Source organism: Homarus americanus, unplaced genomic scaffold (genome assembly GCF_018991925.1).
Source record: "Homarus americanus isolate GMGI-L3 unplaced genomic scaffold, GMGI_Hamer_2.0 scaffold20465, whole genome shotgun sequence".
Taxonomy (NCBI): Eukaryota; Metazoa; Arthropoda; class Malacostraca; order Decapoda; family Nephropidae; genus Homarus; species Homarus americanus.
The window spans coordinates 10,962,196-11,034,284 of record NW_024756914.1 but is presented as its reverse complement, the minus strand read 5'-3'; the positions used below and the strand labels follow the sequence as shown (position 1 = coordinate 11,034,284).

The 72,089-nt window shown below is 43.9% G+C and overlaps 2 protein-coding genes across 2 annotated transcripts; one reads left to right on the top strand and one right to left on the bottom strand.

Moving 5' to 3' along the window:
• Window positions 1-12,016: 12,016 nt before the first annotated feature.
• LOC121857305 (mucin-12-like) lies at window positions 12,017-38,652 on the top strand. Its single transcript, XM_042353293.1, has 2 exons — window positions 12,017-12,070; window positions 36,299-38,652. The coding sequence occupies exon 2, from the start codon at window positions 36,337-36,339 to the stop codon at window positions 38,650-38,652; it is 2,316 nt and encodes a 771-aa protein (XP_042209227.1). The 5' UTR covers window positions 12,017-12,070; window positions 36,299-36,336.
• On the bottom strand, window positions 34,132-36,091 carry LOC121857306 (mucin-2-like). The gene is made up of 2 exons (XM_042353295.1): window positions 36,029-36,091; window positions 34,132-35,274 (listed from the first exon to the last, which is right to left on the bottom strand). The coding sequence occupies exons 1-2, from the start codon at window positions 36,089-36,091 to the stop codon at window positions 34,132-34,134; spliced, it is 1,206 nt and encodes a 401-aa protein (XP_042209229.1).
• Window positions 38,653-72,089: the final 33,437 nt, after the last annotated feature.

The following is a 72,089-nucleotide window of genomic DNA, read 5'->3' as shown; positions in this document are numbered from 1 at the left end:
ACTTGGCTCAAGGTTCCTACTTATCATTACTCCTAAATCTCTCTCAGTCGGATTTCTCTTTAACATCGTTGTTTATCTGGTATTTGGTTTCTCTGTTTACATCTCCTAGACCAGTGGTTCTTAAACTGAGGGGCGCGCCCCGCCAGAAGATTCCAATGGTGACGCGAGCGGTGAGAGAAAAGTCTGGTCAGGAACTGAACGCGTCTTGGACACGATTGGTCATACCTTCCCACTCTATAATAACCAAGGGTTGCATCGGGGGGCGTGGTATCTAGGTAGTAGGCAGCTACCAAACAGGGAGGTACTGGGAAGATACTGGAAGCATAATGTGTTGTAGACCCTGCTGCCATGTGACCAAGTCCCAGGTTGATGATCTGACTCTCTGCCTCATTTACACACAACTGCAGGGTCTCAATTGTTTCCCTGACAACACAACACAGCACAACACAACACACATAATGTATATCGTTTCTCACTACTGATTATTTTTTTTTAATTTTGTATTTATTTATTTATTTATGTATTTATTATTATTTTATTTTTATTATAATTTTTATTTATTTGTATTAATTGTTATTATTATTATTATTATTATTATTATTATTATTATTATTATTATTATTATTATTATCATCTTTTCTCCTCCCAGGCCCAGTGTGGCCGCGACCTGTGCCTGCGGGCTAATACCTGTGAAAAACCAAAACCATGCAGGGGGGGCCTTAAGAACCACTGTCCTAATTCGGCACTTCCTTACATTTGTCCACATTGAATTTCATCTGCCATTTTTTTTTCAGACCACTGAAAAATACATTATACTCTTACTAAACAATGAATAATGCCCACTCGGTGTCTTGTTTAGTGTGTGTTGTGTGTGTGTGTGTGTGTGTGTGTGTAATAATAATAATGATAATAATAATAATTAACGGTTTATTGAAAGAGTATGGCATCCGGAAGGCTGAAAATATACAGTTACATAATTGGGGAATGGGTCTCTTGATTTACAAATAATATACAAGTAACACAAATATGATATATTATAACTAGATGGGGAGAAGGTCATACTACAGGGCAAAAAGGTAAGATTGAGAGTGAATACACTGGTTGATTACGAGTTATTGATGATTTTTACAATGGTTGGGACTGGGCTGTTCTTCTAGTGATCAGTTCGTGCTTGTATGGGCTGGTTGTGCTTGTGGTGTCGAGGAGCAATTCGCGGACGAGGGATCTCGGGTGGTCGAGGATGGTGCAGAAGCTTCTCACCAAATTTGCAGATGAGATCGTGGTGATGGTCAGCGAGAGTCGAAAGGGTCAGTGTGTTGAGCGCTTCTTGATATGTGGAGTAGGAAGAGGAGAGAATAATCTTGCATGCCCTCTTTTGCACTTTTTCTAGGTGTTTACGTTGTGTGGCATTTAGGGAGGAAGACCAGGTGGGGGAGGCATAGGTGAGCTTGGGAAGATGAGTAAACACTGAGGAGCTCGGGTGCAGGAACTCCGAGGGACTTAGTCGGCGGAGGAGGTGGAGACGGAAACTGGAGGATTGACAACTTCACTGACGTGTGGTTTCCAATTTAGTTTGTTGTCTATGGTGACGCCGAGGAGCTTAGTGGAATCTACAACCTGGAGTGTGTTGGGGCCTAAAGTAATGGAAGGGAGTGGGACAACGTCGGAGGAGAGGTTGATGTGCATAACCATGGTCTTGGTATGGTTGATGGTGACGTGGTTGTTGGTGGCCCAGTTTTGGAGACTGTTCAATATATCCTGGAGGGCGGTATAGTCGGGAGCTGAGTTGTTGACACTGATCCCAATGGTGGAGTCGTCGACATATTTCCAGCAAGCAGAGGTTTCTTTTAAGGCATCATTGATAAGCATAAGGAAGCAGAGCGGTCCCATCTTGGTGCCTTGGGGGACGCCACAGGTGAGTGACTGAAAAGTGGAGACAGCCCCTCGGAAACGTATGGCTTGGCGTCGGTTACTGAAGAAGTCTGTAAGCCATGATATAAGACGTCTTCGAAACCCGAGGTCGATAGCTTTGTTGTTGATTAAATTGTGGTAGACTAGGTCAAATGTGTGTGTAATAATGATAATAATAATAAACGATTTATTGAAAAAGTTTGCAGCCCGAAGGCTGAAAATATACATTGGACATAAATGACTTATTACATACATTGGTGGTTTAACAAAAGCCTTCATTAGAGAAAGGTAAAGGAACATACAGTGAACATACAGATTAATGTTTACACACGTAGATCATGTGAGCTGAGGTGTTGAACAGCAGACACGTAGTGTAGTAACTCCCTCACAGATGGCGTTATGAGGGGCATCACGTGGAGTACTAGTTCCCTCACAGGTGGTGTAATGAGGGGCTTGACGTGGTGTAGTAATTCCCTCACAGATGGTGTTACGAGGGGCCTGATGATGATAGTAGTTCCCTCACAGATGGTGTATGAGGGGCCTGATGTGCTGTAGTAATTCCCTCACAGATGGTGTGTGTGTGTGTGTGTGTTACAGTGATCACTTTTATTCTCCTATGTGGGGCCTCCTCGGATGGGTCCCACTGATCGGGAAGGTTGTGGACCCCAGGGCCGACCTGATCATCATCAAGCTACTGGGGCCTCAACTGACGCCACCGCGGTTGCTGGAGGATCGGCTTTTTTCACACTTCATTCCTCCAACATTCGCGGACTGAGATCCAATTTTTCTTCTGTGGAGCACCATCTATCAACCTCTTCCCCCGACCTCTTACTACTCTCCAAACTTCAACTGACCAAAGCAGCTTCACCCAAACCTTTTCAAGTCTCTAACTACAACCTTTATACCTCCTTCCGTTCTAAGGGAGGTGTATGAGCCTACTGCAACACACGTACACCTATAGCCCGACTCACGGATCTTGAATCTCCCCTTTATGGTGTCGTCTGGCTCAAAATATCTCTACCAACTATGACTATTTTTCTTTGTTTCCTGTACTGTTCTCCCAACTCTACCAACTATTTGGAACTCTTTGACTATCTCACTTCTTGCCATGAGTCGTTGCTACCCACACACCCCAACACCGAGATCCTCTACCTAGGGGATATCAATGTACATCACAGAGAGTGGCTTGGCTCTGCAAGGGATGACCCAGGTGGAGCTGAGGCATTCTCTTTTTCCCTACTTAATGACTTGGAACAAATAATCAAACACCCTACACGCGTTCCTGATCGACACGATCAACTTGCTAACATTCTTGATCTTTGTTTTACCTCTAACCCCTCACACTATCCATACTCAATTTCTGCCCCCTTAGGGTCTTCTGATCACAACCTTATTTCTATTAAATCAAACTGGGCACGACCATCTCCCCCACCCCCCTCTAAACGTCAACTATGGCACTATCGGAGGGCAAACTGGCAATCCTTGCGAGAATTCTTCACCGACTTTCCTTGGGATGAATGTTGCTTTTCCACTCGGGACGCCTCGGTATGTGCTGATAGCATTGCTGGGGTTATACAGGGTGGTATGAGTGCATTTATCCCATCTACCAAAACTTTCACATAACAATCATGGTTTGATCGCTCCTGCTCTCTTGCTTGCAGGGTGAGAGATAGGGCATATTAAGCTATGAAACTATCTCCTCCTATTACCCAGTCCTCTTTCATTACTAATACGAATCGTTGTAAGGCCATTCTTCGTAGTGCCAAACGGAATTTATAAAAATAAAGACCGCTGTCCTGACTAATTCTTCTTCTAGTAAATCCTTCTGGTCCTTTACCAAAAACATCTGTAATAACTTCTGCACTCCTTCTTTTCCTCCTCTCTTCCGACCTGATAACTCTATAGCCAACTCTCCCCCTGACAAAGCCAATCTCTTTGGCACCTTATTCTCCTCTAACTCCATCTTAGACGATTCCCACTCTATCCCTCCTACCCCTGCACCTCCTACTGAACCTATACACTTTCCTATAATCTCCACTCGTAGGGTTGCCGGTGTGTTATCCAGGTTGGATGTGAGTAAGGCGCATGGACCGGACGGAATACCCCCTCGTGTTCTGAGGGAGTGTGCTGAAGCTCTGGCCCCTGTGCTTACTCGCCTCTTTCGCCTTTGCCTCAAAACCCAAACTCTTCCTTCTTCTTGGAAGCATGCCTTGGTTCAGCCCATCCCGAAGAAGGGTGACCATTCTAATCCTTCTAACTATCGCTCCATTGCCCTAACTTCATCCCTCTCTAAGATTTTCGAAACTATCTTGAACTCCCATTTTCTCCGTCACCTTGAACGCCTTTCTTTTTTGTCGGATCACCAGTATGGCTTTCGCCAGGCAAGATCTACTGGTGCTGTGCTCTCCTACTGCACCCATCTTTGGTCATCCTCTCTTAGGGATTATGGGGAAACTTTCGTCGTGGCCCTTGACATCTCCAAAACATTTGACAGGGTATGGCACAAGTCTTTGCTTTCTAAACATCCCTCTTATGGGTTCTCTCCCCACTTTGTTTTCTAATCTCTAGCTTCCTTGAGAACCGATCCATGGCAGTTGTTGTCGAGGGATCGATCTCTCGCTCTTTCTTTACCAATAGTGGCGTCCCACAGGGTTCTGTTCTTTCACCTACTCTCTTCCTTCTTTTTATCAATGATTTACTTCACACTACAACTAATTCTATCCATTCTTACGCTGATGATTCTACTCTTCACTCTTCTTCACACTTTCCCCTTCTTCCTAACTCTCAAACTAGATCTGTTTCTAGAGCTGATATCATTTCATCTAAATCAATGCGGATCTGTGCAGCATCTCCGAATGGGGAGGTAGAAACTTGGTTAAATTCAATAGCAATAAAACTCAATACTTACCAATTACTCTTTCTAAATTAGATGATCTCCCACCAATTACATTTCAGGATGCTATCATTCTGCCAAATTCTGAAATAGATTTGCTGGACCTCACCATTTTCTCTAATATGTCTAGGAAGTCACACATCCTCAACATTGCTAAAGTTGCCTCCCGAAAGCTGGGAATGCTGTACAGATGCCGTAGCTACTTCACTCCTGAGCAGTTGCTCCAAGTATATAAGGGATTCGTTCGTCCTAACTTGGAGTACTGCTCTCATCCCTGGGATGACTCTTCAACTGTTAGATAGGGTGGAATCAAAGGCATTCCGTCTTATTAACTCTCCTCCTTTAGTCGACAATCTCTCTTCCCTTTCTCTTCGCTGCAATGTTGCTTCACTCTCTCTCTCTTTTACAGGTACTTTAACGGGCAATGTTCGGTGGATTTGGCATCCTGTGTACCGCCAGCAAGGCCGTGGGCTCGTAACACACGTCTTGCCCACCGTTTCTCTGTGGATGTTGGTCACACTATAATAACCCGTTATAGTACATCCCTCTTTCCTCACACAGCCAAACTGTGGAATGCTCTGCCTTCTTCTGTGTTTCCACACTTATACAATCTGTCTCACTTTAAGAATCTGGTTTCCCGGCATCTTCGTGGTGTAGATTAACACAGTATAACCTTTTTCTTTTATATTTAAAGTTTCTTTCTGTTCTTGTTTTTTCGCCCCCCAGGCCCCGCTGTGGGTCGTTTGACTTGTGCCCGGGTGGGCTAATTCCCTTAAAAAAAAAATATATATATATATATATATATATATATATATATTAAAAAAAAAAAAAAAAAAAAAAAAAATATATATATATATATATATATATATATATATATATATATATATATATATATATATATATATATATATATATATATATATATATATATATATATATATATATCATGTAGATCCACAATGAAAATGGATAAGATAAATCTTGATAAAATCACAGGAAAGGGAAACAACGGAGAATATATATATATATATATATATATATATATGATAATCATAAAACATTTGCCTTGCTGGTAATTCACATCTTCAGAGAGTACAGACTAAGATGAATTGAATGAAAGCGCTTGGGAACTTCGTGTTTTCTTTCCTTGTGTTTATCAGCATACCTAGATCACGCGCACCACAGTGAGTTTTGCATATATATATATATATATATATATATATATATATATATATATATATATATATATATATATATATATATATATATATATATATATGTTCTCCGTTGTTTCCTTTCCTGTGTGATTTTATCAAGATTTATCTTTATCCACGTTTTCATTGTGGGATCTACATGATATATATATATATATATATATATATATATATATATATATATATATATATATATATTTCGGACTGGACGAATGTTTGTATTAATTTGTGAGTAAGATTCCTGTTTAGTTGTGTTATAACTGATGTTAATTTCTACACCCAAACACAGTACTCAACACCTAACAGGTTGAGTGTTCTTGACGGCTGGACTCCCGTACATTACTGCTGCACTATACAGCTCATCGATGGTCAATAACTGTTTTGATCTAAGCCTTAGATTTGGGACACACACACACACACACACACACACACCCACACACACACCACCCCACACACACACACCACCCACACACACACACCACCCAACACACCACCCCACACACCACCACCCCACACACACACACACCACTCCACACACCACCCCCCCATTGTACACACGTCAATACACACACACACACACACACACACACACACACACACACACACACACACACACACACACCACCCACACACACACACCACCCACACACACACGCACACACCAAGCACTGGAAAGGTTTGGCCGTGGACTACTGCATCACCCTCGCCATCGCCACCTCCTGCCACCGGCAGCCCCCCACCCACCTCGCGCAATCCGCCACTACAACAAAATTCAGACCATAAGAGCCCGCACTGATAGATATAAGAACAGCACCATCCCATCTATTGTTAAAATAATAAACAACTCCTGATTTATGTACTGCATATTATATCATTATGTCTAAATCAAATGTAAGTCTGTATATTTTCAGCCACTGGCTGCAACTCTATTAATAAACCGTTTATTATTATTATTATTTATTATTATTACACATACACACACACACACACACACACACACACACACACACACACACACAACTCTGACGAAAATAAACATTTATACAGGTGCCGAAGAAAATATACCGTGTTCATTTAAATGCCTTTCGGCCATGTTGCAAGAAAACAGATTAACACCAAACTAGAAGAACCTCGGCTGTACCCCACCAGATGAGAGAAGACCCTCCCTCCTGTTTCCCGCTGTACAAAAATGAACAACTATTTGATGAACAGACGAAGTGAGCAGAAGGTTATGGGAAGAGAAGTATGTGGGAGACCTTGGTCCAGTGATGACAATAATGTTACTGAATTTACATTATTGCCTGGCGCCGCCTACCGATCCGTGAAGTGAGTGTTGACGAGGCCCACCTCTGCCGGAAGACGAGGGTGAGTCAACACGTGAAGGAAAACACTCAATATTATGTGTAAGAGTTGTATATATCAGTGCAGTCACGGATATTTACCCACAGTTGTAGCTATATGGGTATATACGGTATTGTAACAGAATACAGTCAGTTTTCACCCCAAATTACTGTGGAATCTGACCCTATACATCACACTGGCCAGAGAGCGACGGCACAAAGAGCATTACTCACAGGGTGTTGAGGTGTGGAGATATATAACAGTGTATGTACCTGCCAGCCAAACAATACCAAGTTGCCGTTATAGAGTATGGGCTCACACCTTGCATTACTAGTGTATGAACTGGTGTTTGTTCGGCTCTCGCTCCTTCCCCCCCCCCAACCTCCCCACGGTCACCCACCAAATAACACACAGTAACATCCTGTCATTATTTACAAGTGACAACAGAGAACTCAACTTAGTAGCGAGTGACATGCCAAGTGATGGTACCCCGTAAAGCTGTCGTAAGCGAGTTATGGCGTGAGGATGAAGTGAATAAAGTCGATGATATATAGTGACCTCTTACTACACGACTAACTTAATTGTCTACTACGCGAACAGTAGAACTATGAGAAACAAAATGGATGATATTAGGGCCTTGGTATGTACCGAAAAAATCGATACAATAGCATTCACTGAAACATGGATCAACCTAGACTCACGTGAGTTACCTGTCGAATACCAAATTGCAGGTTACAAATTATTCCATACCGATAGGCAGATTAGGAAAGAAGGCGGAGTAGCAATTTATGTCAGGGATAATCTGAAGTGTGAAATAAATAAGGAAATAAAAACAGCGTAATACAGAAACAATTTGGATAGAATTAAGCGACGGTAGGGAAAAATTAATCACAGGAGTAATATATAGACCTCCCAATCTTGATAGAGTTAATGAGCGACTTATCTGGGATGAAATGCGCAGGGCTTCCATACACAACAAAGTCTGTATAGTAGGCGACTTTAACCTTGGCCAAATAGATTGGACTGACCTTACGGGTAACTCAGAATCATAGGATTTTCTTGAAACAATCCAGGACTGTTTCCTAAGTCAACATATAACCAAACCCACCCGGGGTAATAATATACTCGAATCAGTTCTGTCGAACAGAGAAAACCTCAATAGTAATGTCGAGGTAGGGAACGAACTTGCAAACAGCGATCACAGAGAAATAAGATTCCAGTTAGATTTTCAGGGCATCCGTAAGGAAAATTCCACAAAAGTCCCAGATTTCAGAAGGGCAAACTTTGATAGTTTGAAGAGGCAGTTGAGAGAAGGGGTATCACACTTGGGGGTGAACTACTTGGACCTGACGATTGAAACCGACCTGATAACGAGATCTGAGGTTGCCGAGTTCCACGACAAATTAAATAATGAATTACTTAATGCACAAAGGCAGAACATACCATACAAAAAACTCAGATCAAACAACAATAACCCTAAATGGATAAATAATTATTTAAAGAACATTATTGGTCAAAGGAAGGCTATAGGTAGGAGGATAAATCGTGGTGAAATTTACCTCCGGGATTATTGTAAGGTATTGGCGAGTAGGGTTAAGACCGAGATAAAGAAAGCAAAGAGGAATAATGAGCTGAGGATAGCAAGGGAGGCGAAGACAAACCCCAAGGGATTCTATCAAATGTCAAACTAAAACACGACATAAAATTGGGCCTATACAGTTAGATACCGGCGAGCTCACTGATAACGACGGAGAAATGAGCAATAATGTGAATAAATATTTTTCAACAGTTTTCACCACCGAAAATTTAAACATGATACCCGAGGCACCGACTCTATTCAGAGATAGTGAAGAAAACAAATTAAGCGAGATAGTAGTGACTAGTAACGATGTTAGTAAGCAAATAGACAAACTAAAGCCTAATAAGTCGCCTGGTCCCGATGAGATATTTGCCAGAGTATTAAAGGAATGTAAGGAAGAGCTTTGTATGCCCTTAGCAAAGTTGTTTAACATGTCCTTAAAAACAGGTGTAGTACTAGAATCCTGGAGGATAGCGAATGTTATAACGATTTTCAAGAAGGGGGATAGATCACTATCCTCTAACTATCGTCCAATCAGTCTAACATCAATTGAAAGCAAATTACTGGAATCAATCATTTCATACTCTATTCGAAATCATCTGGAGAAGCACAAATTGATCAATGATTCCCAGCATGGCTTCACAAGCGGGCGTTCATGTCTAACTAATCTATTAACATTCTTTTCATCAGTTTTCGAATCGGTGGACAAGGCCTTCGACAGAGTCCCCCACGAAAGACTAATAAGAAAGGTAGAAGCACATAGCATTAAAGGTAATTTTCTAAAATGGATTAGGGCGTGGTTACAGGACAGGAAACAGCGAGTGAGCATTAACGGCACTAAATCCCATTGGAGCAACGTCACTAGTGGGGTACCCCAAGGCTCAGTATTTGGACCATTACTATTTATTATATACATAAACGACATAGATATCGGCGTAGACAGCAACATAAGTAAATTTGTTGATGACACTAAAATAGGACGTGTAATTCAATCTGACGAGGACTCCACAAAACTACAGGAAGATCTAAAAAAAATTTTCGAATGGTCTGAAAAATGGCAGATGAAATTCAGTGTGGACAAATGTAAAGTACTCAGTATAGGAGATGTAAACAGGGAAACCAGTTACCAGATGAACAACGATGCCATTGAGAAATCCGACTGCGAGAGAGATTTAGGAGTAATGATAAGTAGGAATCTTAAGCCAAGTTAGCAATGTGTTTTTGCTCGTAACAAGGCTAATAAAGTACTTGTGTTCATACAAGGAGTGTTAGTTACAAGACTAGCGAGGTCATCTTAAGATTATATCTTGCGCTTGTGAGATCTCACCTGGATTACGCAGTTCAGTTCTGGTCACCGTATTACAGAATGGATATAGAATCCTTGGAAAGAATCCAGAGGAGAATGACAAGACTAATCCCGGGCATTAGGAACCTTGAGTACAGAGACAGGTTAAAGCATCTTAATTTGCACTCCCTCGAGAGACGTAGAGTGAGGGGCGACATGATAGAGGTGTATAAGTGGAAGGCAGGGCTAAACAAAGGGGACATTACAAAGGTACTCAAACTATCCAACCAGGAGCGAACTCGTAATAATGGTTTTTAATTAGACAAATTTAGATTTAGGCGTGAAATTGGTAAACACTGGTTTGGAAACAGAGTAGTGGATGAATGGAACAAGTTACTAAATATCATCATTAACTCGAATACGCTGGATAGCTTCAAACATAGGTTGGATGCTTATATGAGCAATAGGGGTTGGGTGTAAACGGGACTGCCCAGTATGGGCCAATAGGCCCGCTGCAGTTTCCTCCATTCTTATGTTTTTATGTTCTTATGTACACGCCTGACCGAAGTGAAGTTTTTAAGAAGGTACGGTACGTGAAGTTCCCAGAGCACTAGTACATACACCCCACACGAGGACACACTATAGTACATACACCCCACACGAGGACACACTATAGTACATACACCCCACACGAGGACACATACTAGTACATACACCCCACACGAGGACACATACTAGTACATACACCCCACACGAGGACACACACTAGTACATACACCCCACACGAGGACACACACTAGTACATACACCCCACACGAGGACACACTATAGTACATACACCCCACACGAGGACACACACAAGTACATACACCCCACACGAGGACACACACTAGTACATACACCCCACACGAGGACACACACTAGTACATACACCCCGCACGAGGACACACACTAGTACATTACACGAGGACACACTAGTACATACACACACGAGGACACACACTAGTACATACACCCACACGAGGACACACACTAGTACATACACCACGAGGACACACTATGGTATACACCCACGAGGACACATACTAGTACAACCCCACACGAGGGACACCCACTAGTACATACACCCCGCACGAGGACACACACTAGTACATACACCCACACGAGGACACACACTAGTACATACACCCCACACGAGGACACACACTAGTACATACACCCCGCACGAGGACACACACTTTGTCTCTCAGGAATATGACCATTTGACCCACATCTCCGAGTTTGTTGGATATATACAATATGTTACTTATGCTGTGGGAGACACACTGCTCACCTGACCTGACCACCACAAAATAATTAACTTTAAGATTAAAAAAAAAGTTTATTGGTTAACGAAGGAAATTTTGTAAACAGATTCAGTGCATTAAGCTGCGTCTGCCAGCTCCTGGAATACCACTTCCGAGTAACGGATTGACTTACACACTGCCAGATCTTTTCACCTAATTAACTTCGGTGATGTAGTGTATCATCAGCTGTTGGTCAATCGGGTTAAAACATTGTTAAGAGAAATAGATGTTACTTACGACGCTTTAAATGGACACGTCTCATTATTTTCTTTATTAAATACAAAAAAGTGTAATGCGTCAAGTATATTTTAAACAAGGGTGATGCATGTGTGGATGTTTCCGGTGGTAATAGTTGAGGGCTTGGCGAAAGAGGCGGTGCTGGTGCGAGGGGGCGTGGTGGTGTGCGGGCGGCTTCCACCAGCAGTCAGTTGACGCGCTGCGCCGCGTGGAGTGAGTGGTACTGCACTCACACCTCACCTCCACGCTACTGTTGTGTTGCCCGTGAAGCTCTATGCATTTGTTGGTCGTCCTGGCGGCTACTTATTAATACACCGAGATATTTACGTGTGATGTTGAAAATATTTTACTTGTTTATTTTCGGGAAAATTGTAAATTACTGTGCTGATGTGAACAGTTTACCTGCAGTGTTACCACCTCAGTGTTAACCCAGAATGTGGTGACATGGGTTAAAAAACAAGGTTGAAACAAGAAAATAGTTTAAACAAGCCTTATGAAACGTGGCAGCCATGTTGTGCTAAGTGTATCTACATAATGGGTTGAAGTGTACAGTAATAAACCCTGTGTGGACCTGTACCGTCCTGGGAGTCGCACTAACTTTGTCTATAGTAATGAATTAAGTGTAGATAAAGTTACCAGATATTGCTTTTATCTCTCTTACTCTGGTGGTGAAGTTAATGGGTGTGTGTGTATGAAGAGGAGACGGTGAAAGACATTTGTGATGATTGTAATTACTTATATAAAACATCTTTATTCGACTTTCCATGACTACAGAATATGTGTGTGTGTGTGTGTGTGTGTGTGTGTGTATGTATAATATATATGTATAATTAACGGTTCATTGAAAAAGTCGGCAGCCCGAAGGCTAATATACATTGGACAAAAATGACTGATTACATCCAAAGACATGGGGTGGGTGGGTCGTTTAACAAAAGCTTTATACTGAAAGGAGAAGGAACAATGATTGAACATACAAATTATTATAGTTTACAGTTGATGGCCCGGGCCTGGGCTGGTCATGGAGACACCAGGTGGTGAGGTGTTCACGTGGTGTAGTAACTCGTCCTCGGGTGTTGATATGAAGGACCTCACGTGGTCATGGAGACACCAGGTGGTGTGTTGTTCACGTGGTGTAGTAACTCGTCCTCGGGGGTGTGTGTGTGTGTGTGTGAAAGGCGGGTTTTCCAGTGGCCCCCTGTACTTCCCTCGAGCACATATAACATGCCGTCAATGAGGCAACACGTGCCTTGTCTCGTGTCACTAAACTCTATGTTGCTTAAACTCCCCAGAATCATCCATTATATTAATATTGGTCACTGAGTAATTTTGTGATGTATTTTATTTATTATTTCTTCACGAGGTCCTGCTGGTGGTGAAGGCAATGAAATATATTAATATATATTTTGTTTTTATTAATCATAACTAATTTACTTCTGTAGAAGATTAATTGGTATAGTGGTTTATATAATTAATTCAAGGTTTATCTTATACAATACTGTGCTACAGGTCAGCTTATACAATAGTGTGCTACAGGTCAGCTTATACAATAGTGTGCTACAGGTCAGCTTATACAATAGTGTGCTACAGTCAGCTTATACAATAGTGTGCTACAGGTCAGCTTATACAATAGTGTGCTACAGGTCGCTTATACAATAGTGTGCTGGGTCAGCTTATACAATAGTGTGCTACGGTCAGCTTATACAATAGTTTGCTACAGTCAGCTTATACAATAGTGTGCTACAGCTCAGCTTATACAATAATGTGCTACAGGTCAGCTTATACAATAGTGTGCTACAGGTCAGCTTATACAATAGTGTGCTACAGCTCAGCTTATACAATATTGTGCTACAGGTCAGCTTATACAATAGTGTGCTACAGGTCAGCTTATACAATAGTGTGCTACAGGTCAGCTTATACAATAGTGTGCTACAGGTCAGCTTCTACAATAGTGTGCTACAGGTCAGCTTATCTTATCCAATAGTGTACTACAGGTCAACTTATACAATAGTGTACTACAGGTCAGCTTATCCAATAGTGTACTACAGGTCAGCTTATCCAATAGTGTACTACAGGTCAGCTTATTCTATATGTTATAAAATCTACTCATGTTTACTCTGGCTTTTGCATTTAGGTTTTGAGTTAGGTTAGGTTGGGTTGGGTTAGGTTGGGTTAAGCTAGGTTAGGTTAGGTTAGGTTAGGTTAGGCTAGGTTTAATAGGTTTGGAGTCATTTAGCAGGATGTGGGTGACTGTGGTGTAGAAGGAAGGGGGGTGAGGTGTTTTTATCGCGTTTACTTTGGATCAGTCAGGTGTTGATCCATCATCATTATCATCATCAATCATCTTCAACCTCATCATCATCAACATCATCACCATCATCATCACCATCATCATCATCGTGGTGGGCTTGACAGTGGGTTACCTCGGGGGTGATAGTACAGTAGGAAGACTCGCGCCACAATAGGTAAGGTGTGGGTCAGGGTGAAGGTTAGGCTCCCGGGTCAGGCTTCGGGTCCTTGGTTACCGCAAGAGGGCGTCAACGGTCCTCTCTCTCTCTCTCTCTCTCTCTCTCTCTCTCTCTCTCTCTCTCTCTGACCGACTTGTCACGTCAGGTTAAGTGAGAGTTTGCTCTGTTTGATAGGGTTGTTCACTTCAGGGTAGTTAAGGACTGTCTTCTATCCGTCAGGGTTTTAGTTCCTTGTATGTGTCAGGGGCTCTGCTGTGTGTGTGTGTGTGTGTGTGTGTCAGGGGCTCTGCTGTGTGTGTGTGTGTGTGTGTGTGTGTGTGTGTGTGTGTGTGTGTGTGTGTGTGTGTGTGTGTGTGTCAAGGCCCAACACTCTTTCATCACATATCTGTCACTCTGGGAACCACTGGTGATAATTCTAGTGTTTTTTTTAGATAGTTATTCCTGGGAAGGATGCCATGACTCTCACTATTAGTCATAGTGTTGTTATATCTCATCCTTTGTCACTTAATGAGGTGAGTAAGTCGTCGTCTGGGCCTCAACCTACCGCGTACTGCAGTATGTAACGTCAATGGTCAGGGGGCTGTGATCTCCGGCCTCTGTGGGGCGCTAGAGCGACGTACACGGTGGGGGCGCTAGAGCGACGTACACGGTGGGGGGCGCTAGAGACGTACACGGTGGGGCGCTAGAGTGACGTACACGGTGGGGGCGCTAGACGACGTACACGGTGGGGGCGCTAGAGTGACGTACACGGTGGGCGCTAGGTGACGTACACGGTGGGGGCGCTAGAGTGACGTACACGGTGGAGCGCTGGGCGACGTACACGGTGGGGCGCTAGAGTGACGTGCACGGTGGGGCGCTGGCGACGTCACGGTGGGGGCGCTAGGCGACGTGCGGTGGGGCGCTGAAGTGACGTACACGGTGGGGGCGCTGTGACGTACCGGTGGGGCGCTGGTGACGCGTACGGTGGGGGCGCTAGAGCGACGTACAGTGAGGCGCTAGGTGAGCGTACACGGTGGGGGCGCTAGAGAGAGACGTACGGTGGGGCGCTAGAGCGACGTACACGGTGGGGCGCTAGAGCAACGTACACGGTGGGGGCGCTAGGTGACGTACACGGTGGGGGCGCTAGAGTGACGTACACGGTGGGGGCGCTAGAGTGACGTACGGTGGGGGCGCTAGAGTGACGGTACACGGTGGGGGGCGCTAGAGACGTACACGGTGGGGGCGCTAGAGACGTACACGGTGGGGGCGCTAGAGTGACGTACAGTGGGGGGCGCTGGAGGCGGGAAGTATGACTGCGAACAACTTCATATATTTCCCGCCTCTGCTGACGGTCGTGTGATTCTGATTTTTTTAAATGTTGTTTTTGCATAATGTAGTTTTACTGATACGTAATTTGTCTTAGTATGACTTATTGTGGGTAAAAATAGGTATATATTAAATGCGTCCTCCGAAAGCGTGAATTTGTTACGAGAGTTTAACAGTTAATTCATGTATAATATTTCTGATAAACTTCCTACTTGCTCCTGTTTGAAATAATGAATGTATGTATCTTTATATAATTTAGCTAAATATCTTTCTCGTCAGAAACGTTCATCCCAACGACTAGGAATAAACTCAGTTGACGAAATCGAACAGATTTGTAACAGCCAATCAGCTGTAACTCTTGAGTAGGGGGCGGGGCATCTTTTCTGAGAAAAGTCGCACTATAGTAGCAATTTCGCGATAAGAGCGCCAACAAGGCATTATGGGGGCGGCGCCTTGGTGACGGTGTGGCATATTTTATGCGACCTTAACAGACTCACATCCTGACCTAACATCATACCGGATCTTACTGCCTCGTAACTTATCTGGTAACACAGTGCCATGGCACGGTGCTGTAGGTGTAACTGTATATTTTCAGCCTTCTGGCTGCCAAGCTCTTTCAATAAACCGTTAATTATTAATTATTATTATTATTATTATTAGGTGACCCATAACTGTCCTTATCCCCGTGTACAGTTGTTATCACCAAAACACATCTTTTCCAGTTTAGATAATGTGAGAAGCGGCCCACCAGTGTTGCGTCTCGGGTTTTATTCAAGGTCTCCTTGTGAACTGTTGCAGTAACCACCAACTTAATTATGTGGATCATTACTCATAATAATTATCATTATTTCATTATTATTTGTTTACAAATTAAAAAGTTTAACACAAGGGTTCCCTGGTCACACTCATAAGGTCTAGGCTGGCCGGTGAGGTCGTTGATTATAAGTCCGCCTGTTGTATGGACCAATATATATACTGTGTGTGTGAACAGTGATCCCCATCATTAATTTGCTGGTTACTGCATGAGTGAATCCCAACACATGATGGACATACTATACTGTACTGTACTGTAATTATACTGTACTGTACTGTACTGTACTGTACTGTACAGTACTGTACTGTACTGTACTGTACTATACAATTGTATCTGTTATACCTAAATTGTACTGTTATACTGTAATTACTGTACTGTACTGTAATTATACTATACTATACTGTACTGTACTGTACTGTACTGTAATTATACTGATAATTATACTATACTGTACTGTACTGTACTGTAATTGTACTATACTATACTGTAATTATAATATACTGTACTGTAATTGTACTGTAGATTATACTGTAATTGTACTGTACTGTACTATACTGTACTATACTGTACTGTACTGTAATTATACTGTACTGTACTGTACTGTACTGTACTATACTATACTATACTGTACTGTACTGTACTATACTGTACTGTACTTATACTGTACTGTACTTGTACTGTACTGTACTGGTACTGTACTGTGCTGTAATGAGACTATACTGTACTGTACTGTACTGTACTATACTGTACTGTACTTATACTGTGATTGCTATCTGATTGCACTGTACTATACTGTACTGTACTGTGCTTATACTGTAATTGTACTATACTGTACTGTACTTGTACTATACTGTACTGGTACTGTACTGTAATTGTATCTGTACTGTACTGTACTGCATGACTGTACTGTACTATACTGTACTGGTACTGTACTGTACTATACTGTAATTGTACTTGCAATTGTACTGTACTATACTCAAAATTGCAATTATATTCTAGACTATACCATCAATTAATTCTTTAAACCGATATTCCCAAACGGGTTGAGAAATATGACCATAAGTCTTTAATATACTGCCCATGTAATTTCCTCCATCGTAGTTACAAGAGACTGGATGAAAAGACTCGGTAGTACTGGTGTCGCGCGGCGCTGCTGACGGAAAGTGTGTACCAGTTAATAATACAAGAACCCGCCCACCGTACTCACCCTAGCTGGGGGGCGTCACTCTGTACCAGTTATTAATACAAGAACCCGCCCACCGTACTCACCCTAGCTGGGGGTCACTCTGTACCAGTTAATAGTCAAGAACCCGCCCACTGTACTCCTAGCTGGGGGCGCCACTCTGTACCAGTTAATAATACAAGAACCCGCCCACCGTACTCACCCTAGCTGGAGGGGCGTCACTCTGTACTCGTTAATAATACAAGAACCCGCCCACCGTACTCACCCTAGCTGGGAGGCGTCACTCTGTACCAGTTAATAATACAAGAACCGCCCACTTCACCTCAGCTGGGGCGTCACTCTGTACCAGTTAATAATACAAGAACCCGCCCACCTAATCACCCTAGCTGGGGGCGTCACTCTGTACTCGTTAATATCAAGAACCCGCCCACCGTACTCACCCTAGCTGGGGGCGTCACCTGTACTCGTTAATAATACAAGAACCCGCCCACCGTACTCACCCTAGCTGGGGGCGTCACTCTGTACCAGTTAATACAAGAACCCGCCCACCGTACTCAATTCTAGCTGGGGCGCCACTCTGTACCAGTTAATACAAGAACCCGCCCACCGTACTCACTCCTAGCTGGGGGGCGTCACCTGTACCAGTTAAAAGAACCCGCCCACCGTACTCACCTTAGCTGGGGGCGTCACCTGTACCAGTTAATAATACAAGAACCCGCCCACCGTACTCACCCTGGCTGGGGCGTCACTCTGTTGTTCGTTAATACAAGAACCCGCCCACCGTACTCACCCTAGCTGGGGGCGCCACCTGTACTGTTAATAATACAAGAACCCGCCCACCGTACCACCCTAGCTGGGGGCGTCACTCTGTACCAGTTAATAATACAAGAACCCGCCCACCGTACTACCCTAGCTGAGGGCGTCACTCTGTACTCGTTAATAATACAAGAACCCGCCCACCGTACTCACCTTAGCTGGGGGCGTCACTCTGTACTCGTTAATAATACAAGAACCCGCCCACCGTACTCACCCTAGCTGGGGGCGTCACTTGTATCAGTTAATAATACAAGAACCCGCCCACCGTACTCACCCTAGCTGGGGCGTCACTCTGTACCAGTTAATAATAAGAACCCGCCCACCTACTCACCCTAGCTGGGGGCGTCACTCTGTACCAGTTAATAATACAAGAACCCGCCCACCGTACTCACCCTAGCTGGGGGCGCTCACTTGTACCAGTTAATAATACAAGAACCCGCCCACCGTACTTAACCCTAGCTGGGGGCGTCACCTGTACCAGTTAATACAAGAACCGCCCACCGTACTCACCTCTAGAGGCTACTCTGTACTGTTAATAATACAAGAACCCTGCCCACCGTACTCACCCTAGCTGGGGGCGCCACTCTGCCTGCTAATACAAGAACCTGCCCACCGTACTCACCTCCTAGCTGGGGGCGTCACCTGTACCAGTTAATACAAGAACCCGCCCACCGTACTCACCCTAGCTGGGGGCGTCACCTGTACCAGTTAATAATACAAGAACCCGCCCACCGTACTCACCCTAGCTGGGGGCGTCACTCTGTACCAGTGTTAATAATACAAGAACCCGCCCACCGTACTCACCCTAGCTGGGGCGTCACTTGCACTAGTTAATAATACAAGAACCCGCTCACTGTACTCACCCTAGCTGGGGGGCGTCACTCTGTACCAGTTAATACAAGAACCCGCCCACCGTACTCACCTCTAGCTGGGAGGCGTCACTCTGCACCAGCATAATACAAGAACCCGCCCACCGTACTCACCCTAGCTGGGAGGCGTCACTCTGTACTAGTTAATAATACAAGAACCCGCCCACCGTACTCACCCTAGCTGGGGCGTCACTCTGTACCAGTTAATAATACAAGAACCCGCCCACGCCTCACCCTAGCTGGGGGGCGTCACTCTGTACTCGTTAATAATACAAGAACCCGCCCACCGTACTCACCCCTAGCTGGGGGGCGTCACTCTGCACCAGTTAATAATACAAGAACCCGCCCACCGTACTCACCTCCTAGCTGGGAGGCGTCACTCTGTACCAGTTAATAATACAAGAACCCGCCCACCGTACTCACTCCTAGCTGGGGCGTCACTCTGTACTCGTTAATAATACAAGAACCCGACCACCGTACTCACCCTAGCTGGGGGCGTCACTCTGTACCAGTTAATAATACAAGAACCCGCCCACCGTACTCACCCTAGCTGGGGGCGTCACTCTGTACTCGTTAATAATACAAGAACCCGCCCACCGTACTCACCCGCTGGGGGCGTCACCTGTACTCGTTAATAATACAAGAACCCGCCCACCGTACTCACCTAGCTGGGGGCGTCAATCTGTACTCGTTAATAATACAAGAACCCGCCCACCGTACTCACCCTAGCTGGGGCGTCACTCTGTACTCGTTAATAATACAAGAACTTTATAACCCGCCCACCGTACTCACCCTAGCTGGGGGCGTCACTCTGCACTCGTTAATAATACAAGAACTTATAACCCGCCCACCGTACTCACCCTAGCTGGGGGGCGTCACTCTGCACCCGTTAATAATACAAGAACCTGCCCACCGTACTCACCTGGCTGGGGGCGTCACCTGTACCAGTTAATAATACAAGAACCCGCCCACCGTACTCACTCCTAGCTGGGGGCCACTCGTACTCGTTAATAATACAAGAACTTATAACCCGCCCACCGTACTCACCCCTAGCTGGGGGCGTCACTCTGTACTCGTTAATAATACAAGAACCCGCCCACCGTACTCACCCTAGCTGGGGCGTCACTCTGCACTCGTTAATAATACAAGAACTTTATAACCGCCCACCGTACTCACCCTAGCTGGGGCGTCACTCTGTACTTTTATTAATACAAGAACCGCTCACCGTACTCACCCTAGCTGGGGCCACTTGCACTCGTTAATAATACAAGAACCCGCCCACGTACTCACCCTAGCTGGGGGCGTCACTGCACTCGTTAATAATACAAGAACTTTTACCCGCCACCGTATCTGGGGGCGTCTCTGTTAATATAAGAACTTTATAACCCGCCCACCGTACTCACACTAGCTGGGGCGTCACTCTGCACTCGTTAATAATACAAGAACTTTATAACCGCCCACCGTACTCCACCCTAGCTGGGGGCGTCACCTGTACTCGTTAATACAAGAACTTTAACCCGCCCACCGTCTGGGGGCGTCACGCCATCTTGTATTGCTTTGTGTTGACAATTCCTGTGTCCTTGGTCATCGGCTTCTTCGTAACTTATAATATAGTGCAGAAAAATAAAGCTTCTCATACTCCACGTTTATTACCCGTTATGTTGTACTGTATATGTGTGTGTGTGTGTATAGTGTGTGTGTGTGTGTGTGTGTGTGTGTGTATGTGTATAGTGTGTGTGTGTGTGTGTGTGTGTGTGTTATATATATATATAGTGTAAATAATAATAATAATTAACGGTTTATTGAAAAATTCTGCAGCCCGAAGGCTGAAAATATACATTGGACATAAATGACTTATTACATACATTGGTGGTTTAACAAAAGCCTTCATTAGAGAAAGGTAAAGGAACATACAGTGAACATACAGATTATTGTAGGTGTTGAACAGCAAACTCGTAGTGTAGTAACTCCTGATGGTGTTAGGAGGAACTCACGGTGTAGTAGTTCCCACAGATGGTGTTATGAGGGACCTGACGTGTAGTAATTCCCTTGCAGATGGTGTTATGAGGGGCCTCACTTGGTGTAGTAATTCCTCACAGATGGTGTTATGAGGACCTCACGTGGTGTAGTAATTACCTCACAGATGGTGTTATGAGGACCTCACGTGGTGTAGTAATTACCTTCACAGATGGTGTTATGAGGGCCTCACGTGGTGTAGTAACTCCCTCACAGATGGTGTTATGAGGGCATCACGTGGTGTAGTAATTACCTCACAGATGGTGTTATGAGGGGCCTCACGTGGTGTAGTAACTCCCTCACAGATGGTGTTATGAGGGGCATCACGTGGTGTAGTAATTCCCACAGATGGTGTAATGAGGGGCCTGACGTGGTGTAGTAATTCCCTCACAGATGGTGTTATGAGGACCCTACGTGGTGTAGTAATTCCCCACAGATGGTGTTATGAGGGACTTGACGGTGGTAATTCTCACATATGGTGTTATGAGGGACATATGGTGTAGTAATTCCCTCACAGATGGTGTTATATGAGTGAGGTGTGGTCCCAGGCCTTCCTATCGTAGACGGATTAACACATCACTGGTTGTTGTTGGGTCTCACGGGCCGTTATCACTGGGTACCTGGGACCTCACTGTGTGAAGGTTAATTTGGGTACGACTGTTACTGTTGAGTTGTTCTCAATGACTTAAGCACTGTTCACCACTGTTCACCTCTGTTCAACACTGGTTCCATTCCTTTTCCTAAATGAAATTGTAACTTCTGGCGAGAACTTGTTGATATTCCGGTGGGGAGGAGGGTCCAGGGAGGGGGTTGGTATGGGCCAACAACAGTTGACCTGGCTGCTCCGAGGGAGCGCCAGGTACGTCTGACCCTTCGGTGGTCAAGGATGTAGTGTGTGTGTGTGTGTATATATATAGTATATATATATATATATATATATATATATATATATATATATATATATATATATATATATATAGTGTGTGTGTGTGATATAGTGTGTATGTGTATAGTGTGTGTGTGTGTGTGTGTGTGTGTGTGTAATGTAATAATAATTAACGGTTTATTGAAAGAGCTTGGCAGCCAGAAGGCTGAATATACTGTATACAGTTACCTAATTGGGAATGGGTTTCGATTTACAAATAATATACAAGTAAATATAAGTGACACAAATAAGACATATAATAACTAGGTGGGGAAAAGCTCAAACTACAGGGCATTTCAACATAGTGAATGCAAGAAGTAGTGTTTACTGGGAGTGAATACACTGGTTTATTACAAGTTATTGATAATTTTTACAATGGTTGGGACTGGGCTGTTCTTATAGCGATCAGTTCGTGCTCGTATGGGCTGGTTGTGCTTGTGTCGAACAGCAATTCGCGGACGAGGGATCTCGGGTGGTAGTAGGAGCCGGTGTCGAGGATGGTGCAGAAGCTTTTCTCCAAATTTGCAGATGAGGTCGTGGTGATGATCAGAGAGAGCCGAGGGGGTCAGTGTGTGTTGTGTGTGTGTGTGCGTGTGTGTGCGTGTGTGTGTGTGCGTGTGTGTGTGTGTGCTTGTGTGTGTGTGTGTGTGTGTTGTGTGTTGTGTGTGTGTGTTTGTGCTTGTGTGTGTGTGGTGTGTGTGTGTGTGTGTGTGTGTGTGTGTGTGTGTGTGTGTGTGTGTGTGCTTGTGTGTTGTGTGCGTGCGTGTGTGTGTGTGTGTGTGTGTGTGTGTGTGTGTGTGTGTGTGTGTGTGTGTGTGTGTGTGTGTGTGTTCATTAATGCGGGGTTTAATGACGATATATTGCACCAGTGGCTTGCTTTCCACGTATAATTAATGACAAAAGCGTTACACTGGTCTCCCTCATATAAACTTAGTACTCTTAATGCTGCATAGTGTTGGGGCCAAGATGTGTCTCAGTGGTTGTTATGGACGCCGTGTTACTGTATCGTGCCTGAGTTAACTAATGGACTGGTGTGTGTTTATATTGGCAGCTGGAGCATGTATGTCCCACCTCTGTCTCCAACCCACACACTTTATTGACATTGTGGATTCATTTCTCTCTCTCTCTCTCTCTCTCTCTCTCTCGTCCTAAGGTTATGGTGGCAGCTGTAGTGGTACATCTCTGTTGTCTTAAGTCTTATCGTTATTGTTGTTTATGATACACGTTGTATACAGTAGTGTCTCCCCAGTGTTCACCTTGACAGCCAGGAGTTAGTGTCTTAGGAGGTCCTTCATGAAGTCTATGTATTTATATTGCTGACAGACATTTTCTCGTCGTTAAATTTTCCACGTTGCGTTGTAGAGTGTCGCCTTGTCTTGGGAAACCCTGTCCAGGAGTGTGTCGGGGCTGAATATTTCTTGTGGTTGTGTTGCGTCACCGGCTGTGTTGAGTGTGACGTGTTGTGGTGTTGCTGCTTGGTGCAACAGTGGTTAGTGAAGGTATACCTCGGTCAAGGCAATAGAGATCATCGGTAGCTGTTTATGAGAGTTGTTTGTTTATCTTAGTTATAAATAATAGATTAAATGACAGATAAAGATTACCATACCCGCTAAAGTATGTTGTTTGACCACAGGCGAAGATGTGGATTTTGAGGGCTGCCTGCTGAACGGCGCTCACCACCACACGACCCTCCCACCCCTCCATCTTCCATCCCTCTTCCGTCTATGGTCTACTCTCCTCTTTGTTAGTTCTTTGTGTTACCTTACTCGATTTATCACTTTCACACCCTCCTTCCTCCTTCACCCGCCTCCTTCCTCCTTCACCCGCCTCCTTCCTCCTTCACCCCCTTTCCTTCCTCCTTCACCCTCCCTCTCCTTTACCTCCTCCCTCCTTCACCCCCTCCTTCCTCCTCCTTCACACCCTCCTTCCTCCTTCACCCTCCTTCCTCCTCCTCCCTTCTCCTCCTCTGATTCCCGCCACTGATAATCGTCTCCACTTTGTTCTGTCTACCCTCTCCCCGGATTCTTTACTTCCTTCCGTCCTCCCACCACCCACGTCCCTCCACCCACCGTCTTCACCCACCCACCGTCCCTTCATCCACCACTGTCTCCACCCACCGTCCCTTCATCCACTCATCATCTTCACCCACCGTCCTTCCACACCCATCGTTCCTCCACTCACCGTCCCTCCTCCACCCCCCACCGTCCTCTCCACCACCGTCCTCCACCCACCACCGTCCTTCTCACTCACCATCCTCCACCACCGTCTTCTTCATCCACCCACCGTCCCTCCACCCACCTCACCGTCCCTTCATCCACCTACCGTCCCTCCATCCACCCACCGTTACGTCATCCTTCACCCATCGCCGCCTCCGCCAACCAGAGACCCATTCTCATCCACAAACTTGACTTCCTTCATCCTCTCTACTCCGATCTTCCATCCAGCTTCCGTCCTTCGCTTCATCCAACACCTCTTCCTGTGTCTCTCCGTTTCATCCACCACTCTCCACTCTCCCACGATTATGGCCCCCAGCCCCTCTCCCTCCTCCCCTGCCTTCCCCCCACAGCCCCCCCCACAGCCCCTTCCCCCCAGCCCCTCGGTCGCCCTGACTTCCTCCGCCACTTGCCAACGACTATCGCAATTATCCGTGGTTGTGGTGATCACACGTGTGGTTTAGGTCAGACCACGAGCAGCACCATGACGCAAGAACTACTGACCGGGAAGACTGCAGTACACGTTGGCTGGTGGTCACAACCCTCGGAGGTGTGTTGGTCAATATGGAGATGACGTAGATACTGTAATGGCAGACAGGTACAGTGTGTGTGGTGGTTGGTGGGTACAGTGTGTGGTGGTTGGTGGGTACAGTGTGTGTGATGTTGGGTACAGTGTGTGTGGTGGTTGGTGGGTACAGTGTGTGTGGTGGTTGGTGGGTACAGTGTGTGTGTGTGTGTGATGTTGGACAGTGTGTGTGGTGGTTGTGGGTACAGTGTGTGGTGGGTGGGTACAGTGTGTGGTGGTTGGTGGGTACAGTGTGTGTGGTGGTGGTGGGCAGCAGTGTGTGTGTGGTGGTTGGTGGGTACAGTGTGTGTGGTGGTTGGTGGGTACAGTGTGTGTGATGTTGGGTACAGTGTGTGTGGTGGTTGGTGGGTGCAGTGTGTGGTGGTTGGTGGGTGCAGGTGTGTGATGTTGGGTACAGTGTGTGGTGTGTGGGTACAGTGTGTGGTGGTTGGTGGTGTAATGAGTGATTGTCAGACCAACCTACAGCCCAGAATTACACTCTTACTCCTAAAGTAGAAAATATAAAATCTTCTTAATCCTATACCAGGGACTTGAAAGGTGACGTGGTGTGTGGTTTCTGTGCCTTCATCAAGTTGCATTCATCACGCTGCTTCTGACCAATGTAATGAGGGTAAACACAATGAGGAAGAGTTATAAATATAGAAGGAGTAGAGAGTAGAGGAATGTAAGATAGGTAACTTGGTAGCGTGGCCTGATGTTATTTGCACAGCGTCACTACGCTTATCTTATCTCGTATGTCAATACACAATATCACTTAAAGGACAACTTGTTAAACACCTCTTGATACAACTATTTATTTACTCAATGACATGGACACATTAATATCACTATATCGGGGTACTAAATCATGCTTTAGTTATGACACTGACTCTCGGACACACCTGAATGAATACACTTCCAAGTAGGTAACTCACCCTAGACGTTCTGACAAGACTCACGTACCTGACGTAGCCCAGTGAGTGCTGGCTGGGCTACCTCCATCACAGGAGAGTCTGGCTTAGCTGACGATGCCGTGGTCTAGTCGGAGGTCTCCCCGACCTGGGGAGGGACGCGTGACTCTGGTTAGTGAACCGAGTGACGACCCGAACGGGGGAGAGATGACAGCAACCAGAATGATAATGATAATGGAATAGGAATGGAATGGGTATGCCCGTGGACGAGACTGTAGGCTTTATATGGGGTCGGCCCAGCCGGCTTCTGACCTCAACAATTAACACTAACTGGTTTGATCTGGATAATTGTGTGCAGGTGTGGTCCTGGCCAGGTGTCTGGCTAGGTGCGGTTGTAGGTCACCGGCTGGTGTCATTAGCGGGAAAGTCAAGTCCCTAGGGTCGACTGAGGTGTGTCAACCTGAATGCGGTGGTACCCGAGGTCTGTGGTGTACTTGTTGTTATATGTGACATAATTCTGGGCAAGGTTTGGTCTGACAATCACTATTACAGTGGGGTACAGTGTGTGTGTGGTTGGTGGTTCAGTGTGTGTGTGTGGTTGGTGGCACAGTGTTTGGTGGTTGGTGGGTACAGTGTGTGGTGGTTGGTGGGCAGTGTGTGGTGGGTGGGTGGGTACAGTGTGGTGGTTGGTGGGTACAGTGTGTGGTGGTTGGTGGGTACAGTGTGTGGTGGTTGGTGGGCACAGTGTGTGGTGGTTGGGGGGTACAGTGTGTGGTGGTTGGTGGGACAGTGTGTGTGTGATGTTGGGTACAGTGTGTGGTGGTTGGTGGGCACAGTGTGTGGTGGTTGGTGGGTACAGTGTGTGTGATGTTGGGTACAGTGTGGTGGTTGGTGGGCAGTGTGTGTGATGTTGGGTACAGTGTGTGTGGTGGCTGAGGGTACAGTGTGGTGGTTGGTGGGTACAGTGTGGTGGTTGGTGGGTACAGTGTGGTGTTGGGTACAGTGTGTGTGATGTTGGGTACAGTGTGTGTGGTGGTTGGTGGCACAGTGTGTGTGGTGGTTGGTGGCAGTGTGGTGGTTGGTGGGTTCTATGTGTGGTGTTGGTGGGTTCAATGTGTGGTTGGTGGGTACAGTGTGTGGTGGTTGGTGGTTCAATGTGTGGTGATTGTGGGCACAGTGTGTGGTGGTTGGTGGGTACAGTGTGTGGTGGTGTGGTAGGGTACAGTGTGTGGTGGTTGGTGGGACAGTGTGTGTGGTGGTTGGTGGCACAGGGTGTGGCAGGCAGTGTGTGTGGTGGCTGGGTACAGTGTGTGGTGGTTGGTGGGGCAGTGTGTGTGGTTGGTGGGCACAGTGTGTGTGGTGGTTGGTGGGTACAGTGTGTGTGTGTGGTGGTTGGTGGGTACAGTGTGTGTGGTGGTTGGTGGGTGCAATGTGTGTGTGGTGGGTACAGTGTGTGGTGGTTGGTGGGTCCAATGTGGTGGTTGTGGGCACAGTGTGTGTGGTGGTTGGTGTACAGTGTGTGGTGGTTGGTGTGGGGTACAGTGTGTGGTGGTTGGTGGGTACAGTGTGTGTGGTGGTTGGTGGGTACAGTGTGTGGTGGTTGGTGGGTACAGTGTGTGGTGGTTGGTGGGTACAGTGTGTGGTGGTTGGTGGGTACAGTGTGTGTGGTGGTTGGTGGGACAGTGTGTGTGGTTGGTGGGTACAGTGTGTGGTGGTTGGTGGGTACAGTGTGTGTGGTTGGTGGGCACAGTGTGTGGTGGTTGGGGCAACAGTGTGGTGGTTGGTGGGTACAGTGTGTGGTGGTTGGTGCAGTGTGTGTGTGGTGGTTGGTGGGTACAGTGTGTAGTGGTTGGTGGGTACAGTGTGTGGTGGTGGGTGGGTACAGTGTGTGGTGGTTGGTGGGTACAGTGTGTGTGTGGTGGTTGGTGGGTACAGTGTGTGGTGGTTGGTGGGTGCAATGTGTGGTGGTTGGTGGGTACAGTGTGTGGTGGTGGGTGGGTACAGTGTGTGGCAATTGTGTTTACTGAGATAATGTGTTACTATGCTGAATGATCGTCATACTCAAGTAACAGCATAGCAAGTAGTGATTGTTACCAGTGATAATATGAAACCTATATCTCTCGAGTACAATAGTTATGTGTCTCTACTGTAATATTTCTCACTTCTGGAGAAATATAGACCAACTTCGTCCAGGCGTTACTCGACTAGTCTGTCAGTCGATAAAAGAAACACATTGTTATTTAGTTTATTGTACAAATTGACCTTTTGTGGTGTGTATCGGGTGACCTATTCCTCAGTCCTTTATCTGGGCGGAAAAGTTGATTAACTCTCACCTCACCACAACCGCCACACCCCCACACCCGCCACACCCCCCACACCCGCCACACCCCCCCCGCCACCCACACCCGCCACCCCACCACCCACCCCCACCCGCCACCCCCACACCCACCCACACCCCACACCGCCACACCCCCCACACCCCCACACCCACACACCCGCCACCCCCCACCCCGCCACAGCTGGTGCACGTCATATGTGTAGTCGTGTCGAGGTTGTTGGTGGTATGTGAATATTGCCCGCGGGATTTGGTCTTAAGCGTAGAACCTGTACCAAGCGATTTTTGGGCTCTTCCGGTGTCCCTCTCGTTTTCTCTTCCTTCTCCCCTCCCCCATTCTTCTCTCGTCCTCCTTTCCTCCTCCTCTCTTCCTCCTTTCCTCCTCCTCTCTTCCTCTTCCTTCCCCTTGAAACCTTCCATATCAGGATAGGTTAAAGAAACTAAACTACATTCCCTAGAAGACGAAGAGTGCAGAGATATGATAGAAGTATTTAAGTGGTGAAAGGAATCAATAAAGGGGATATAGATAAAGTTCTTATAATATCCGGGCAGGATAGGACTCGGAGCAACGGATGTTCTTATGTTCTCCCCGACTTCTCGTGCCCTACTCCTTCTCTCCTCTCGTCTCCTCCATTCCTGCCCCCCCCCTCGCCCTGCACCTCACCTGTTACCTTCAGCCACACCTGTAGTTCCTGTCTTTTGATTGGGGGGTCTCTACCTGTTGGTCACGTGATATGTTTCGCCTCAATAATCACGTCTGTTTCTGGTTATAGTAATGCTGGTTAGGTTAGGAGGAGGATCATGCTGGGCGTCATATGGCCTTTGAACAGCTGCTGTGGTCACGTGTCGTATTTAAGTATCCACTCGTTGTCTCCCCTGGTGTGGGTGTAGCGCCTGGTGGGTGTAGCGCCTGGTGTGGGTGTAGCGCCTGGTGTGGGTGTAGCGCCTGGTGTGGGTGTAGCTGGTGTGGGTGTAGCGCCTGGTGTGGGTGTGGGGCCTGGTGTGGGTGTAGGGCCTGGTGTGGGTGTAGCGCCTGGTGTGGGTGTAGCTCCTGGTGTGGGTGTAGCGCTGGTGTGTGGGTGTGGGATGTGAAATCACCCATTGTTAATTTTTATTTTATTTATTTTTTCGTTTCAGTTCATGTTATTAATTTCCTCCATATAATCAGTAAATAAAAGCAGGTGGGGAGACACGTCGTACAGCCCAAGTTAACGCAGTACTACCTCACCTTAGCCTGGGTGAGACATAGAAAACGGAGCCTTTTGTTTATGACCTCACGCAAGTGATTATTCATACATATATCATCTTAGAATACCGTCATGTGTGTGTGTGTGTGTTGTGTGTGTGTGTGTGTGTGTGTGTGTGTGTGTGTGAAAACATCCAAACTGGCTTTATAAAGTAGACACATAAGCGGCAGGCCTAGATGGTTTTGGTAATGCGTTTTAACTCATTGATGTCTGCGTCTGCTTGAGTTACCTTCGAGCACGATGGTTGAACAGGATGTGGTTTAACGACAAAAGGACGATAGTTTAACCTTTGAGGACAGGTGTTTTGTCTAACAAACTGTAGCAATTTGTTTATTTACTGGTGGACGATGTATTTATTTATAATGATGACAGATTACGCCATCGTCCTCAATAGATAATGGGAGAAGGTAACGAACAGCACTTTGAGAATCCATCTATCGTAAACTGGGTGAAGAGGTGTAGGTGTATAGTGTCACATAATGATGCATACAATAGAGGTGTAGGTGTATAGTGTCACATAATGATGCATACAATAGAGGTGTAGGTGTATAGTGTCACATAATGATGCATACAATAGAGGTGTAGGTGTATAGTGTCACATAATGATGCATACAATAGAGGTGTAGGTGTATAGTGTCACATAATGATGCATACAATAGAGGTGTAGGTGTATAGTGTCACATAATGATGCATACAATAGAGGTGTAGGTGTATAGTGTCACATAATGATGCATACAATAGAGGTGTAGGTGTATAGTGTCACATAATGATGCATACAATAGAGGTGTAGGTGTATAGTGTCACATAATGATGCATACAATAGAGGTGTAGGTGTATAGTGTCACATAATGATGCATACAATAGAGGTGTAGGTGTATAGTGTCACATAATGATGCATACAATAGAGGTGTAGGTGTATAGTGTCACATAATGATGCATACAATAGAGGTGTAGGTGTATAGTGTCACATAATGATGCATACAATAAGTGTAGGTGTATAGTGTCACATAATGATGCATACAATAGAGGTGTAGGTGTATAGTGTCACATAATGATGCATACAATAGAGGTGTAGGTGTATAGTGTCACATAATGATGCATACAATAGAGTGTAGGTGTATAGTGTCACATAATGATGCATACAATAGAGGTGTAGGTGTATAGTGTCACATAATGATGCATACAATAGAGGTGTAGGTGTATAGTGTCACATAATGATGCATACAATAGAGGTGTAGGTGTATAGTGTCACATAATGATACATACAATAGAGGTGTAGGTGTATAGTGTCACATAATGATACATACAGGTGTAGGTGTATAGTGTCAGAATGATACAGGTGTACACAGGTTGGTTATCATTACCTGCTCTATTGTAACCCCACCAACTACTCAATTATAGCTCATATTATTGCTGCCTCGAATTGAATAATAATATCTGAAATATTAAAAGAATATACATATAAGGAGAATAATAATACCAAAAACAATATTAATATTAGCAGTAGTAATAATAGTTGTAGTTCTGTAATTAATAATAACACTAATGCGGTTTTAACTTAAGAAATGAGTATGGCGGTAGTTTTTATATGTACTGTATATACTTCAGGTTAACACGGGGTCTTTACACACACATAAACTAGTTCCCAAAAGGATGCAGTCAACCTTAGATTCTGAATGGGTTCCTCCACCACTGTTATAAACAGCATATAACCATGCTCTCTCAACTGGTGGTAACGTTTTGTAGCTAAAGAAAAACGTGTTAGTCAGGTCGTGGAGGGCTGACTATAGTAATCTATCACTAGTTCCCAAGTGCGAGGACTTGATCTTACTCTTCTGTATATATTAGCCTTGTCAAGTATTACTCTTAGTCTGTACTGAAGATGTGAATTACACGAATGCGCAAGACGTGTTCTCTTGTTCCTTGTGGTTATCATATACTTGGATCACGCGCACCTACTGTGATTTACTTGCGTGAGGAAATAAGCAAAGCATTAAACAACTACTTTTTATCAGTTTTCACAGAAGAAATTAAAGAATATCACTATCAGAAAAGAGGATGTTCTTGAAGATAAATAAATTAAGAAGACAAATCCCCAGGACCGGATGAAATTTTCCTCGAGTTTTGAAAGAGTGTAAGGAACAGATTAGCGGACCCTCGTAAATTTATTAAAAACTCATTACCCTTTAGACACGGAGTTGTGCCAGACTTGTGGAAACAGGCAAATGTAGTACCTATATTCAAAAGAGACAGAGCATCAGCGTCAAATTACCGGCCGATTAGTTTGACGTCAGTAGTGGGAAATTTCTTGAATCAATTATAGCAAATAGCATCCGAACGCATTTAGAGAAAAAGCAAATTAATCTACGACTCTCAACACCAAACAAGCTATGACCTACCAAACAAAGCAATGACCTACACCAAACAAAGCAACTGACCTACACCAAACAAAAGCTATGACCTACACCAAAGGGCCTATAGTTAGTTTGGTTGAATAAGATTGTTTGGACTTTAAAATAACTTATATTAAGGTTTCTGCCCTGCTCCCTCCTGCCTCCGCTCCCTCCTGCCCCGCTCCCTCCTGCCTCCGCTCCCCCTCCTGCCTCCTGCCCCCTCCTCCTTGCTCCCCTCCTGCCCGCTCCTGCCCTCCGCTCCCCTCTGCCCCGCTCCCCCTCCTGCCCCTGCTCCCCTGCCCCGCTCCCCTCCTGCCCCCTTCCCTCCTGCCCCCCCTTCCCTCCTCCCCCTTCCCCTCTCCCCCCCTCCCCTCCTGCCCCTCCCCTCCCGCCCCCCCTCCCTCCTGCCCCCCTCCCCCCTCTGCCCCCGCTCCCCCTCCTGCCCCCTCCCTTCTGCACCCCCTTCCCCTCCTGCCCCCCCTCCCCTCCTCCCCTCCCCTCCCTCCCTCCAAAAAAAAATAAAAAATAAATAAATAAATAAAAAATAAATAATATCTGTAAATAATGTTTACGTCAAGATTCGGCGGGATTTCTGATCTTTACGAGATTAAGCCGGGCACAAGTCATCGACCCACAGCGGGGCCTGGGGGTGGAACAAGAACAGAAAGAAATTGAAAATAGAAAAAAGGTTATACTGCGTTAATCTACACCACCAAGATGCCGGAAAACCAGATTCTTAAAGTGATACAGATTGTATAAGTGTGGAAACACAGAAGAAGGCAGAGCATTCCACAGTTTGGCTGTGTGAGGAAAGAGTACTATAACGGGTTATTCTCGTGTGACCGACATCCACAGACAAACGGTGGGCAAGTGTGTTACGAGCACGGCTTGCCGGCAGTACAGGATGCCAAATCAGTGGACCTTCAGTGATTTAGCTCGTGTTGTTAGTTAACTCCTATAATGGCAAGACTCACGTGATTGTATCTCTCTCTCTCTTTGTCCCTCAAACGTGACTGATAAGAGACAACGGCGGATAACGGAAAAACGAAAATCCTAAATAAAAAAAAAACAAATCATTTATTTTTGACACCAGACCACATCAGCGTTCTAGGGAGACAATATGTTAACCCTGTAGTGAGCCAGGCAGCCGCTTTATTTTAACACTTCAAGCTGAGATACTGAACTTGTACTTGTCAAGCTGAGATACTGAACTTGTACTTGTCACGCTGAGATACTGAACTTGTACTTGTCAAGCTGAGATACTGAACTTGTACTTGTCAAGCTGAGATACTGAACTTGTACTTGTCACGCTGAGATACTGAACTTGTACTTGTCAAGCTGAGATACTGAACTTGTACTTGTCAAGCTGAGATACTGAACTTGTACTTGTCAAGCTGAGATACTGAACGTGTACTTGTCAAGCTGAGATACTGAACTTGTACTTGTCAAGCTGGTACTGAACTTATGCTTGTTAAGCTAGTACTGAACTTGTACTTGTCAAGCTGAGATACTGAACTTGTACTTGTCAAGCTGAGATACTGAACTTGTACTTGTCAAGCTGAGATACTGAACTTGTACTTGTCAAGCTGAGATACTGAACTTGTACTTGTCAAGCTGAGATACTGAACTTGTACTTGTCAAGCTGAGATACTGAACTTGTACTTGTCAAGCTGAGATACTGAACTTGTACTTGTCAAGCTGAGATACTGAACTGTACTTGTCAAGCTGAGGTGCTGAACTTGTACTTGTCAAGCTGAGGTACTGAACTTACTTGTCAAGCTGAGATACTGAACTTGTACTTGTCAAGGCTGAGATACTGAACTTGTACTTGTCAAGCTGAGATACTGAACTGTACTTGTCAAGCTGAGATACTGAACTTGTACTTGTCAATGAGATACTGACTTGTACTTGTCAAGCTGAGATACTGAACTTGTACTTGTCAAGCTGAGATACTGAACTTGTACTTGTCAAGCTGAGGTACTGAACTTGTGTCAAGCTGAGATACTGAACTTACTTGTCACGCTGAGATACTGAACTTGTACTTGTCAAGCTGAGATACTGAACTTGTACTTGTCAAGCTGAGATACTGAACTGTACTGTCAAGCTGAGATACTGAACTTGTACTTGTCAAGCTGAGATACTGAACTTGTACTTGTCAAGCTGAGATACTGAACTTGTACTTGTCAAGCTGAGATACTGAACTTGTACTTGTCAAGCTGAGAGATACTGAACTTGTACTTGTCAGCTGAGATACTGAACTTGTACTTGTCAAGCTGTATCTGTTATCGTCCCATGAGCCACCTTTATAAAGTGTTCTCTGGCCATTACACCCTTTATGTTGTCGCTGGATAGTGTGTTGGGCAGGATGCTGACTGAGAGTGTGGTGGGCAGGATGCTGACTGAGAGTGTGGTGGGCGGGATGCTGATGAGTGTGGTGGGCGGGATGCTGACTGAAATTGTGTGGGCGGGATGCTGACTGAAGTGTGGTGGGCAGGATGCTGACTGAAGTGTGGTGGGCGGATGCTGACTGAGTGTGGTGGGCAGGATGCTGACTGAGAGTGTGGTGGGCGGGATGCTGACTGAGAGGTGTGGTGGGCGGGATGCTGACTGGAAGGTGGGCGGATGCTGGAGAGGTGGGCGGATGCTGACTGAGAGTGTGGTGGGCGGGATGCTGACTGAGAGTGTGGTGGGCGGGATGCTGACTGAGGTGTGGTGGGCAGGATGCTGACTGAGAGTGTGGTGGGCAGGATGCTGACTGAGAAGTGTGGTGGGCGGGATGCTGACTGAGAGTGTGGTGGGCGGGATGCTGACTGAGAGTGTGGTGGGCGGATGCTGACTGAGAGTGTGGTGGGCGGGATGCTGACTGGAGTGTGGTGGGCGGATGCTGACTGAGAGTGTGGTGGGCGGGTTGCTGACTGAGTGTGGTGGGCGGATGCTGACTGAGAGTGTGGTGGGCGGGATGCTGACTGAGAGTGTGGTGGGCGGGATGCTGACTGAGAGGTGTGGTGGGCGGATGCTGACTGAGAGTGTGGTGGGCGGGATGCTGACTGGAGAGTGTGGTGGGCGGATGCTGACTGAGGTGGTGGCGGGATGCTGACTGAGAGTGTGGTGGGCGGATGCTGACTGAGAGTGTGGTGGGCGGATGCTGACTGGGAGTGTGGTGGGCGGATGCTGACTGAGAGTGTGGTGGGCGGATGCTGACTGAAGGTGTGGTGGGCGGATGCTGACTGAGAGGTGTGGTGGGCGGGATGCTGACTGAGTGTGGTGGGCGGATGCTGACTGAGGTGTGGTGGGCGGATGCTGACTGAGAGTGTGGTGGGCCGGATGCTGACTGAGAGTGTGGTGGGCGGATGCTGACTGAGAGTGTGGTGGGCGGGATGCTGACTGAGAGTGTGGTGGGCGGGATGCTGACTGAGAGTGTGGTGGGCGGGATGCTGACTGAGAGTGTGGTGGGCGGGATGCTGACTTTCCTCCCTAATTGTTGTTGCTAATAATGTGGAAGCGTTAAGCTGATAACAACACCATTGATATTATTATAGTGATGATCGGCTCTCGGGAAGGTGGGCAATGCGGGTGCTACTTTACATTACATATGGGTAGACAAATACTGTACGTGTTTATATTAGTACACACACACACACACACACACACACACACACACACACACACACACACACACACACACACACACACACACACACACACACACACACACAGTAATTTATTATCGTGTTTATAAGTTTGTTTGTGAGGTCAGCTTACCTTCAGCCGATGACCTGTGACCTCACGCTCAGGGTAACAACCCTTTGTGTACGAGCGTCTGGGTTGTTGTTTTATGGTAGGGAATTCAGGTAAAAAAGTCACAGGTAAAAAAGAAAAGTTAACTATCGAATTCTCACATTTTTTAAGGTTAATATGTCAATCAGTTTCAGTAAAGGAATATGCAGAACTGATGGTAACCTAACCTAACCTAACCTAACCTTTATTACCGGCCACCATAAATTAATTGTCACTTTTTTTCCTGTGACTTTTTTCCTAGCCAAAATTGTGACTTTTTTCCTGTGACTTTTTTTCCTGTGACTTTATTACCGGCCACCATGGTAGGATGACGTGTATGGTGGGCTGGGTGTATCTCTACTGTATGTTCGCTCTAGTGAGTAAATACCTCAAGGGTCGTGGGTCGTTCACGTGTGTTTGTCCACCTTTGGGCGTTCACTCGCTTACACATGTGACAATATGTACGGTATCATAATGTACATGTACTGCACTGTACATACATGACTGAATGTAAGTTTGTGGTTGTGTTTGTCTTGTTTTATACAAGTGCGATAAACAGAAGAGCTTAATAGAAACACTCAGGTGATGTTTGTAACGAAAGTGAATTATTTAAGTGAGGGTTTTAGTATTGTATTTACTCATGTTTGATGCACCACAGGAACAGTACTACAACATCCCCGTCAGTGTTCACGTGAGATGCGTCACCAAGACGCCCCTTGTCGTGCCTGTACTACTGTAGACATCCTGAGGAGAGGCGTGAGGAGTGTTGCTGGATTCCTTTTACCGCTTCCTGTCACCCAAGATTCCCTCAAGGCCCCGTGGAAGTCCCAGGAACGTACCGGAGACTCAGGTACATCGTGGAGTAGGAAGATGGGCTCAACACGTCCTGCCAAAGGGTTTGGGTGTGGCCGGGGCGGCGGAGGGTTCATCTATGGTGGGTTCAAGGGCGCCGTGGTAGTGCCGAAAGGGATGTCATCCTCACGACCCCGAGGATGCTCACAGTCTTCTTTGGGCTTTCCTCCGTCTCAGTCATCGTCAGTATCCTCCTTAGGACAGGTGCCGTTGGAAAATCCACACCTCCGACACCGTATTACTTCAGCACAGTCCTCATACTCCTTGGCGCAGTCATCGTCAACACACTCTCTCGCGCAGTCCTCCTCAGCTTACTCCCTGGCGCAGTTATCGTCAACACACTCTCTCGCGCAGTCCTCCTCAACTTACTCCCTGGCGCAGTCATCGTCAGCATCATCGCTGGCGTCCTCATCAACGATACAGTCTTCAGTGCCGCCGTTAGCTCCTTCATATTCTACCCATTCCATGGCACCGTCACCAAGAATACCTTCATCCTTAGTGCCACCGTCGGGCTATCCGTCGTCGGCAACACACTCTCTGCCGCCACCGGTGGGAGGATACTCCATCGCACCCTCAACGTCGAAACAGTCTTTGGTGTCCACACATTCCAGAGTACCATCACCATGTGGACATTCCTCATCCTCTGTGGACTCCCTTACACCGTTACCCTCACAAAGATCCAGGTTGTCCCCTTGTGTTCCTCGCGAGGGGCCGCCACTACACACAGGGTTATCTTCTGCTTTCTCATCTCCGTTTCTGCCCCTCACAAGGAGTGCCTCCAACCTAACCCGAGGCTGGCGAGATTTCAAACAACACGTTCTAAGGGAGAGAAAACAAGACACCAGACCAAATCAAGGTACCAAAGACTCAGCCTTATCTCAAGGTACCAAAGACTCAGCTTTATCTCAAGGAACCAAAGACTCAGCCTTATCTCAAGGTACCAAAGACTCAACCTTATCTCAAGGTACCAAAGACTCAACCTTATCTCAAGGTACCAAAGACTCAGCCTTATCTCAAGGTACCAAAGACTCAACCTTATCTCAAGGTACCAAAGACTCAACCTTATCTCAAGGTACCAAAGACTCAACCTTATCTCAAGGTACCAAAGACTCAACCTTATCTCAAGGTACCAACGGTGAAAAGGAAAACAAAAATCCTTCTGTGTTCAACAAGAAAAAAAGTAAACTCAAGGAGCGACGGGACCGCCTACGACGGTTCACCACCAGCGTCCTGCCGTCACAGCTGAAGGGCCTCGTGCAGCAGAGTTCCAGCACCGGTGATTCTCGCTCTCACCATCATATAACTGACGGTGTTGACGCAAGAGCAAGAAAAATGCAGCGTCTTAGTGATTTGCCAGACGAACCCGAGGCTCCTCAAGTGAACCGTACAAGATCTGACGTCAGCCATAGTAATAAAGTGAGTCAAGTAGAGCTTAATAACTGCACTGTTCCGGCCAGTTTGCACTCGGCCAACCCAGCACCCCCCAAACCCCCCAGGACATATATTAAGGAAGTGTCGACCACGCCATCAACATTTCGTCACTCTAGAAGCAACAGTGTGCCTGGTCAACCATTCGCCCAACAAATATTCAACTTGCAGGAGGATCTTGTGTCAAGTACCATCAAGAAGAAGCCTATGCCCGCCCCCAGATCGGTCTTCCCTACCTTCCTCACGCCCCTCAGTAGGAAGAGGTGTCCTAATTCCTCCACCCAGGTAAACACCGCTGTTAAAACCAGTGTTGAAGACGCTGCCATTCACTGCTCAACCCCTGTCACGTTGCCAAAGAACTCTGCTCAGTACTCGGGGCAGAAAAGTGAAGAAGTTAAAAGAGCAAGAAAACTGAATCTGAGGAGAGAATCAAATGGTAAACAAGTGTACTATTTCGACTCCTCTTTGGACGCCTCCTACACCAGTCACAAGTGTTATCTGACGTCCTCGGGGGCCCTGGACGACTCCTTCACGTCCTTCAGCGGCCCCGCGCAGGATCGGGAGGACATACCGTGGATCACCACACCGCCTCAGTGTAAATTGAAGCCTTCCCGATCCTTGTGTAACGTGAACCTTGGCGGAGCAGATCCACGGAGTACGTGGGCCGTCCTTCGCTCTCTTACGTCACACACCCACAACAAGGTGAGGCGGCGCATTACAGTTGTAGGGTAGACGCGTGTTACAGGGCCATGTACTGTAGTCTTATATTTACTACACTCGATGATAATAGGCAATTGGTTACAGAATATAAGTAGTGTTTCGTATGTCAACAACGTAGACTGGAGGCCTAAGCTTTAGAAATTGCTGATTAACTTTGTTGTTCATTGCTACATCATAGTCTTGTGTTTGTGTGTGTGTGTGTGTGTGTGTTATCTAGAAAGTAGTTTCATGTCGGCATCCTGAAGGTGACGCGAGTATTGAGGGAGAGGGAAGGTTATATGGACGTTGTATTTACTGTATAATGAGGTCAAGGGCGACATTATTGTGGCCAAACTTGAGTACCAGCAAGAAGTGTGGGGCGGAAAGGTCGGCGACCAGTACCTAATGCTATAGTGGGGGAGTGTAGTGTAGTGACCAGTACCTAATGCTATAGTGGGGGAGTGTAATGTAGTGACCAGTACCTAATGCTATAGTGGGGGAGTGTAGTGTAGTGACCAGTACCTAATGCTATAGTGGGGGAGTGTAATGTAGTGACCAGTACCTAATGCTATAGTGGGGGAGTGTAGTGTAGTAAAGTGACCAGTGCTACAGCAGGGGAGTGTAGTTTAGTGTAGTGACTACCTAATGCTATAGTGGGGAGTGTAGTGTAGTGTAGTGACCAGTACCTAATGCTACAATGGGGGAGTGTAGTGTAGTGACCAGTACCTAATGCTATAGTGTGGGGGAGTGTAATGTAGTGACCAGTACCTAATGCTATAGTGTGGGGGGAGTGTAGGTAGTGTAGTGACCAGTACCAATGCTATAGTGGGGAGGTAGTGGTAGTGACCAGTACCTAATGCTGTAGTGAAGTGTAGTAGTGTGGCTGACAGTACCTAATACTATAGTAGAGAAGTCCTTCATAGCTGTAACACTAATGCTATAATGGAGTGTAATTATAGTGACCAGTACCTAATCTTATAGTAGAGTGTAATCATATTGACCAGTACCTAATGCTATAATGGGGAGTGTAGTACATGATACCTAATATATAGTGGGGAAATTATGATGTAGTGGCCAGTACCTAATACTATAGTAGAGGTAATGCAGCGGCAGTACCTAATACTATAGTAGAAATTATAAGTATAAGTATTGATACCTAATACTATAGTAAGAAGTGTAGTGTAGTGACATTTACTATAGTAGGGGAGTGTAGTATAGTTTAGTGACAGTACCTAATGCTATAGTGGGGAGTGTAGTGTAGTGACCCAGTACCTAATGCTTTATAGTGATAGAAGTGTATGGTGTAGTGTAGTGACCAGTACCTAATTAACTATAAGTGGGAGTGTAGTGTAGTGTAGTGTAATGACCAATACTATACTATAGTGGGGGAGTGTAGTGTAGTGACCAGTACCTAATACTATAGTGGGGGAGTGTAGTGTAGTGTAGTGTCCAGTACCTAATACTATAGTGGGGGAGTGTAGTGTAGTGTCCAGTACCTAATACTATAGTGGAGGAGTGTAGTGTAGTGTAGTGACGATGTTGAGTGTTATGGGAAATCCTGTACAGTACAGGACGCTTCATCACAGGATGTGGTAAACTACCAACCATCTCAAGATGGTTAAGTCATGGTTCACGTTTGCTTGTGTTTGACCTGTAGTGATTATGATGCCTTGTAATGTGAATGGCAGTGACAAGTGTGACTCTTCAACGTTGTCAAAAGTCCAACGTGCAGCAGCCTTGTTGTTTAAGTCCGTCACAACCCTCACTGTACACTGCCTTTGTCTGTCTCCTTGACATACTTACTATATTGTTCAAACTATTACTCAACTTCCTGTAGAAAAGCATGAAATCTTGTGTCATTATTTTTATGGAGTAAATCAAAATGTGGTGCTGTACTGTATGACATAGTTATTATTAAGTCAGTAAATATAGTGCTGATATGGCCTATGGGGGCTGCCTACAGGTGATGATGTGGCTCTTGACCACAGTGTGACGCTGCCCCACGTACCCGGTTGGCAGCCTGGGTTCTCTATTTTTGTACTTCCGGTGTAGGATGTTACTCGTTGGTCTGTGTCGTGTGTACAGTACCGTCTTAATAAACAATATGTCCGATGAATATTGAACCCTGGTGAAGTAAACTGAAAGAGTAACTGTGACTATATCTGGCCAGTTGGTACTCCTGACTAGATACTAGCTTTGTGTGTGTGTGTGTGTGTGTGTGTGTGTGTGTGTGTGTGTGTGTTATCACTAATGAGCTAACTATATATTTTGTCTCCCCAGGTATGTGTCGTGTGCTTGGAGCCGTGGTGGCGGGGCTCAGGTCAGTGGTCTCATCTGGTTATTAATACCGTATGTTTTTCTTCTTCCCTGTGGTGATTTATTGGTCATGGAGTCACAGTGTGTTATGTAACTTCCGGCCTCGGTGGTTCCTTAAGTTCAGGACCAGAAGGAAGTAACTTTTGATTTCCCTCTGACTTAAAGACGTCAAGTATAGCTGTATTACTTGACGTGAGTTACCAAACAGTTATCATAATACGATATACAGTGACTTGAATTGAATTGAATTGAAACAGTTTATTTAGTCAGAAGAACACAGATACAGAGTGGATAATAATAACAATATTAACATGGCTGAGCCAGTTGAGAACCTGAGCTGCACCTGATATATACTGTACATTTATCTCAAGGAAGTATTATGTAATATTTAGTATCATCTGGAATAGTACAATAGCATGGTGGTAATAAGAACATGTTACCACGGTTGTCACTTCAATACTTATTTATTTTATTTATTTATTATTATTATTTATTTATATATACAGTGATGCGGGTCACCATTGGATGTCAACAAGAAAGAGGTTGACAAGTTTTTGATCATTGTTTTTGATCGTTGTTGATCATTGTGACTAGTAAACAATAATGGTGGGTCGTGAACCAGCTGTGGAGTGCTCGGGGAGGCCAGGGTGTCGTGTTCGGTGAGGCTGGAGAGGAGCTAACGTGTGACTGCTACCTGCACAACGCCGCGCCGTCAGTTGAAAGTAGCGTGGTTAGGTGGCGACTATTTAGTGTGGTAATGGTGTGTGTTGTGGTGTAGCCGCGTACATACACTGGTGACCAGTCTATATATTACACTAAACTTTACACGCCCGATACTTTAATTGTTAAAGCGCAGTAGATCAGAGCAACACACCAGCTTCACGTTCTGAGAGTCACACGGGAATGTTACCCCTCAATACTCGAGTCTTACTGCCTCAACGTTACCAGACACTGTGTTGAGTAGCCTGTAGTTTAGCGCCTCCAGCGAGCTCAGGTCATAAGGACAGAATGGTCTTTGTGTCGCACTAGATTGGTTACGATAGGATAGGTTAAGTTAGAATAGGTTAGGATAGGTTGGGTGAGGTTAGGTTAGGATAGGTTGGGTTAGGTTAGGTTAGGTTGTAAGGGAGTTAATGACCACAGTCCAACATTATCAGGGCGGTAGGAACTATGACGCCGGGACACGATTTATTGCGTGGCTTGTCATGTTGTGGTAGTGATGGTGTGGTAGTGGTGGTGTGGTAGTGGTGGTGGGGTAGTGGTGGTGTGGTAGTGGTGGTGTAGTAGTGGTGGTGTGGTAGTGGTGGTGTGGTGTGTTGGTGTGGTATTCGTGGTGTGGTAGTGGTGGTGTGGGTGGTGGTAGAAAGTGGTGGTGTGGTAGTGGTGGTGTGGGTAGTGGTGGTGTGACAGTGGGTGTGGGTAGTGTGGTGTGGTGGTGTGATAGTGTGGGTGGGTGTGGTAGTGGTGGTGTGGGTGGTGGTGTGGTAGTGGTGGTGACAGTGGGACAGTGTGTGGTAGTGGCAGTGTGGCATTGGCTGTGTGGTGGGACAGTGGTGTGGCAGTGGTGGTGTGGCAGTGGTGGTGACAGGTGGTAGTGTGGTGGTGGTAGTGGTGGTATGATAGTGGCTGTGTGATAGTGGCTGTGTGGCAGTGGTGGTGTGATATGTGTGTGGTAGTTGTGGTGTGGTAGTGTGGCAGTGGTGGTGTGGTAGTGTGGCAGTGGTGGTGTGATAGTGGTGTGGTGGTGTTGTAGTGGTGGTGTGATAGTGGTGGTGTGGGTAGGTGGTGACAGTGGTGGTGTGATATGGCTGTGGTGTGGCAGTGGCTGTGTGGCAGTGGTGGTGTGATAGTGGTGGTGTGTAGTGGTAGTGTGGTAGTGTGATAGTGGTGGTGTGTGTGTGGTGGTGTGATAGTGGTAGTGTGGTGGTGGTGGTGTGGTAGTGGTGGTGTGATAGTGGTTGTGTGATAGTGGTTGTGTGGTAGTGGTGGTGTGATAGTGGTGGTGTGGTAGTTGTGGTGTGGTAGTGGTAGTGTGGTTGTCCAACACTATAGTTATAAGGTGGTAGTGTGGTGGTGTGGTTGTTGCAGAAATATGGAGTAGCATTTGGGGATAAGGCTGTGGCGGAGGGCTGGCTGGCGTGCCCATTATTCCTACAGCACGTGTACCAGCCATTGGGCCTCCGACAAGTGAGTCACGAAGGATTCCCTGTAAGTCCAGTGTGTTGGGTGAGTCAGTGGTAGAGGCAGGAAATACGGGAGGTAGTGACGAGCTCGGCGGTGTTTGATTCACGGGGACTGTAGCCACACTGTTGCCCTGGACGCACTTCTTTGCCTTCACAGTACACACAGCGTCTCTGGCCACCAAGTCATATGTCCACATGGTCGCCGACTTTGTTGTTTGGTTGAGTGTGAGGTAACATAGTTTATATTGTTTGGTGTAGACGGATAGTGGGGTTGGATATTTTGTGTTGAAGGCGGTGGTGATGTTAGGTATTTGGCATCGTGCGCGTGGGTTGCCGGATACCAAAGGCGGGGGTCCTGGAACCTACCGCCCAGATGCATGAAACTCCCCCTACGGAAGTGAATTATTCCTCCTAGCTGTCGTTAGTTACCTCCTGGTAGTTTGTGCATTATAGTGGAGGTGCTGCTGCGGTAGTTCCTGTAGTGGGGAGCGAAGGTCGTGGGTGATGGTCAAAGTAAGAAGGAGGCGTGTCCGGATCCAGTGTCTTGAGCGGTAGAGAGCGAGAGACGAGTCGGGCCCTCAGTCTCTCACTTTACCTGGCGAGTGACGGTGAACCTCCCTAACTTACCTCACCACCGGGATACATTAGGTGAGGGGGAAGGTCTGTGTATGTCTTTGGTCTCATTAGCGCTGCTGGGGGCGTGGAAGGTCTCCTGGAAGACGTGTAGTATACCCCAGAACTCTTGGTGCACGTGTAGTATACCCCAGAACTGTTGGTGCACGTGTAGTATACCCCAGAACTCTTGGTGCACGTGTAGTATACCCCAGAACTCTTGGTGCACGTGTAGTATACCCCAGAACTCTTGGTGCACGTGTAGTATACCCCAGAACTCTTGGTGCACGTGTGGTATACCCCAGAACTCTTGGTGCACGTGTAGTATACCCCAGAACTCTTGGTGCACGTAGTATACCCAGAACCCCAGCACGGGGTATACCCGTGAACTCGGTGCACGTTGGTATACCCCAGAACTCTGGACGACTAGAAACCCCAGAACTTGGCATCGTGGTATACCAGAACTGGTGCACTTGTAGAGCCCCAGAACTTGGTGCACAGTATACCCCAGAACTCTTGGAATGTAGTATATGGCAGAACTTGCGCACGTAGTATACCCCAGAACTCTTGGTGCACGTGTATGTACCCCAGAACTGTTGGCACGTGGTATACCCAGAACCTGGCATGTATATACCCCAAATCCCCAGTATCGTAAAACCCCAGAACTTTGGTGCAGGGTATACCAGAACTCTTGCACGTGGTATACACCCAGAACTTGGTAATATGGTATACCCGAACTCTTGGCGCACTTGTACACCAGAACTCTTGGTGCACGTGGTACCCAGAACTCTGGTGCACGTATGGTATACCCAGAACTTGCACGTGTAGTATACCCAGAACTTGGTATCGTGTAGTATACCCCAGAACTCTTGGTGCACGTATGATACCCCAGAACTCTTGGTGCACTTGTAGGTGGCCCCAGAACTGGTGCATCGGTAGTATACCCCAGAACTTGGTGGTATACCCCAGAATCCCCTGCACGTAGTATACCCAGAACTTGGTGCAATTCTGAAAAACTTGGCATCGTGTGGTACCAGTAGACTGCCGACTCACCTGTAAAAACACTGTATCGTCATTAAGAGGTGAAGCAGACCGCATCCTTGGTCGTTCTGTTGTCTCTGGAGATTTTTATTAGATATACCGTAAGTTTCAGGAGTCAGGTGTACATGTGAGTCAGGAGGTGCATGGTGTGAGTCAGGTGTACGGTGTGAGCCAGGTGTACATGTGTGAGTCAGAGGTGTACGATGTGAGTTGGGTGTACGGTGTGAGTCAGAGGTACCATGTGTGAGTCAGAGGTAATGGTGTGAGTCAGAGGTGCACGGTGTGAGTCAGAGGTGTACGGTGTGAGTCAGGTGTACGGTGTGTGAGTCAGGGGTGTATGGTGTGTGAGTCAGAGGTGTACGGTGTGTGAGTCAGGTGTACGGTGTGTGAGTCAGAGGTACGGTGTATGAGTCAGGAGGTGCATGGTGAGTCAGAGGTGTACGGTGTGAGTCAGGGGTGTGGTGTGAGTCAGAGGTGCACGGTGCGTGAGTCAGAGGTGTACGGTGTGTGAGTCAGAGGTCTGTGTGTGAGTCAGAGGTGTCTGGTGTGTGAGTCAGGAGGTGTCGGGGGGTCAGAGGTACGGTGTGTGAGTCAGAGGTGCACGGTGTGTGAGTCAGAGGTGTACGGTGTGAGTCAGGTGTACGGTGAGCCTGGGTGTAGGTGTGTGAGTCAGAGGTGTACGGTGTGTGAGTCAGGTAATGTGTGTGAGTCAGAGGTACGGTGTATGAGTCAGAGGTGTAAGGTGTGTGAGTCAGAGGTGTACGGTGTGTGAGTCAGAGGTGTAGGTGTGTGAGCTGGGCATGGTGTGAGTCAGAGGCATGGTGTGAGTCAGAGGTGCTGGTGTGTGAGTCAGAGGTGTGCTGTGTGTGTGAGCAGAGGTGTGTGTGGGTCGGAGGTGTGGGGTGGGACAGAGGTGCACGTGTGAGTCAGAGGTGCACGGTGACAGGAGGTGCACGGTGTGAGTCAGAGGTGCACGGTGTGTGGGGAGGTGCACGTGTGTGAGTCAGAGTACGGTGTGTAGCGAGGTGCATGGGAGTCAGAGGTGTACGGTGTGAGTCAGAGGTGCACGGTGTGTGAGTTGGGAGGTAGGTGTGTGGACAGGTGTACGGTGTGAGTCAGAGGTGCACGTGTGTGAGTCAGGAGGTGATGGTGTGTGTGAGTCCAGAGGTGTCCGGTGTGTGGAGTCAGGAGGTGCATGTGGATGGAGGTGTACGGTGTGTGAGTCAGAGGTGCATGGTGTGTGAGTCAGGGATGGTGTGAGTCAGGAGGTGCACGGGTGAGTCAGGAGAGGTACGGTGTGGTGAGTGGGAGGCACGGTGTGTGAGTCAGGTGCATGGTGTGAGTCAGAGGTGTCTGTGAGTCGGAGGTAATGGTGTGAGTCAGGTGTACGGTGTGTGAGTCAGAGGTGCACGGTGTGTGAGTCAGAGGCATGGTGTTTGAGTCAGAGGTACGGTGTGAGTCAGAGGTGCACGGTGTGTGGTAGTCAGAGGTGCACGGTGTGGGAGTCAGAGGTGTACGGTGTGTGAGTCAGGAGGGTGTACGGTGTGAGGTCAGAGGCACGGTGTGTGAGTCAGAGGTGCACGTGTGAGTCGAGGTGTACGGTGTGTGAGTCAGAGGTGCACGGTGTGTGAGTCAGAGGGTACGGTGTGTGAGTCAGAGGCACGGGTGAGTCAGAGGTGCACGGTGTGAGCTGAGGTGTGGTGTGTGAGTCAGAGGTGCATGGGTGTGAGTCAGAGGCACGGTGTGTGAGTCAGAGGTGTACGGTGGTGGGAGGTGCACGGTGTGTGAGTGGGAGGTACGGTGTGTGGAGTCAGAGGTGTACGGTGTGGTCAGAGGCACGGTGTGAGTCAGAGGTGTACGTGTGAGTCAGAGGTACGGTGTGTGAGTCAGAGGAGTACGGTGTGTGAGTCAGAGGTGTACGGTGTGAGTCAGAGGTGTGTGTGAGTCAGATGTACGGTGTGTGAGCTGGGAGGTGCACGGTGTGTGGAGTCAGGAGGTGTACGGTGTGGAGTCAGGAGGTGCACGGTGTGAGTCAGAGGTGTACGGTGTGTGAGTCAGAGGTGCACGGTGTGTGAGTGGAGGTGTTGTGTGAGTCAGGTGTACGGTGTGTGAGTCAGGTGTACGGTGTGTGAGTCAGAGGTGTACGGTGTGTGAATCAGAGGCATTATGTAAGTCTTGAGGGTTGGTGTGGCTGGGTGTTGGTGTGGCCGGTGTTGTGTGGGGACGGAGGGTGGTGGTAAAAAGCTGCCTGCTGAGGGCATGTGACACTAGTGTGACGTCATAAAGTGCCGTGCCCTGGTTGGTGGGAGCGCTAGATGACGTCATAAGTGTGCCGTGCCCCTGGTTGGTGGGCGCTAGTATGACGTCTCAGAGTGTGCCGTGCCCCTGTTTGCGGGCGCCCAGGTGACGTCATAAAGTGTGCCGTGCCCTGGTTGGTGGGCGCTAGTATGACGTCATAAAGTGTGCCGTGCCCCGTTTGGTGGGCGCCTAGTATGACGTCAGTGTGCCGTGCCCTGGTTGGTGGGCGCTAGTATGACGTCATAAAGTGTGCCGTGCCCTGGTTGGTGGGCGTTTAGATGACGTCATAAAAATGCGCCGCACCTGGTTGGTTGGCGCCCAGTATGACGTTATGTGTGCCGTGCCCTGGTTGGCGCTTAGTATGACGTCATAAAATGCGCCGTGCCCCTGGTTGGTTGGGGCCCAGTATGACGTCATAAAATGTGCCGTGCCCCTGGTGTCCGTTATAAACTTTTCTGTGTATCATAATACACAAGTATACGTACATTTAGATGTATAAAGAGGAGTGTAAAGTTGATGTGTTGATATAGCCGTTTGACCTAACTCTTAATATTGGTGTAGTTATGTTAACTCTTTTCAACATATGAACAGTTTAAGACAACATATACGACTAGTTTGTGGACTACAACACTTGGTGAGGAGACATAGCGTGTACAGTAGCTTATCAGATAGTACAGTCCAGTACAGTATACACACAGTACAGTACAGCACGGTACAGCACGGTATAGTACAGTGCACAGCAGTATAGCACTCACACAGTCACAGTACAGTACAGCACAGTATAGCATAGCAGCAGTACAGTACACAGCAGTATACAGGCATAGTACAGTAGAGATCAGTACAGTACAGCACAGTACAGTAAAGGTATAGTACAGCACAGTATAGCACCACACAGCAGTACAGTACAGTACAGCACAGTATAGTACAGTAGCATATATAGCACTACACAGTACAGCACAGTGTACAGGCACAGCACAGTATAGTACAGTACAGTACAATATGCTTACCACACAGTACAGTACAGTACAATTACAGCACAGTATAGTACAATTACAGTACAGTACAACTTTGTACAGTACAGTACAATTCAGTACAGCACAGTATAATTACCAGTCAGTACAGTATACAACCAATTACAGTACAGCACGGTATAGTACAGTCCAGTACAGTATAGCACCACACAGTACAGTACAGCACAGTATAGTACAGTACAGTACAGTATAGCACCACACAGTACAGTACAGCACGGTATAGTACAGTCAGTACAGTATAGCACCACACAGTACAGTACAGCACAGTATAGTACAGTCCAGTACAGTATAGCACCACACAGTACAGTACAGCACAGTATAGTACAGTCCAGTACAGTATAGTAGTACTCAGTATAGTACAGTACAGTACAGTATAATCCCACAGTACAGTACAGCTTTGTATAGTACAGTACAGTACAGTATAGCACAGTACAGTACAGCACAGTACTAGTACAGTACAGTACAGTATATACACCACAGTACAGTACATTGTATAGTACAGTCAGTACAGTATAACTAACACAGTACAGTACAGCACAGTTATAGTACAGTCTAGTACAGTATAGCACAACACAGTACAGTACACAGTATAGTACAGTCAATACAGTATAACTTCTGTACAGTACCTTTGTAAGTACAGTACAGTACAGTATAGCACACAGTACAGTACAACACAGTACATAGTACAGTACAGTATAACTTCGTACAATTGCATTGGTATAGTACAGTCAATACAGTATAGCACAACACAGTACAGTACAGCACAGTATAGGTCCAGTACAGTACATATCCCACACAGTACAACACAGCACAGTATAGTACCAGTCAGTACAGTATAGCACCACACAATACAGTACAGCACGGTATAGTACAGTCAGTACAGTATAGCACAACACAGTACAGTACAGCACAGTATAGTACAGTACAGTACAGTATAACAACACAGTACAGTACAGCACAGTATAGTACAGTCAGTACAGTATAGCACACACAGTACAGTACAGCACGGTATAGTACAGTACAGTACAGTATAACTTTCCTACAGTACAGTACAGCACAACACAGTACAGTATAGCACAGCACAGTAGTATAGCACAACTGAAAGTACAGTATAGCACCACACAGTACAGTACAGCACAGTATAGTACAGTACAGTACAGTATAGCACACACAGTACAGTATAGCACAGCACAGTACCAATTATAGCACAGCACAGTATAATACAGTACAGTACAGTATAGCACAACACAGTACAGTATAGCACAATATAGTACAGTACAGTATTATAGCACACACATGTACAGCACAGTCAATTACAGTATAGCACAACACAGTACAGTATAGCACAGTATAGTACAGTACAGTAATATAGCACAACACAGTACAGTAGACAACTGATTACAGTATAGCACAACACAGTATAATTACAGTACAGTACAAGTATAGCACAATACAGTACAGTACAGCACAGTACAGTTTAGCACAGTACAGCACAGCACAGTACAGTACAGCACAGTACAGTATAGCACAGTATAGTACAACACAGTACAGTACAGCACAGTAAGTACAGCACAGTACAGTACAGTATAACTGATACAGTATAATACAGCACAGTACAGTACAGTATAGCACAGTACAGCACAGTACAGTACAACGTACATAGTACAGTATAGCACAGTACAGTATAACACAGTACAGTATAGCACAGTACAGTATAGTACCAGCACAGTATAGCAGTACAGCACAGTACAGTATAACACAGTGCAATTGTAGTACAGTACAGTACAGCACAGTACAGTACAGCACACAGTATAGTAGTACAGTATAGCACAGTACATGCAAGAAATAAGTACAGTACAACACAGTACAGTATAGCACAGTACAGTACAGTACAATGCTGTACAGTACAGACACAACACAATTACAGTACAGTAATATTACAGCACAGTACAGTACAGTATAGCACAGTAAAGTACCGGTACAGTATAGTACAGTACAGTACAGCACAGTACAGTACATTATGTACAGCACAGTATAGCACCAGTACAGTATAGCACAGTACAGTCATAGCACCAGTACAGTACAGTATAGCACAGTACAACACAGTATAGCACAGTATAGTACAGTACAGCACAAGTACAGTACAGTACAGCACAGTACAATGCACAGTACAGTACAGCACAATTACATTTTGCATAGTACAGTACAGTACAGCACAGTACAGCACAGTACAGTATAGCACAGCACAGTACAGTACAGCACAGTACAGTATAGCACAGTACAGTACAGCACAGTACAGTTGAAGCACAGTACAGTAAACACAGTACAGTACAGCACAGTATAGCACAGTACAGTACAGCACAGTATAGCACAGTACAATTACAGCACAGTACACAGTACAGCACAGTACAGCACACAGCACAGTACAGCACAGCACAGTATAGCACAGTACATACAGTACAGCACAGTATAGCACAATACTCAAAGTACAGTACAGTAAGGCACAGTACAGTACAGCACAGTACAGTAGGCACAGTACAGTAGAGCACAGTACAGTGAGCACAGTACAGTAAAGCACAGTACAGTAAGCACAGTACAGTATAGCACAGTACAGTACAGCATAGCACAGTACAGTATATGCAGTATAGCACAGCAGAGTACAATACAGTACCTTCAGTAGAGAAGCACAGTACAGTACAGCACAGTACAGTACAGTATAGTACAGTACAGCACAGTACAGTATAGCACAGTACAGTACATCACAGTGCAGTACAGTACAGCACAATACAGTACAGCACAGTACAGCACAGCAAAATGCACAGTACAGCACAGTACAGCATAGTATTGCACAGTATAGTACAGTACAGCACAGTATAGCACAATACAGTACACTACAGCACAGTACAGTACAGCACAGTACAGTATAGCACAGTACAGTACAGTACAGCACTGTACAGTACAGCACAGCACAGTGCAACAGCGTACAGTACGGTATAACAGTACCAGTACAATACAGTCAGTACAGTATAGCACAGTACAGCACAGTATAGTACAGCACAGTACAGTACAGTATAGCACCAGTACAGTACAGCACAGTACAGCACAGCACAGTATATACCAGTACAGCATAGTACAGTACAGTACAGCACAGTTACAGTACAGCACAGTACAGCAGTACAATTACAGTACAGCACAGTACAGCACAGTATAGCACAGTACAGTACAGCACAGTACAGTACAGCACAGTATAACTAATACAATTACACTACAGCAGCACAGTACAGTACAGCACAGTACAGTATAGCACAGTACAGCGCACAGCACAGTACAGTGCAGTACAGTATAGCGCACAGTACGCAGGTACAGCACAGTACAACTAGTACATTACAGTACAGTACCAGTACAGCACGCACAGCACCAGTACAGTACAGCACAGTGCAATTATCAGCACAGTACAGTATAGCATAGTACAGCACAGTACAGTACAGCACGAACAGGTACAGTATAGCACAGTACCAGTACAGTACACAGCACAGCACAGTATAGTACAGTACAGCATAGCACAGTACAGTATAGCACAGTACAGCACAGTACAGTACAGCTATACAGTACAGCACAGTACAGTATAGCACAGTACAGTATAGCACAGTACAGTACAGTATAGCATAGTACAGTACAGCACAGTACAGTACAGTACATTACAGTACAGTACAGCACAGCACAGTACAGTATAGCACAGTACAGTACAGTACAGTACAGCACAGTACAGTACAGTATAGCACAATACAGTTTACTACAGCACAGCGTGCAGTACAATTACAGTACAGTATAGCACTGTACAGTACAGCACAAGGACAGCACAGTACAGCACCATTACAGTACAGTATAGCACAGTACCAGTACAATACAGCACAGTGCACTGATATAGCACAGTACAGTACAGCACAGTACAGTATAGCACAATACAGTACAGCACAGTACAGCACAGCATAGTATAGTACAGTACAGCATAGTACAGTACCAGTATAGCACAGTACAGTACATACAGTACAGTACACACAGTACAGCACAGTATAGCAGTATAGTCAGTACAGCACAGTATAGCACAATACAGTACAGTACAACAGTACAGTATAACACAGTACAGCACAGCACAGCTAGCAGTACAGCACAGTACAGTATAGCACAGTACAGTACAGCACAGTACAACGATACCAGTACAGCACAGTACAGTACAGCACAGTACAGTACAGTACAGCACAATGCAGTACAATACAGCACAGTACAGTACCAGTATAGCACAGTGCAAGCACAGTACAGTACAGCACAGTATAGTACAGTAGCACAGTACAGCACAGTATAGTACAGTACAGCATAGCGTGCAAATACAGCACAGTACAGTACAGCACAGTACAGTACCAGCACAGTACAGTACAGCACAGTACAGTATAGCACAGTACAGTACAGCACAGTACAGTATAAGCAGTACAGTACAGTATAGCATAGTACAGCACAGTACAGTACAGCACAGTACAGTACAGTACATTACAGTACATTGGCGATACAGTACAATACCAGTACAGCAATACACAGTACAGTATAGCACAGTACAGTACAGCACAGTGCAGTACAGCACAGTACAGTATAGCACAGTACAGTATAGCACAGTACAGTATAGCACAGTACCAGTGCAGTACGCATCAGTACAGTATAGCACAGTACAGTATAGCACAGTACAGTATAGCACAGTACAGTACAACACAATAGTGCAGTATAACTCGATAAAGTATAACAAATACAGTATAGCACAGTACAGAATAGCACAGTACAGTACAGTATAGCACAGTACAGTACAGCACAGTACAGTATAGCACACAGTACAGTACAGCACAGTACAGTACAGCACAGTACAGTACAGTACATTACAGTACAGCACAGTACAGTACAGCACAGTACAGTACAGTACAGTACAGATACGCTATACAGCACAGTACAGTACAGCACAGTTAACGTACAATACAGTACAGTACAGTACAGTACATTACAGTACAACGACAGTACAACGATACAGTACAGTACAGCACAGTACAGCACAGCACAGTATAGTACAGCACATACAGACAGTGCAGCACAGCACAGTATACAGCACAGTGCAGTGTAGTACAGCACAGCACACAGCACAGCACAGTACAGCACAGCACAGCATAGTGCACAGCACAGCATAGCACAGCACAGCACACAGCACAGAAACAGCACAGCAGAGCACAGCACAGCACAGCACAGCATAGCACAGCACAGCATACAGCACAGCACAGTATAGCACAACACAGCACAGCATAAGACAGCACAGCACAGTATAGCAATGCACAGCACAGCACAGCACAGCATAGCACAGCAGCACAGCACAATACAGCACAGCACAGAAACGTCCAGCACAGCATAGTAACGCATGTTACAGCATACACAGCACAGCATAGCACAGCACAGCCACAGCACAGCATAGCAACAGCACAGCACAGCATAGCACTGCATGTTACGAAGCACAATACAGCACAGTATAGCACAGTACAGCAGCACAGTACAGCACAGCATATATAGCACAGCACAGCACACAGTACAGCACAGCACAGCACACATAGCACAGCACAGTATAGCACAGTACAGTATAGCACAGCACAGTACAGTACAGCACAGTACAGTATAGCACAGCACAGTACAGCATGTGCACACAGAGCACAGCACAGCAGAGCACAGCATGTACAGCACAGCATAGCACAGCACAGCAGCACAGCACAGCAGCACAGCACTGCTGTGCACAGCACACAGCACAGCACAGCAGCACAGCACACACAGCACAGCATAGCACAGCACAGCACAGCACAGTGACAGCACAACGTAGCACAGTAAGAGACACAGCACAGCAGAGCCACAGTGCACAGCAGACACAGCACAGCATACACAGTGTAGCAGAGCTACCAGCACAGCATAGCCACAGGCACAGCAAAGCACAGCACAGCATAGCTAGCACAGCACAGCATACACAGCACAGTATACAGCACAGTACAGCAGAGAGTCACACAGTACAGCACAGTACAGCACAGTACAGCACACAGCACAGCACAGCACAGCATAGGCACAGCACACACATACAAGCACAGCACAGCACATCACAGTGCAGCACAGCACAGCACACACAGCACAGCACAGCACAGCACAGCAAAGCACAGCACAGCACAGCACAGCACAGCCAGATCACAGCATAGTACAGCACAGCACAGCATAGCACAGCACAGCACAGCACAGCACAGCACAGCACAGCACAGCACAGTATAGCATGCACAGCACAGCACAGCATAGCACTGCACAGCACAGCACAGTCCACAGCACAGCACAGCACAGCACAGCATAGCACAGCACAGCACACTACGTTACAGCACAGCAGCACAGCACAGCACAGCATAGCATGACAGCACAAGGCCAGCACAGCTACAGTGCACAGCACAGCACAGCACAGCACAGCACAGTACAGCATATACAGCATAGTACAGTACAGCATAGCACAGTGCACAGTGCATATACAGCACAGCACAGCACAGCACAGCACAGCATACAGCACAGCACACAGTACAGCACAGCACAGCATAGTATTGCACAGCAGTCCAGCACAGCACAGTATAGCACACACAGTACACTACAGCACAGCACAGTACAGCATGCACAGTACAGCACAGTGCACAGCACAGTACAGGTATACAGCACAGTACAGCACAGCACAGCACAGCATACAGCACAGATCAGCATAGCATACAGTACAGCACAGCACAGTTAGTGGCCGGCATACAGCACAGTCCAGCACAGCATACAGTCACAGCACAGTATACAGCACAGCACAGCATACAGCACAGTACAGCATGCATACAGTACAGCACAGCATACAGCACAGCACAGCATAATGAGCACAGCACAGCACAGAGCAGCACAGCACAGCACAGCACAGCAGCATAATAGCACAGTACAGCACAGCATACAGTACAGCACAGCATACAGCACAGCATTGTGCACAGTATAATAGCACAGTACAGTACAGCATACAGCACAGTATACAGCACAGCATACAGCACAGCACAGTACAAAGCACAGCATAACAGCACAGCATAATAGCAATAGTCCAGCACAGGCACAGCATACGCACAGCACATACAGCACAGCACAGGCACAGCACAGCACAGCACAGCACAGCATACAGCACAGCACAGCACAGCATACAGCACAGCACAGCATACAGCACAGCACACAGCACAAGGACAGTACAGCACAGCACAGCATAGCACAGCACAGCATACAGCACAGCATACAGCACAGCACAGCATACAGCACAGCATGCAGAACGTTAACAGCATAGCACAGTACAGCACAGCATGCAGCACAGCAATAGCATACAGCACAGCAGACAACAGCACAGCACAGCATACAGCACAGTATAGATACAGCACAGCACAGCATCAGCACAGACAGCATACAGCACAGCACAGCATACAGCACAGCACAGCATATTAGCACAGCACAGCATACAGCATAGTGCAGACAGCACAGTACAGCACAGTACAGCACAGCATACAGCACAGCACAGTACAGTATGCCAGCACAGCATTATGCAGTGCATGGTACAAAGAGCACAGCACAGCACAGCATAATAGCACAGCACAGCACAGCATACGCACAGCACAGCACAGTACACAGCACAGCATAATAGCACAGCATAATAGCACAGCATACAGCACAGCATAGCATAATAGCACAGCACAGCATAATAGCATAGCACAGCATACAGCAAGAAGCACAGATAATAGTTATGGCATACAGCACAGCACAGCATATAGCACAGCACAGCATACAGCACAGCAATAGTACAGCATAGTATACAGCATACAGCACAGCACAGCATAGGCACAGCACAGCACAGCATACAGCACAGCACAGCATAGTGCACAGCACAGCATAACAGCAACAGCACAGCACAGACACAGCATCAGCACAGCATACAGCACAGCACAGCAGCTGAAGTACAGCACAGCATACAGCAATAGCACAGCATACAGCACAGCACAGCATAATAGCAATAGCACAGCACTAGCAACAGATAAACAGCACAGCATACATGCCAGCACAGCATGAAGATACAGTACACAGCACAGCATACAGCACAGTCACAGTGCAATAAATAGCCAGCATACAGCACAGCATAATAGCAATAGGCATACAGTACAGTACATATAAGTATGCAGACAGTACAGCACACAGCACAGCACAGCATTACCAGCACATATAAAACAGCACAGATACACAGCACAGTTATGAAAGATACAGCACAGCACAGCACAGCACAGCACAGCATACAGTACAGCACAGCATGCAGCACAGTACAGCATACAAAGCGCGCGCAGTACAGCATAGTACAGCATAGCACAGCATACAGTACAGCAGCATACAGCACAGCATTAGCATACAGTACAGTACAGTACAGCACAGCACAGCATACAGCAGCATTAAAGATACAGTACAGCACAGCACAGCATATTACAGCACAGTACAGCATACAGCACAGCATATGCACAGCACAGTACAGTACAGCACAGCAGCAGCACAGCATAGCCAGTACAGCATACAGCACAGCAGCATGGCACAGCATAATAGCAGTGTCAGTACAGCATACAGTACAGCAATCAGACAGTACATACACAGAATGATAATCACAGCACAGCATCAGTATATACAGTACAGCATAGACATGCAGCATAGCACAGCATATTAAGCACAGCATAAACAGTACAGCACAGCACAGCATACATACAGCACAGACATATACACACACATAAGACAGTACAGAACAGTATATATACAGTACATATACAGGCACAGTATAGCATACACAGCACAGTACATATACAGTACAGTATACAGCACAGCACACTATATACAGCACAGCATAAGTACAGCACAGTATAGCACACAGCACAGCATACAGCACAGCACAGCATATACAGCACAGAGCATAGCATACATGTACACAGCACAGCATACAGCATACATAGCATATACACAGCACACATACAGCACAAGCACAGCATAGCAGCACAGCACAGTGCATACAGCACAGCACAGCATACACAGCACAGCTATACAGCAGCCAGCCATAATACAGCACAGCACAGTACATACAGGCACAGCACAGCATACAGCACAGCACAGTACATGCAGCACACACAGCATATCAGCACAGTATACACAGCACAGCACAGCATATATGCACAGCACATATACACAGCACAGTATATACAGTGCACAGCAAAGAGCATATACAGTACAGCACAGCATATACAGCACAGTACAGCATATAGCACAGCACAGATACAGAGCACAGTATATATACAGTACAGCATGTATAGCAGCAGCACAGTATATACAGTACACAGCAGATATATACAGCACAGCACAGCATATAGCACAGCATACAGATACGTAGTACAGCACAGTATATATACAGTACCAGCACAGCATATACAGCACAGTGCAGCATATACAGTACAGCACAGTATACACAGCACAGCATACATATTACAGACAGCACAGCACATAAGTTATAGCACAGTATATACAGGCACAGCACAGTTATACAGTACAGTATACAGCATAGTACAGCAGCACAGTATATATACAGCACAGTATAAAGCACAGTATATACAGTACAGTACAGCATAGCACAGCATATACAGCACACAGTATATGCAGTACATAGCATACAGTACAGCACAGCACAGCACAGCAGGCACAGCACAGTATATACAGTACAGCACAGTATATACAGTACAGCAGCATATACAGCACAGCACAGTATACACACGAATGTACAGTACAGCATACAAGTAGCACATACAGCATATACAGTACAGACAGCATACAGTACAGCACAGTATACAGCACAGCATATGAGAAATAGCACAGCATATACAGTACAGCACAGCATAGAGCACAGCACAGCACAGCATACAACAGCACACAGTACATTAGTTAGTATCAGCACAGTATACAGCACAGCATAGCTATAGTACAGCAGCATACAGGCATATACAGTACAGCATATATACAGTACAGTACAGCATAAGCACAGCACAGTATACACAGTACAGCACATTTACATAGTGCACAGCATACAGCACAGCACACATATACAGCACAGCATACAGTACAGCACAGCATCACACAGCACAGCATATACAGTACAGCAATAATACAGATAGCACAGCACAGTATACAGCACAACAGCACAGCATCAGTAAATAATACAGTAATAGCACAGTATATACAGCACAGCACAGTATAGCATAGCACAGCACAGTATATCACACAGCACAGTATATATAGTACAGTCAGTATATATACAGCACAGTAACAGTACAGTATATACAGCACAGTATATATTACAGTATAGCACAGTATATACAGTACAGTAAGCACAGACAGAGCACAGCACATACAGCACAGTACAGCATATGCAGTACAGTACAGTATATACAGTACAGCACAGTATAGCACAGCATCATAGCATACAGTACAGCACACAGAGTATACAGCAGCACATGCACAGTACAGCATACACACACAGCATATCAGTACAGCACTACAAGTACAGACACAGCACAGTGCAGCATATCACACAGCACAGTATATACAGCACAGTACAGCACAGCATATACAGTATAGCACAGACATCAGTACAGCACAGCATATACAGCACAGCACAGCATACAGTATATCATTATATGTATAGTGCACAGTATATGTAGCATATACATGTAGTAATAATACAGTATATACAGTAAAGCACAGGTATATATAGCATAGCACAGCATATAGAGTATATAGCATATGTATACAGTATATACATTACAGCAGTTATATAGTGCACAGTACAGCATATACAGCACAGTACAGTATATATAGTACAGTGCAGTTATACAGTACAGTACAGAACATACAGACAGTATATCTATACAGTAATAGTACACACAGCACGGCACAGTATATCACAGTACAGTAATACAGCATATATTAGCATAGTCACAGCATACAGCACAGCACAGCACATGCACATAGCACAGTATATACAGTACAGCATATACAGCATACAGAGCATACAGTACAGCAGAGCATAACACAGCACAGTATATACAGCACAGACAGCATATACAGCTTAGCATAGCACAGTAAAGCATACACAGCACAGCACAGCATGACAGTACAGCATATACAGCACAGTGTCTATCATCAGTACAGACAGTATATACAGTACAGCACAGTACATATAGCATATTACAGTATATACAGTACACAGTACATAATAGGTATGAAAGTACAGCATATACAGCACAGCACAGCACAGCACATAAACAGCACAGTATCAGCATATACAGCACAGCATATACAGCACAGCACATCACACACAGCATAGCACAGCACAGCACATCAGCACAGCTACAGTATACAGCACAGCACAGCACACACACAGCACAGCACAGCACACACAGCAGCAGCACAGCATACAGCACAGTACAGCATGCAGCATAGTAGGTACACACAGCACAGCATATATAGCAACAGCACAGCATATACAGTACAGCACAGTATATGTACAGTACAGTATATAAGTATAGTGTATATGCTGTATAGTATATCAGTACAGTATAGCATTGTACAGTACATTATATACAGTATAGTAGTGTATTGCAGTATAGTATATATGTAGGTATTGTTTGTAGGTATATATACAGTATATGTATAGTATATACAGTACAGTACAGTATATACAGTATATTACAGTATATGCAGCCAGTACAGTATATACAGATATTACAGTAGTATTGTAGCACAGTACAGCATACAGTACAGCACAGCATACAGTACAGTGCAGCATATACAGAAGTATTCAGTAATATGGCACAGCACAGTATATGCAGTATAGCATTTGGTGGAGTATATGCAGTAGCAGCATTGCAGTAGTATACGCAGCACAGTATATTTATATTCAGTACAGTATTTACAGTACAGTACATTATACAGTATTGTATGGTAGGTATATTGCACATAGTACAGTATATATAGTAATAGTAAATGTTGTTTAGTATTGTGGGTATATATATGTATATATATTATATTAGCATATAGAGTACAGTATAGAAAGATAGCACAGTATATAGCATAGTATATATCTGTACAGTAGTTTATATAGTTAGACATATATACAGTAGTATATAGTATGGTATATCATACAGTACAGTATAGTATATGCAGTAATAGCATGCAGTATTATACAGTATAGCACAGTATATGGTATAGTAATAGCATGTTGGGATATACTTTTCAGTACAGTATGTACAGTATAGTATAGTGTATACAGTACAGTACAGTTTGTGTGTTTGTGTTGTGTTGTTGTTATATACAGTATAGTACAGTATGTGCAGTACATTAAAGTATATGTAGTATGCATAGTTTACAGTTCAGGTGCAGTATATGCAGTAGTGTTAGAGTTTATATTGTAGTATATTTACGTATATAGTATAGTAGTATATGTAGTACAGGATGTATATACAGTGCAGTGTGTGGTATATAGAGTATAGTACATACGTATAACGGCACAGTGCATATATATACTGTACAGTCAGTCAGTATATGTAGTAGAGTATATATAGCATAGCACAGCATATACAGTATAGTACAGCATATGCATCACAGCACAGTATATGCAGTGTAAGTAGCATATTAATGCACAGCACAGTATATTGTATATAATAGTAGTAGCACAGTATATAGAGTACATTGCAGTTTATGCAGTGTAGTATTACAGTATATTAGCGACAGCACAGTATATGCAGTACAGCACAGTATATATATGCACAGTGCAGTTCAGTTGCATATTTATACAGCACAGTACTGTATATACAGTACAGCATTGGCACAGCACGTGTATACAGCATGGTGGCAGTATATGGCAATACAGCACAGTATATATAGTAGAGCACAGCATTCAGCACATTTATATGCAGTATTATCATAGCATATTGCAGCATGTACAGCATTATGTTGGTGGACAGTATAGTATAGCGCAGGACAGCACAGTATGTGTAGTACAGCACAGCATATACAGCACAGCACAGCATACGCAGCAATGCGCCGTTATTATCAACAGTAGAGCGCGCAGCATATGCGCAATGTTAACAGAACATGTAATAACACAGCAACAGCATATAACAGTACAGTATTAGCATATTCAGCTTAGCACAGCATATGCAGTAATAGTACAGTATAAACAGTACAGCATACACAGTACAGCAGATTATATACTGAAAAGTACAGCACAGTAAGTATGCCCGCATTAAAAGGCGAGTATGTAGGGTATTAGCACATATTATACAGTGCATTGAAAGATATATTAATATTGCGCTACTGGTGCGCATTATCCTTTCAGCACAGCATATATATGCAGATAATACAGTTAATGATATAACACAGTACAGTATACATACACACACACATGTGCATACATACATACAGAACACAGCATATACAAAACACAATCCTTATTATTACAGCACGGAACAGTACAGCACAGCATGTGCACACAGTACAGTTCAGAACAGTGGCACAGTATACACAGCACAGCACAGCATATTAACAGCACAGCACAGCATATGCATCACAGCACAGCATATACATCACAGCAATAACATACACAGCACAGCACAGCAGCATAGCACAGCATACAGCACAGCACAGCATATAGATAATAGCACAGGTGATACGAGCACAGCACAGTACATACAGCACAGCACAGCATACAGTTAAGCGATCAGCACAGCATATACAGGCACAGGTACAGCATACACCGGTAACAGCACAGCATATTAACACATCACAGGCATATGCAGCACAGCACAGTATATATTAGGCACAGCACAGCATACAACAGCACAGCGCAGCATTTTAATAGCACAGCACAGATACAGAGCACAGCATACGCAGCACAGCGTTTGCCGTGTTATCCACCACAAAAGCGCCGCACCCGTCCCAGTCCAGCAACGCCATGCCGCGTCCCGCGAGCAGCGCGCATGGCGGTTAATACATACATATACATATATACAGCATTTATATAATATAATAGTATATAATATAATAGTAATAGTATATGCAATTAATAGCACAGTATATAATAGTATTGTGCATACATATTGAAAACAGCACAGTATATACAGTAATAATATATATATAATTGTACAGCATAGTATATGCAGTATATACAGTACAGTACAGTTAATAGTACAGCATAAACAGTAATAGTATACAGTAAATCACAGCACAGTATATACAGTACAGTACAGTATTTTAATACATTAGAGTATTATGAAAACTTACCAGCATAAAACAGTAATAGCACAGTATATATACAGCACAGTGCAGTATATACAGCACAGCACATTATAATAGCATTACACTGATATATAACCGCGACAGCACAAAGTATACAGTATATGTAGTAATAGTATATACAATGAGTACAGTATATAATATAGTACAGTATATCCTGTACAGTACAGTATATGCAGTGCAGTATATACAGTACAGCACAGTATATAGATATATATAGGCACAGTACAGTATATACAGTATTGAAAGTACAGTTTATACAGTATAGTATAGTATATGCCAGACAGCACAGCATATGCAGCACAGCATTAATATATACACAGTATTATGCAGTATATTACAGTATATACAGTACAGTACAGTACAGCATAGCATAAAAATCAGCACAGTACAGTAACACAGCACAGCATATACACAGGCAAATAGCATCTTTAACACATTTACAGTATTACGCAGTAATCCCACAGCATAAACAGCACAGCACAGCATATAATAGCACAGCGCAGCATATAATAGTAATAGTACATATACAGTACAGTAATTATATATACCAAGACAGTACAGTACAGTATATGTAGTACAGTATATATTAATACAGTAAAGTATATGTATTGTGTATAGTATAGTATATCCGTACAGTACAGTATATGCAGTGCAGTATATACAGTACAGTATACAGTTATAGAGTATACAGTACAGTACAGTACAGTTTTTATATTATATAGTATGGTATATGCCGTAATAGCACAGTATATGCACAGTACACTATATAATAGTATTGCGCAGTATATAATAGTAATAGCATTATAGGCTAGCCAGTGCACAGTAATTGTATATAACCATACAGTACAATACACAGTATATGAAAATAATTATATACAGTACAGCACAGTATATATAAGAAAATAGCACTGTATATATATGAGTGCAGCACAGTATATACATAATTCTTATATACAGCACAGTACAGTACAGTACAGTATATACAATACAGTACAGTATATACAGTCGAGTACAGCATATACAGTAGATTACAGTATATGCAGTAAATTACAGCATATACAGTATGACAGTATATACAGTACAGTACAGTATATACAGGCACAGTATAGTATATGCAGCATGGGTACAGTATATACAGTAAGTGAGCTGATAGCATGTACTGTACAGTGTTTACAGCATAAAGTACAGTATATACAGTAATAGTGCAGTGAATACAGAACAGTACAGTATATACAAAACACATCTCTTATACAGCACGGCAGTACAGTACAGTATGTGCACACAGTTACTCCTATAGCACAGTATATACAGTACAGCACAGTATATACAGCATAGTACAGTATATGCATTCAGTAATAGTATATACATTATAGTATTTATATATACAGTACAGTAGTATTGAGTATAGTATTGTGCATATACAGCACAGTACAGTATATAAAGTATAGTACAGTATATACAGTATAGTACAGTGTATACAGTATGAGTACAGCACAGTATATACAGTCATGACAGTTTGTGCATTGTGATATGCACACATTACAGCATATGCAGTACAGTAGTATATTAGGTAGACAGTATATCAGTACAGCAGTATTTATTAGTAATGCACAGTATATTTTTGTTTTTTTTTGTGTTTGTACATATAGCAGTTATTGTGTACAGTATATACAGCACAGCACAGTATATACAGTACAGAGAGTACAGCACTGGTGTACAGTATATTATACATTATATATAGTAGCAGTACAGTATAGTAATAGTACAGTATATATAGTATAGTACAGTATATACAGTACAGTACAGTATATATAATAATAGTACACTATATACAGTATAGTACAGTATATCAGTGCTGTGCAGTATATGCAGTAGTACAGCATATGTTGTGCACACTATTGTGTATACAGTAAAGTACAGTACAGTATGTGCAGTACAGTATATACAGTGCAGTACAGTATATACAGTATAGCAACTACATCTAGTCACAGTACAGTATATGCAGTCAGTATATACAGTTCAGTACAGTATATACAGTATAGCACAGTTTAACAGTATATTATAGTATATGAGTACAGCACAGTATATGTAGTACAGTACAGCATACAGTACAGTGCAGTATATACAGCACAGCATTGATTATATACAGCACAGCACAGTATATGCAGCACAGTAATAGTACAGTGAGCACAGTATATACCGTTCTGTATGTACAGTACAGTACAGTATATATAGAGTACAGTACATTTATACAGTATAGTACAGTATTGCAGTACAGCAATAGCATATGTGTTTGTAGAGTATATATACAGTACAGTATATACAGTATAGTAATAGTTTAACAGTATATATGTGCATATGCAGTATTAGCATAGTTTGTAGTACAGTACAGTATATTCAGCACAGTGCAGTATATGTTGTTAGTACATTATATTTGTGCTGTAGTTTTTTTATATAAGCGTGACAGTACAGTATATATGTAGCATTGAGCATATAGGTACAGTACAGTATATACAGTATAGTACAGTATATCCAGTAATAGTACAGTATATGAAGTGCAGTATATACAGTACAGTAAAGTGTATTACAGTATATAATGTACACTACAGTATATACAGTACAGTAATGTTTATACAGAGTACAGTATATGTAGTACACTATATACAGTAGTGCATGTGATATACAGTACAGTGTAGTATATACAGTACAGTACATTTATACAGTCCAGTACTGTATATACTATCTTGTAGAGCGAGTATATGTGAGTACACTATATACAGTACAGTATTAGCTATATTGTGACAGCACTGTATATACAGTACAGTACAGTACAGTAATAGCAATAGTATATACAATACAGTACAGTATATACAGTAGAGCACAGTGATATACAGTACATTTACAGTAAAGCAGTCCATTTACAGCATATACAGTGGTACAGTTTATACAGCACAGAGAATATACAGCACAAGTATTGTGTATATAGTAGTACAGTATTGTATATGTACAGTACAGTATACAGTATAGTGGTATATATAGTAATGTTTAGTATATAATAATACAGTACAGTTATATACAGTAAGTATTGTGTATTGTGTATATCTAGGTATAGCACAGTATATGCAGTACAGTTTGTTATACAGTACAGTATATACAGTACCATACATTATATACAGCACAGTACAGCATATGCAGTAATAGCACAGTATATGTAGTACAGTACAGCATATACAGTACAGTACAGCACAGTATATACATTATTCGCACAGTATATACAGTACTAGTATAGTATATACAGTACAGCACAGTATATACAGTAGTACAGCATATACTGTACAGTATTAGCATATACAGTACAGCACAGTATATACAGCACAGTAGTGTATACAATACAGCACAGTATATTACAAACATTATTTATATACAGTACAGTAATGGTACAGTACAGAATGTGCACAGTGTGAGTTACAATACAGTATATAAAGTACAGTACAGTATATACAGTACAGTACAGTATATGCAGTACAGTACAGTATATGTAGTACAGTTCAGTATATACAGTACAGTACAGTATATACAGTATAGTACAGTACAGTATATACAGTACAGTACAGTATATACAGTACAGTACAGTATATGCAGTACTGTATAGTATATGCTGTACAGTACAGTATATGCAGTACAGTGCAGTATATACAGTACAGTACAGTACAGTATATGCAGTACAGTATATACAGTAAAGTACAGCATATACAGTACAGTACAGTATATATAATACAGTACAGTATATACAGTACAGTAATACAGTACAGTACAGTATATACAGTACAGTACAGTACAGTATATGCAGTACAGTACAGTATATACAATACAGTACAGTATATACAGTACAGTACAGTATATACAGTACAGTACAGTATATACAGTACAGTATATCCAGTACAGTACAGAATATACCATACAGTACAGTACAGTACAGTACAGTATATACAGTACAGTGCAGTATATACAGCATAGTACAGTATATACAGTACAGTATATACAGTACAGTATATACAGTACAGAGCAGTATATACAATGCAGTACAGTATATAAAGTACAGTACAGTATATACAGTACAGTACAGTATATGCAGTACAGTACAGTATATGTAGTACAGTTCAGTATATACAGTACAGTACAGTATATACAGTACAGTACAGTACAGTACAGTATATACAGTACAGTACAGTATATGCAGTACAGTACAGTATATACAATACAGTACAGTATATAAAGTACAGTACAGTATATACAGTACAGTATATGCAGTACAGTACAGTATATGTAGTACAGTTCAGTATATACAGTACAGTACAGTATATACAGTACAGTACAGAATATACAGTACAGTACAGTACAGTATATACAGTACAGTGCAGTATATACAGCATAGTACAGTATATACAGTACAGTACAGTATATACAGTACAGTACAGTATATAGAGTACAGTGCAGTATATACAATACAGTACAGTATATACAGTGCAGTACAGTATATACAGTACAGTACAGTATATACAGTACAGTACAGTATATGCATTACAGTACAGTATATACAATACAGTACTGCAAATACTGCACAGTACAGTATATGAAGTACAGTACAGTGTATACAGTACAGTGCAGTATATACAGTACAGTACAGTATATACAATACATTACAGTATATACACTATGGTACAGTACAGTATATACAGTACAGTACAGTATATGCAATACAGTGCAGTCTATACAGTACAGTATATAGAGTACAGTACAGTACATACTGTACAGTACAGTATATGCAGTACAGTTCAGTATATGCAGTGCAGTACAGTATATACAGTACAGTACAGTATATACAGTCCAGTAGAGTACAGTATATTAAGTACAGTACAGTATATGCAGTACAGTACAGTATATACAGTACAGTACAGTATATACAATGCAGTACAGTATATACAGTCCAGTACATTTATGCAGTACAGTACAGTATATGTAATACAGTATATACAGTACAGTATATATAGTACAGTACATTATATACAGTACAGTACAGTATATGTAGTACAGTAAAGTATATGCAGTACAGTACAGTATATACAGTACAGTGCAGTAAATATAGTACTGTACAGTATATATAGTGCAGTACAGTATATACAGTACAGTACAGTATATGCAGTACAGTACAGCATATATAGTACAGTACAGTATATACAGCACAGTACAGTATATACAGTACAGTATATGCATTACAGTAGAGTATATGTAGTTCAGTACAGTATATACAGTACAGTACAGTATATACAGTACAGTACAGTACAGTATATACAGTACAGTACAGTATATGCAGTACAGTATAGTATATGCAGAAAAGTACAGTATATGCAGTACAGTGCAGTATATACAGTACAGTACAGTATATACAGTACAGTACAGTATATGCAGTGCAGTATATACAGTACAGTACAGCATATATAGTACAGTACAGTATATACAGTAAAGTACAGTATATGCAGTACAGTACAGTATATATAGTACAGTACAGTATACACAGTATATACAGTACAGTACAGAATATACAGAACAGTACAGTACAGTACAGTATATACAGTACAGTACAGTATATACAGTACAGTATATGCAGTACAGTATATACAGTACAGTACAGCATATACTGTACAGTACAGTATATACGGTACAGTACAGTATATGTAGTACAGTGCAGTATATAGAGTACTGTACAGTACAGTATATGCAGTACAGTATATGCAGTACACTACAGTATATCCAGTACAGTACAGTATATACAGTACAGTGCAGAATATACAGTACAGTCCAGTATATACAGTACAGTACAGTATATACAGTACAGTGCAGTACAGTATATGCAGTACTGTATATACAGTACAGTAATACTGTACAGCACAGTATATACAGTACAGTACAGTATATTCAGTACAGTACAGTATATGCAGTACAGAACAGTACATACAATACAGTACAGTATATACAGTACAGTACAGTATATACAGTACAGTACAGTATATACAGTACAGTATATCCAGAACAGTACAGAATATACAGTACAGTATATACAGTACAGTGCAGTATATACAGCACAGTACAGTATATACAGTACAGTACAGTATATACAGTACAGTGCAGTATATACAATACAGTACAGTATATACAGTACAGTACAGTATATACGGTACATTACAGTATATACAGTACAATACAGCATATGCAGTACAGTACAGTATATACAGTACAGTACAGTATATACAGCACAGTGCAGAATATACAGTACAGTCCAGTATATACAGTACAGTACAGTATATACAGTACAGTGCAGTACAGTATATGCAGTACAGTATATACAGTACAGTAATACAGTACAGCACAGTATATACAGTACAGTACAGTATATTCAGTACAATACAGTTTATGCAGTACAGTATATACAGTACAGTAAAGTATATACAGTACAGTATATCCAGTACAGTACAGAATACACAGTACAGTACAGTACAGTACAGTACAGTATATACAGTACAGTGCAGTATATACAGCACAGTACAGTATATACAGTACAGTACAGTATATACAGTACAGTACAATATATACAGTACAGTGCAATATATACAATACAGTACAGTATATACAGTACAGTACAGTATATACAGTACAGTACAGTATATACAGTACAGTGCAGTATATACAATACAGTACAGTATATACAGTACAGTATATACTGTAGAGTACAGTATATACAGTACAGTATATACAGTACAGTGCAGTATATACAGCACAGTACAGTATATACAGTACAGTACAGTATATACAGTACAGTACAGTATATACAGTACAGTGCAGTATATACAATACAGTACAGTATATACAGTACAGTACAGTATATACTGTACATTACAATATATACAGTACAATACAGTATATGCAGTACAGTACAGTATATACAGTACAGTACAGTATATACAGCACAGTGCAGAATATACAGTACAGTCCAGTATATACAGTACAGTACAGTATATACAGTACAGTACAGTATATACAGTACAGTGCAGTACAGTATATGCAGTACAGTATATACAGTACAGTAATACAGTACAGCACAGTATATACAGTACAGTACAGTATATTCAGTACAGTACAGTATATGAAGTACAGTATATACAGTACAGTAAAGTATATACAGTACAGTATATCCAGTACAGTACAGAATATACAGTACAGTACAGTACAGTACAGTACAGTATATACAGTACAGTGCAGTATATACAGCACAGTACAGTATATACAGTATAGTACAGTATATACAGTACAGTGCAGTATATACAATACAGTACAGTATATACAGTACAGTACAGTATATACTGTATAGTACAGTATATACTGTACAGTACAGTATATACTGTACAGTACAGTATATACAGTACAGTACAGTATATACAGTACAGTACAGTATATACAGTATAATACAGTATTTACCGTACAGTGCAGTATATACAGTACAATACAGTATATAAAGTACAGTACAGTATATACAGTACAGTACAGTATATGCAGTACAGTACAGTATATGTAGTACAGTTCAGTATATACAGTACAGTACAGTATATACAGTACAGTACAGTACAGTATATACAGTACAGTATAGTATATGCAGTACTGTATAGTATATGCAGTACAGTACAGTATATGCAGTACAGTGCAGTATATACAGTACAGTACAGTATATACAGTACAGTACAGTACAGTACAGTATATGCAGTATAGTATATACAGTACAGTACAGTATATACAATACAGTACAGTATATACAGTACAGTACAGTATATGCAGTACAGTACAGTATATGCAGTACAGTACAGTATATACAGTACAGTACAGTATATACAGTACAGTACAGTATATACAGTACAGTATATCCAGTACAGTACAGAATATACCGTACAGTACAATACAGTACAGTACAGTATATACAGTACAGTGCAGTATATACAGCATAGTACAGTATATACAGTACAGAACAGTGTATACAGTACAGTACAGTATATACAGTACAGAGCAGTATATACAATACAGTATAGTATATAAAGTACAGTACAGTATATACAGTACAGTACAGTATATGCAGTACAGTACAGGATATGTAGTACAGTACAGTATATGTAGTACAGTTCAGTATATACAGTACAGTACAGTATATACAGTACAGTACAGTACAGTATATACAGTACAGTACAGTATATGCAGTACAGTACAGTATATACAGTACAGTACAGTATATCCAGTACAGTACAGAATAAACCGTACAGTACAATACAGTACAGTACAGTATATACAGTACAGTACAGAATATACAGTACAGTACAGTACAGTACAGTATATACAGTACAGTGCAGTATATACAGCATAGTACAGTATATACAGTACAGTACAGTATATACAGTACAGTATAGTGTATACAGTACAGTGCAGTATATACAATACAGTACAGTATATACAGTACAGTACAGTATATACAGTACAGTACAGTATATACAGTACAGTACAGTATATGCAGTAGAGTACAGTATATACAGTACAGTACTGCATATACTGTACAGTACAGTATATGAAGTATAGTACAGTGTATACAGTACAGTGCAGTATATACAGTACAGTACAGTATATACAATACATTACAGTATATACAGTATGGTACAGTACAGTATATACAGTACAGTACAGTATATGCAATACAGTGCAGTCTATACAGTACAGTATATAGAGTACAGTACAGTATATACTGTACAGTACAGTATATGCAGTACAGTTCATTATATGCAGTGCAGTACAGTATATACACTACAGTACAGTATATACAGTCCAGTAGAGTACAGTATATGCAGTACAGTACAGTATATGCAGTACAGTAAAGTATATACAGTGCAGTACAGTATATACAGTACAGTAAAGTACAGTATATACAGTACAGTAAAGTACAGTATATACAGTACAGTACATTTATGCAGTACAGTACAGTATATGTAATACAGTATATACAGTACAGTATATATAGTACAGTACATTATATACAGTACAGTACAGTATATGTAGTACAGTACAGTATATGCAGTACAGTACAGTATATACAGTACAGTGCAGTAAATATAGTACAGTACAGTATATATAGTGCAGTACAGTATATACAGTACAGTACAGTATATGCAGTACAGTACAGTATATATAGTACAGTACAGTATATACAGCACAGTACAGTATATACAGTACAGTAGAGTATATGCATTACAGTACAGTATATGTAGTACAGTACAGTATATACAGTACAGTACAGTATATACAGTACAGTACAGTATATACAGTACAGTATATGCAGTACAGTATAGTATATGCAGAACAGTACAGTATATGCAGTACAGTGCAGTATATACAGTACAGTACAGTATATACAGTACAG

Bases quoted from the DNA above. Each gene is read 5' to 3' on its own strand.
- LOC121857306 (XM_042353295.1), bottom strand. From the start codon at position 36,091: ATGTGTAAGCGAGTGAACGCCCAAAGGTGGACAAACACACGTGAACGA. The intron at 35,275-36,028 runs GTATTTACTCAC...CCACACTCTCAG, and splicing joins AACGACCCACGACCCTTGAG to TCAGCATCCCGCCCACCACA.
- LOC121857305 (XM_042353293.1), top strand. From the start codon at position 36,337: ATGCGTCACCAAGACGCCCCTTGTCGTGCCTGTACTACTGTAGACATC.